This window comes from Phoenix dactylifera, chromosome 2 (assembly GCF_051530095.1).
Source record: "Phoenix dactylifera cultivar Ajwa chromosome 2, Ajwa_hap1_PhDact_Kaust_v1.1, whole genome shotgun sequence".
In the NCBI taxonomy this organism is placed as follows: Eukaryota; Viridiplantae; Streptophyta; class Magnoliopsida; order Arecales; family Arecaceae; genus Phoenix; species Phoenix dactylifera.
Genome location: NC_143191.1, coordinates 43030363 through 43100021, shown reverse-complemented (window position 1 = coordinate 43100021; position 69659 = coordinate 43030363). Strand labels below are relative to the sequence as shown.

Below are 69659 nucleotides of genomic sequence, written 5' to 3'. Positions count from 1 at the left end.
GGCCTCAAAGCTTGCCTCGTGACCCACTTATCCTTTAATCCTCTCTTTTCTTCATCTAGTTCTCATCAGGGTAGATGGATTCAAGAAACATCTTTGAAGCTAGCCTTGAAGCAATCATCTTTTTCATCATTCCACTCTCCTTATGACTGACATACATACATACATCTATGCATGCATGTATGTATATATTTCCTTGTGTAGTGGCTTTCTTTTGAGTGTCATCCTAGTGAAAGGTATGAGATATAGGAGCACTCATTTCTCAATTAAAGAAGCCACAAAGAGGCCACTGTCAATTAGGTGAAGTTTGGTCTTGGTAGAAATGTTTCACTTCACATTTGCATGCATCGAATTTGTTAGCGTAATTTTTAAGATCACGTAACAACCTATATTAATTTATAATATTTTGTTATTAGCATGATTCTATATCGGTCAGTATTATTTTTTTTTATTAGCATGATCTCATTAGAATAATTTTAGAAATCATATGGCAACTTATATCAAATTTTTTTTTGCTAAAATGATCCTATATCAACCTATATTATTTTTTTTATATGGAGTCTGTACATGAGTACATATAACCCCTGAGATATATTGAATATAATGAAATAGTATAATAAAATTATTTTTTTCTTTCTTTTTTTCTTCTTCTGCAAATATTTTAATACTATCCCATTCTTGTTAAAAAGGTAAACAAGTGAGTCGGTAAAAGATTGTTGGTTGGAAACTATGTAACTAGGTTAACTTGCCAGTGTTTTCAGGTTTTAAGTTACAACAAGGTCCCCTCATAGCCTTTAAGTTCAGAAAAGTGATTTTTCTAATGGTTGGCAATCATGAGGAGTTTTGAGTGGGAGAACAGGAGCGCAAAAAAGAGCAAAGAAAGAGGTATATAAAAAAAAGAAGAAAAAAAATCAGGACAGGGGTAATGAATAAAAGCTAAGTCGAATCTCATGGCATCAATTAAAAAGATCACGAATGGCCAGAAAAAGAGTGGTCGTAAAATAAGTGAGGCATGGAGAAGAGAACAACGTGAAACAAAGGAGGCTAGGCATGCTTCTGTCTTATGTGGACCTTGAAATCTCTTGGGAGGAGGAAAAGCCGAGAAAGAAGGCCAGTTCCTTACTCTTGATGCTCCCTACCCCACCACGTCGAAACTGAGACTACTGATCGGGCCATAGCTTCATAGGGGATGCCACTGGGTCAAGTCCAAGTCCAGCATGACCTGGTTGGACCAAACTATAGGCATTTGTATCTGGGATGTGGACCCGTACCCGCCTCACTTAGTTCGAGTCTGGTACTCTTTTTCCATTAGCCAACCAAATTAAGGCATTGGTCCAAGATCGCATGCAAACCTAACAGTAGACTGGCTTGGTCAAGTACCTGTAAAAGATAAGGTTGAAGATAGGTACGGATAAGGATATGGTTGAAGGCAGTTCGAGGGAAGAAAGGAAGAAAGATTATCCTCTTGAAAGATGGCCATTGTAACCATCTTCTCGTTGCCCATTGTAGAACAAACACAGCATATCATGATGTCACAAAATGCTAATCTTTTTTTGATGAAGAGGAAGGCAAAGCAATCCGGCCTTTATTAGAAAAGAAGAATTTATAGAAACTATTTATAAAAAATTTGCAAGAAAAAAAAAACACAAAAGAACACTAAATTTTTTTTACAAAAGATAGTGATCTGTAGGTAGACATGTTAAATTATTCAACTAGCTGAACAATCTCATAAATGATTTAAAGAATCTTTGTATCTTTAGTGTGCAACTATATAAGCTTTATATCTTGATGTGAGTCAGTTTTTTTTAAAGAATAGATCAACGTCTCTCAATATGCGATACCAATGTTGCGAGGTTATTTCAAAGTTTGAGATGAGGATCAAGCAGCTTCTCTGAATACTAATGCTTTCAGATGAAGAAGGTTGATCAACTTCTCTGTCTCACCAAATCTAATACATATTATTGGACTCGAATAACCTCATTGCCATTGTATCTCCTTCATTTGGTTCAGAACAAAATAGCGAAGAGTGAAGACTTCTGGACTAACTTGTAGCCTTGCATTTTCTCTCAGCATTTTGAAAATCTCTGTTACCCTCTCCTCTTGTTTTTATCCCTTAATTAATATTGATGTAAACCTTGAAAGCTCTACCTCCCCAACCAGCCTGTAAAATCTTCCATCTCTCTTGTAGATACCTTCTTAGCTTTAATAAATTTGGACGGCTCCCTTGCATCAAAAAAAAAAAAATTGGACTTGAATAATGAGTATAACCCTCTCCCTCCAGTTCTACAACTTTGAAAAACTGGTGTCCAAAGGCTAAATTTAAAGAAGCTTTCTCAAGGAAGTGTAGGTTTTGTCGATGTGACTTTTTATTCAAGCAATATATCGTATATTTCATAAAGTTCTCGTAGAATACGTCCATCTGAAACAAAACAGCCTAACAGCCTTCAAGCCAAAGTTGCACTTGTTTTGCCAGTGAATTGGCACTACTTGTTTCCTTCAGCTGGGGCTACAAGGAGTGAGACTTTTCTTGCTTATGAAAGGCTTTGGCTGGAAAAATGGAACGTAGATCAAACCTTTTCTGGACAAAGTGCAAAGACCAGTTTCAACCATCCCACAGCATGCTAAGATAAAGCCCTACAGCTTTAAGTTGTGTTTAAATAGAGAGACCAGTTTGTGGGTCAAAAGTTTGTGCTTTTGTTTGGGGTCAAAGCTATAGTACCCTACCACCCCTTCTCAAAGCCAACAGTTTAGGGCAGTTCCAGGTCTCCACCCTTCAAGAAAACAAAAGAAAAAATTAAAAAAAAAAACAGAAAGTGGCTGGAATTCTTGACAATAAGTGTTATTCTCCATCATTATCCCAAGTTTCAAAAATCTGCCACCACTGCTAGAATTGGAAGGCATATGGAGGCACATGCAATGATGCATTCCAAGATCCACAACCATTACACCAACCCCTTCTTAATCATTAAAAATCCAGCACCATCAATTATCCCCTGGTCCTCTCAATCCCTCCTATAGAAATCCATGCAATGGAGCTTTTTCAGCTATACACACAGTCATAGGCCCCTTCAAACCAGTTCTCACACACAAAAAAAAGAGACAATTTCAGGAACTAGTTGGAGATCAATACTTCCACCTCCTAACTTTTAAAGACAGACTACACCATTGGTATATTATTAACTTCAAACATTTTCTAAAGCCCACCAGTGCTCTAAAGACAGACAGCACGCAAGGGAAAAGGAACTATGCATAAAAAGAAAAGAAGCAAAGGAACTAGTCTGAATTGGATTATCCTTTTTCCAATTCTTCTGGCCCTTTTTTTCATGCCTTCTAGGAGGGGGCAATCCCCACACCAGACCAGCCAATAAAAAGCTAGTTTGAATTGGATACCCAATATCCCCTCTCCTCTTGTCCCCTGTCCACACGTTTCCAGGATATGTTTGCTTAATTATGTTGTTATTCCGCAAATCCTCTCTTCTTTTCCCCTCTGTTTACGGTTGTTTGTGCTCAAAGCACCAACTTCCCATGCAAGCAATAAGAAAACCTCTCAAACACCTTCACAAAAGGCTATGCAACTTCATAGCACCATGATATTGACTTTGTAATGGGTTTCTAAGAGCATAAATTTCACCCAATATTATATCTTTCCACTCCATTTCTACCAGCAGAAAGGGTACATATATTGTGTAAATAGCACTGTACATCTACACGAGAGATCAACTACTCTCATAGTTTGCCAAGGAAAACGGAACTTGGGCAAGGACTTCATCGCTTCGAGGGACTAGAGTAGGTGGGAAATGGGTCAATCTCGATGACTCGATATAGGGAAAAAAAGGTAATATTAGCAAGTGCCATGACTGCCTACAGAGCAGTGCAGCAGAGCTCCACAGAGAGGTTAGAATCCAGCAGCTCCTCAATCATCTGCTCAATGTGATGCTCCTCCAGATAAGTGAACTGCATCTCCCTACTGTCGTTCTCTTCTTTGACAACCCAGTTGGTCTGCTGTTCCATTGTTAACGCCGGGTTTTTCGTCAAGTCACTGTCGATAGACTCCGACTTCCTGTTACTGGCAGCGCTGCAGCTTACCGACAGGGAAGACCTTCGTGGTGTGTCCTTAGCAATGGGCTGGGCGGCTTGGAGCGACACTAAGTTGAAGCGGTGTAGCTTTGCGGTGAGAGCCGCCGATAGGAACTTGGAGTTTGATGAGGAGGAGGCATTGGGATTGAAAGGGAAGTTGGTCCGTGCCCTTGGCCCGCACATCAGTCTTGCCGCTTCATCGTAGGCTCCGGCTGCATCCTCTGCTGTTTCGAATGTGCCAAGCCATATCCTTGTCTTCCTGAAAAAATTCAAAGTAGGAGAGTTTAAGCGTACAGTCTTCTTCGTTAGATATTCCAATCTGAGACTACAACCGGAGCTCAAAGATCCTAACTTTGGAACAGAGGTGGAGAGGGGGGCTTTGGAGTTGGTTATACTTACAACAAAGGATGGCGGATTTCGGAGACCCAGGAGCCCCAGTGTCTCTGGCGAACGCCGCGATATCTCTGCTGAGGCCTAGCCATGATGACAACCTGCTCTGTTTCTCTTATGGGCAATGGGGTGGAGTGGGATGGGGAAGGTGTCGGAGCTCTGTTTCTTGAGGGGAGGGAGGGAGTGGGGGGAAAGGGGATGGGGTGCTGCGAGGTTGGGGAGGGGTGATTTGTAGTTTGTTGATAGGTTGGTCCCTTTCAGCCTCCTGGAATCCAAATTAGATTGGGACCCACAAGGCCTGGCCATCCCTACTTTCTGCATCACTTTTTATAAATTGATTTCAGTTCCTTATTTTGCGCTCTCACAACGCATAGGAGGGGTCGGTCGTTGCTTGAAATAAGTTTAGGGGGCTTGTCAAAAGAAACAAAGAGAGAACAATCCTTCTCACTTTTCCTCTTATTGGTAGGAAACACCCTAATGAGTCCAATAGTCTTTCTCAAAAAAAAAAAGGAAGAAGAAGGGGGAAGAAGAAAAAAATGAGGTCCAATAATTACCATCTCAGATTTTTGGGAAAAATAATTACTATCTCAGATTGGCATATCAACCCTAAAAGTCACCTTAGGTCACCTATAGAGATCAAATGAAGCAGAGGGCCTATCATAAGCACTAAGTCTTGCTACCACAGTAGCCTTATGGTCCAACCAAATGTCCCATGTACTTCACTCTCTAACATTGTCATCTATTAGCTGCATAGCCGCCGCCGTGCATGCAAACGAGAACCAGAAAAATTTCAAGCCCAAATGCTCCATTCCTGCATTACTGGTCCACAGTTTCCTTAGTGCAATTCAATGTGATTCAATCCCAAGATATCCTTCAAAGTTGAGAAGATACCGTATCGAACTAATGCTCGACCAGCTTATCAGATCGATCTAATTGATAACTAATCTCAAGGTATCTTTATTTTAAGACTTGACTTGTAAATATGCTATTGAGTACTCTATGATCTAATCAAAGGGCTTCCTGATCTTGATGTTCCTCAGTTAAGTGTATGATAAATGCAGTGAAACTCGATGTAACCTATCTACTCCTTTGATCCACCATGCTGCTTTAAAACTCATGGCTGAAATGATAATTATACCGTTCCAATTAAGCATAAAAGTTGCAGCACTCGAAGGCAAACCAAGAGAGAGAGAGAGAGAGAGGAAATGAACAGCCAAGCTAGCATCGTTTGAGATGAGGACAGAGGATTCTGGCAAACACAGGCCGCAACAGGCACGAAGGGCCTAAAAGGATTCATAGATAGTTTACAATGATGCTTGGGGTTGTGCACTCACAAGGAAAAACCAATAACAAACACATTAATCCAAAACAGCCGCAACAAGCTGTCTCTCTTTTCCAGGCTCAATTCAAACAACCCAACTTCTTATCTAGTCTCTTCTTCTTACTTCTTACCTTGGAAAATGGAAAGCGTTGCTGAGAAGTATTAAATCCTATTAGGGTGGGCTGCACTATGTCTGATTGCCCAAGTTGGCTTGGTAGTGTGATGCCGGGAGGAGAGGAAAGAGGGAAGAAGAAGGGAAGAGGAGGGGAGAAAGAAGAACCAAGCTTCTCATCTGGCTCTGGGCATCGCTTCGCACCAGAGTTTCAGAGACAGTGAGGCTAATTTTATTTAATCATTCATTAACCCTAAATACGAACATTGATCCATATATATAGGGTTACCAAATAACAAAAAAAACCGTATAAAAAAAATAATTTTATAAAAGTCCTAAAATGACAATATGCAAACAAGCCCGTAACATAAAATCAAACTGAGTGAACTGGCTGGACTCTATAGCGACCATAGACTCTGAGTGATGGCTGGCTTGGCACCGGCACCATAGTGCAATGGCTATAACTTGTTACAGTATTTTGGAATGTTCTGGTTTGAAGTCAGTGCATGCCGATGCCAACTGCCTAAGGGAGAGAACCTGAGCAAACGCCGCATAGTCTGGCTGAGGACAGGGACGATGGCTTGATGGTTTTGGAAGGTAATGCCGCCTGGACTGTCGGCCCACGTGAGAGGGGAGTGACCTTCTTCTCAAGAAAAGGAATCCTAAGGCAGCGAAGATAAAATGGGAATTGGGAAGGGAATCATCTTTCCAGCTTCTGCCGCTGTTTTTGACCAATTTCCTCCCATGCATGCATTCATCTCTCCCCACATGATGTTCTGCCTCCCATAGACGGTGCCTCCTTGTCTCGACCCCATCCACGATACTGTTCCCTGGTCTCATCGATGGTGATGGGTCCCCATTGCATGGCATGCCCATGCTTCAATCTGTGGTAGATGCCAAACTGCCCATGGCGTGCCATGCCTAGCCGTTTGATGTGGATCAAATGGCAGTAGGGACCATAGGATCCCTATCCTTGTCATGGTGCTACCGCCATTTTTATAGGTCAGGCTTAAAAGATTCCCCGGCTATAGCCCAGCAATGGCTTCCCTCCCCTATTTGGAGGAGGATATAGGTTTGATCTTCAAAAGTGTTTTCCAAGTTTATGACATGGAAAATAATTTGACGGCAGAGTTGGATCAAGAAAGAGCACGCTAGTACGATAAAATTAGATCTAAGATCAAGTTAGTATCATAAAATTAGACCCAACCCAAATCTCCTAGTAGGTTAGTTAGTGACAACGAGCCAAGTTTTCCTGGTAGGAGTTACGAGCAACCTGGGAGGGTATCTCCTATGCGAGATGCATTCTCCGTGCTGATAGGATGTGCCTTGAGGGGGATTCCTCTTCGGTGATTGACTGGATTTGTGGTGTGGACAGATATGGGGATGACCCCCCATTGATTGAAGAGATACGTCAACTGACCAGGGAGTTTACCTTTTTTCAGGCAGCACATGTGTTCCGGAAGGCGAACAGAGCAGCAAACTGGGTCGCCTTATTTGTAGCTCGCCACTCCGAAAAATTCATTTGAACGTCATTAGCAGTTTTACTTCCTTCTCTGTATCTGTTACTTTCTTTTGATCTGGCAGATTGTACTCACGTTAGAGCTATATGAAATGTCGTTTTTAATATGCACCAAAAAAAAAAAAAAACATGTCAAATGCATGACGAACACAGCAATTTATGGTCTGAGGTGGAATGATCTTGCAGGCGAAGCATGTATATAGAGAGGCCAACATGACAGCAGCTTTGGTGGCCTCATATGTAGCCAACCACTCCAAAGATACTCTTTGAATGGAGGAGAGGAGGTTACTTGATAAATTGTTATTTTTCGACTTTTTTGGCTGTATCTATATATATGTAATGTATGATACATCCGTTTTAGCAAAAAAAAAAAAAAAATAACACTGCAGCGGGCATATCGAAACACAAAGGCATAAATAAACTCCAGCACACCAATTTGCAACCTTAACTACAATTTGCTTGAGATTTGATTTTCCTTGTAAGTTATTTGGGGCTCAATACCATATTTAGATCCCCAAGCCAAAAACTTAGGTGGGGAGCACATGATGGCCGTTGTAGCCGGAGAAGAGGAGGGAACGCGGGTGGTCATCATGCGCCTTCAAAAGCATGTGCCCCTCCCGGCGGTTAGGTAGGGAATGAAGCAAAAACCGTGGGTAGTGGAAGCCAAAAGTATTGGAATTCAAGAAGACGTTTGGAAGTGCTCTCATCTCACGTGGCGCGAACGCGGAATCAGGAAAACGAGTGATGGAATTAATTACCTCTTTTGGCTTATTTTAGCCCTGCATGTGAGGCCTAGAGCTTGTTAGATTGATAGGTGCAATTTCTTTTCCCCAACATTAGCTTAACACGTGATTATATTCATATGCACGCATAGACTTGTTATTTTTATAAAGTTTACATAGCCTATAATTATGCAGTCTCTTTCGTATTGATATACCGAGTTGCGTACATTGGCTGCAATGATTTCACTCCAAAATTCTAATTAAAAGGATGCCTTTGCTATTATATTGTAAAAGACAACTATTCCTAATTTTAACATCAAGTATGATGCTCTCACTCTCCATTAACATATTTTTTAACTTTTTATATGAAAATAAATAATAATAAAATTATAAAGAAATTGTTAAGTAGCTCATATTTTGCAATATTCATTTCTTAAACCTTGTGCGAATATATACTATGGCTATTCACCACATTTGAGGTTTCAATCAGGGACCTCGTACTTGGAGAGATGGGCACCAACCAAATGATGATGACCAACTATGATATTATATACTTACCTATATAAGATAGGATACATGCTTTAATTCTAGACGGAAAAGCTTGTACTCTAAAAAGGGGTAGGGTGCCTAAATTTATCATAGAAAACATCAAAACGAACAAATAAGATTATTGGGTTGGTCATAGAAGTAGGAGTCAAATTGTTTTCTCTTTCATCGCTTGCTCTTTAACTTGTTATATTTTAATTGATATTTATTACATGAATAGAATATATTTGAGTCTTGACGTAGAAACCAGATCCTCATATTATGATAGATGTCCTTGTCATATGTGCCTACTTCTTTCTACTCCAAAGAGAAACTCTCCAAAAGAAATCCATTTTTGAAAAAAAAAAAATCATTAATCGCTCTCTTTTAAGGTCTCCACCACTTTTCTAGTCTGTTAGGGATCTTTATTTTATTGAAATTTGTAAGTATAACAAATATCACACATCAAGGGCAAATAGCATTTTAGATTTAGAATTGATCAAGTGGAAGAGGCGCATAGCAATAAAGCACATGTGGAGTGAGATTTAAGAATTTATATCTTAAGTTCGATTGAATTCAAGGATTCATTGGATTTGGTCTTCATCGGCAAGATTGTCATTTGCGTCAAAAAACAAACAAGATTGTGTCCCACCTATGGAGAATAATTGGGCCGACAATTCCAAGTTGCGATAAACAAACAAGAAGAGTATCTTAACTACAGTTACAGATGCAATCTATAGAACAAACTGTTCAATGAAGAAGCTCCCGCGAAAAAGGGAGGGGGATAAAATTGAAAGAAAGCTGTAATAACCAAAATCCTCATTTAAAATGGCTAACTGGAAGGTATTATTTGGGTTCTTTAATTCTATATAAGTACTCAATATCTACCTAACAAATAACCGATGTGGAACTAAACACACGTCTGCATGGATCCTCATATAATACTCTCGTTCAAGCCCTAACGTCCTCGTCAGACTAAGCATTTAAATCCATTTAAATCTAATCACAAACACCACGATCGGCCCATGATCAGCCCCAATGAATCTCTGCTGCAGTGTCTTCTAGTCTACATAGGTTATGAGCTAGATCCGCTCTAATACTATTTGTATAACCCAGGACCTCACCCAAATGGCTAGCCGGAAGGTATTATTGGGGTTCCTTGATTCTATATAAGTATCCACGATCTATCCAGCAAATAACCGATATAGGACTAAACACACGTCCGCATGAGTCCTCACAAAAATATAGCATGTTATGAATATGAATGACATCAAAGACTAGATGCTATACTTCTTGAGCTAGCGTTTTGTTGGGAAAAGAAATCGAACAACATTGCTTTAGCTCCTTGCAATTCTAATTTAATCCATGATTATATTTCATTATGTCTCTAATACTTCTTAGATAGTTTAGACTGGAAGCCTAGCAACTACCTACAGTCTTGGGATTACCATCAAGGTAGTAAAAATGTAAATAATTTTATAGCCATTTCTAAAATTATATGTTAAAAATGACAACATTTTGCTTGATCTTTTTGCATCTTGATGCGAGAGTTTCGGCGTAGCAGGCTCAAACATGAAAAAAAAAAAAGATTTAAAAGTCAATCAATCCAACGGAAACTTCACTAACATATTTTTTTTAATTCCAATCCTTGGAGAAAATTTTGCTAACAAGTTGTTAGTTAACCAGGCCTATTTTATAGATTGAAGCATGTGAGATGAAGTGTTTGGAAAGAAAGAAAAATAAAGCCAAACTAGTAACCTAGGCATGAAAGAGACATCCCTACCAATCGTTGGTTACAGTTAAACGGTCAGCAACGCGGTTTCATGACCAACTTACTGGATCCGCACTTCATGGGATCCTGTTTGAAGATTGGGAAAGGAGACGACAGCTTATGATTAGGACGGGAGCTAATTAGCTGTCGCCCACAACAAAATGGTGGGCCTAATCCCCTGTGGCAAGCACCGATTGGCCACTTCATGGACTAGGAATACAATCCTTGCAATACTTCAACCCAGCAAAAAATCAGCAAGTGAAGTGTTGGAATATATATATAAAAGGCAGAGAAGATGGTGGATCTTCTTAGGCCTATTCGGGGAGAAGATAGTGGATTCCAGTGAATCTGATCCAAGTACTGATATTTCATTTTAGAACAATCTTCAGGATCCAACAGATCAAAAAAGAGAAAAATTCTAATAGCATAATTGCAGGCAGCATCGGAGGGACCGAACTATGTCATATATACATTGCGAGAGGGTGACTTTATGAGAGTTATCCATTTTTACATATTTGCTAGAGAATAATACAATGACTACGATCTATTAAGGTTACACATATCTATATATAAGCTCATAATACTGCCTGTTGCTGGAAATTGGACCCGGGGGCCGCCGCGAAGCCGGGGAAGGAGGGGCTTCCGCCGCAGGGGCGGCGATCGACGGCGTGCCGACTGGTGGCGTCCTCCTGGAGGGGCTGAGCTCCGCCGCGGGGAGGGTGGTCGACGGTGCGCCGGCTGGTGGCGTCCTCCTGGAGGGGCAGAGCTCCGCCGCCGGGAGGGTGGTCGACGGTGCGCCGGCTGGTGGCGTCCTCCACTGTGGGGTGCGAGTCCTGCAGGAAGAACCGGTGGCCGGGCTCCCCGGCGCCGGCCCTCCGATGCCTAAGTCAGAGGGGGCCAATATGTAGAGAGAGCAGGGAAGCCCGTATGTGGAGAAGACAGCCAGAATATTTAGATTAGATCAAGAAGATGAAGAAGATGATGTCATCCATTGTATCTGTGCTGTCCCCCCCCCAGGTTCCCTTTTATAGGAGGATTCGGTTACCTGGGAGGTGACAGTAGGTTTGTCCCGTTCTGTAATAATTGGGCACGATTTGGCCCATTAATGGCATGATGGAGAACGGGACCGGATCAGACCGGAATCAGGGAGTTGTCACGGTCGATCGGACCTGTTGAAGTGGTTGAACCGCCGGCCGTGGTGGGCCTGGGGTCCGTGGATGGTAAGTGCATTTATTACCGAATGAACCGGCGGTCAGGGAGAGCCATACGCTCTGATGGTTCAGTGATCCGGAGATCGTCTTGGGCCGTGTTCATTAAATGACTGAGTGCATCGGAGACTTGAGGGAGCCTCGTGCATTAATGGCAGGTCGTGCTGAATACCTGCGGAGATCTTATGCCCTGATGGCTTGAAGATAGCGGCAGGTTATAGTGGAGTTGTCAGGTCCCTTAGAGGGTCAAGCGAGAGTTGAATTATTTGGTAAAGGCATCGGCTCGGCAAGGGTGCCGAGCCGAGCTGGTCGCCCAATGGGGCACCCTGTGGCGGGGTTGCTTGAGTACTCCTGGTCGGCGCCTTCTGGGCGAGCACCTCCTAGCCGAGCGCCTCTACTTGGCGCTGTCTCTGGTCAGCGCTTTCTACTTGAGCGCTTCTTTGGTCGGCGCCCGCTGGTCGGCTCTTTCTAGCCGAGCATCCCTACTTGATTATTTCGGTTGGGCGCCTCTTGGCGCTCTCTGGTCGGCGCTCTTTGGCCGAGCGCCTTTCCGGTCGGCGCTCCCTAGCCGAGCGCCTCCGTGGCGATGACTTGGGGTTTTTCCCCCCAACACTACCCCCCGACTTCCGAGTTCCAGTTGGCTACCAGCTGGAGCGCGGGAAGTAGCTTTAGTTGAGGCATTACGGATTCCGAAAATTTTAATTTGTCGCGCGTTTTGAATTATCGAGCGCTTCGAGATGCCTTTAATAGGCGGCGTCTCTCCTTACCCGAGGAGTCTCATTATTGGGACACTTCTTGCGAAGCGTCCTCGCGTCGTGGGCTCATGATGGGGCCGCACGATCCGATGGGGCGTTTCGGCGTCCGAAGCGCTAGCCCTAATTAGATGCGTCGCTTTGTCTTTTGGACCGACACGCGTCGCCATCTAAACCGGATGCAGCATTTTTCTCGCTGATCCGGGCCGTTGGGGAGGTCTATTTAAACTCTCCCCTGGCCCTCTATCCTCTTTCTATTGCCTTCTGCTTCCAGCTTTTTATTCTTTCAGTCTTCCTCAGACCGAAGTCCCTTTTCTCCGGCGTCTTCCCCAGGTTCCCCTCCTCTTTTGATTTCTTTTTCTCTTGCAATGGGTTCTGTCCCTAGCGAAGTTGAGTCCACCATGAGTGTCCTGGAGGTCGAGATGACCGAAGAGTGGTTCTTCCCTCTTCACGGGTTCCGTTTGGAGCCCGCCAGGCGGAGGGATCGGATAACCGATCCTCCGGTAGGCCGGATCGGAGTGCATCTGGAGTCGCTCTGGGCCGGCCTCCGATTTCCTCTTCACGGCTTTGTGAATGAGCTGCTAACGACGTGCCAGTTGGTCCCGGCGCAGCTTACTCCGAACGCCTGGAGGACGGTGGTCGGTTTTCTATCCCTGTATTTACTGCAGGGGATTCCGACCTCTGTCAGCGTCTTCCGGCGACTTTTTATCTTTAAGTCGAATCCGAGAGACGGAGAGTGGCTGTACATCGCCCTTCGGGTGGGTCGGCCACTTTTTCATGGCGCCCCCTCATCCATTCATGGCTGGAAGGAGAAATTCTTCTTCCTTGGTTCTGCACAGTCCTGGGGGTTTGACCCCAGGTGGGGACCGGCTCAGCTCAAGGCCATCAACAAACCCCCCAGACTTTCTCAGCATGAGCAGGGGATCTTCGACGCCGTCCGCAGCCTCGGGAACGGCATCTTACTGAACGGCCTCATATGTGAGGACGCTTTGGTAAACGTGGGCTTGAGCTCGGCGCGTCCCCATGGTAAGGGTAATTTCAAGGTGTATTTATTTCCTTACTGTTCTAATGTTCTAATCCTTTTTGCCTTTGCAGATATCGCAAAGATGGTGACGAAAAGTGAAGTCCTCTATGCCCGCTTCCAAAAGAGGGCAGCCGAGCTCTCGGGCGAGCCGACCGAGCCGAGAAAAAAGCAAAAGGTCTCGGCGACCTCCAAGGCCCCAGCGACAGCAGTGACCGAGGAGGGTCCTTCCCGGCCCGCTCACTCCGAGGCGGGTCCTTCTCGCCCCGCTCGCTCCGAGGCGGGTCCTCAGCCCGCGCGCCCCGAAGCTGGTCGGAGGGAGGGCGCGGATTCCGGGGGCTCGGGCTCCAGAGGAGCCTCGATGGCGCCCCTATGTCCAGTGCCCTTGGCGCAGATTCCTGGTCGGCAGGACGCTCCAGTTGCCGACCAGGGGAGGAGTTCAGCGGGTCCCGTGCTTGCACGCCCCGCTATAGTTGTGCGGCGGTCAGACCGGCCGCTCGTCCGACCCCAGCCCCCTAGCTCCGAACTGGGGAGCAGTCAGGGAGCCTCGGGGTCGGCTCTACCTAGGCCAGCCGATGCTGGCCTTCCGGGCCCATCGGGCTCGGAAGGACGGGTGCCCCTTGCACCCACCTGGTCGGTGTTCGAGGATGATTCAGCCCTCGAGAACCCTCGAGTAGCGCTGGAGATATTCCGGGTCGCGCTGCTCCCAGCCGACCGGGCAATGATACGGTCCATGAGCTATAATGCTTTCATGGACTATACCCGCTGCAACGCCGTCCGGGTAAGTAAAATTTCCCACCTGTGTAATCTGTATAGATTTTTTATTTGTGGTGTCTTATGTTTTTCTTTTCGTCTCTTTTACAGCATTTGCACGAGACGGAGATGCTGATGCACCTTGTTCAAGAATACCGGAAGAAGGCCCGGAGGTGCCAGCGCGGGTACGACGAGGCCCAGACGAGGTACATGGCCGCCGAGGCGAAGTACCAGGCCTCCGAAGCGAAGTACCAGGCCTCTGAGGCCGAACGACAGGTGCTCCAAGAAAATGTCGGAGCATCTGAGGGAAGGATTCGAGCTCTTACCGCCGAGCTCGATGAGGAAAAGGGCGCGCATGCGTTGGCGAGGTCCGAGCTGCGCGCCGCTGAGGCTCGATTGGCCGAAGTCGAGCAAGCGCTGGCCTCCCGCGAGCAGGAGGTGGAGAATGCCCGCCTCCGACATTCGGAGCTTGAGCGGGAAATAAAAACCCTCGAGAAGAAGGCCACCTACCACGAGGCTCGGGAGCAAGCTCAGAGCGCGGTGGCGCTCTTTCGCGAATCGGCGGAGTTCCGCGACCTCCTAGAAAAGGAGGGCGTGAACGGGCTAATCCAAGGCTTCCGGGACTTCCGTAACTAGTTGCGGCGGCTTCTCCCGAATTTTGATGTGAACCTGCTCCAACCGAGAGCAGGGGTCGAAAGGCCGGATGCGGAGGCAGAGACTCCGGAGGCCGAGGCGACCGAAGCCGCCCCCGAGGCTACTCCCATTGCTGCCGAGGCCGAGGAGGTCCCGACTGCTGAGCCCGCCGCTCCCGACACTGCCGAAGCCGAAGTGGTCGGGAGCGGGCCTTAGTGTAATTTTTGTTTCGTTTTGTAAAGTCGGGATGGCCTCCCGTACTTGTAAGGGCCAAACCCGAATTTTGTACTTAGCCTACGGGCCTTTTTGAAATGAATATACATTTCTTTTTTGGAAACTCGTCTGTCGTAGTCCTAGTTTTCCTACTCGGATCCGCTTTAGGTTCCGAGGATATGGGCTCTAGGGCCTCAGCTTTTCCCGCCACAGGGTTTGAGTTTAAGTTTAGCTTGCCGAGCTCCATTGCTTGGTCCTTCAATCAGTGGTATAGCAACGCTTGTGCTTATACCAAGGATTTGGGCTCGGAGAGTTTTTCCGAGCCTAGTCCAGGACTCGACCGAGCCCTAAGGCGGTCACCAGGATTTGAACTTCAGCGAAGTTAGCGAGTTTCAATCCTCGCGTTGCCGGGGCGGACCAGATTCGTTTCCAACGAATGGGTCGAATGCCCGTCAGCTCGTGACGGGGATTCGCCGGACTTAGCATAATATTGTGCTGGTGTCATGAGCACTTCTTCGCCGAGGCGATCGAAGGCGCTCTTCTGCTCGGTGTCCATTCTTGGAGGACATCGGCAGGGAGAAATCCGAGAACAGAATAGATAATGTAGAAACATTAAATAAATGGGTACCTTGTACCGCGTGCGTCCTTGCGCCGAGGCGACTGAAGACGCTTCTCTGCTCGGACTCCGTTCTTTGGGGACGTCGGCAGAGAAATCCAAAAATAGAATAGACAATATAGAGATTAATGTAGAAACATTAAGTAAATGGGTACCTTGTACCGTGTGCGTCCTTGCGCCGAGGCGACTGAAGACGCTTCTCTGCTCGGACTCCGTTCTTTGGGGACGTCGGCAGAGAAATCCAAAAATAGAATAGACAATATAGAGATTAATGTAGAAACATTAAGTAAATGGGTACCTTGTACCGTGTGCGTCCTTGCACCGAGGCGACTGAAGACGCTTCTCTGCTCGGACTCCGTTCTTTGGGGACGTCGGCAGAGAAATCCAAAAATAGAATAGACAATATAGAGATTAATGTAGAAACATTAAGTAAATGGGTACCTTGTACCGTGTGCGTCCTTGCGCCGAGGCGACTGAAGACGCTTCTCTGCTCGGACTCCGTTCTTTGGGGACGTCGGCAGAGAAATCCAAAAATAGAATAGACAATATAGAGATTAATGTAGAAACATTAAGTAAATGGGTACCTTGTACCGTGTGCGTCCTTGCGCCGAGGCGACTGAAGACGCTTCTCTGCTCGGACTCCGTTCTTTGGGGACGTCGGCAGAGAAATCCAAAAATAGAAGAGCGGGCTGAGCTCGTTGGCTGAAGACGATGGAGCACGAGCCGAGCTCGTCCGGTCAGAGAGGACCGCTACTCATCTCGATGTCTCGAGCATCCCTATAGCCGGGGCATCCCGACGTCTCGGGGCATCCTGACCGTGGTCAGGGTAGGAGCATGAGCCGAGCTCGTCCGGTCAGAGAGGACCGCTAACTCATAGCCGATGGAGCACGAGCCGAGCTCGTCCGGTCAGAGAGGACCGCTAACTCATAGCCGATGGAGCACGAGCCGAACTCGTCCGGTCAGAGAGGACCGCTAACTCATATCCCGACGTCTCGGGCCATCCCGACGGATCGGGGCATCCCGTTGTGGCAGGGCATCCCAATATATTGGGGCATCCTGACGTCTCAGGGTAGGAGCACGAGCCGAGCTCGTCCGGTCAGAGAGGACCGCTAACTCATAGCCGATGGAGCACGAGCCGAGCTCGTCCAGTCAGAGAGGACCGCTAACTCATAGCCGATGGAGCACGAGCGGAGCTCGTCCGGTCCGAGAGGACCGCTAACTCATATCCTGATGTCTCGGGCCATCCCGACGGATCGGGGCATCCCGTTGTGGCAGGGCATCCCGACCGTGGTCAGGGTAGGAGAAATAAACCTGACACCATGAGATAATCAGGAGAATCGGTGAGCTCAAAATGAGTATGCGGATCATAAGTTTGTTATGAAATGGAATTCATAAAATGAAATTCAATAATTGAATAATGGGGAACCCCTTAGGGTTCTACTGATGGTACACGCGGAGATTTTCAGAGCTCCAGCTCCGCGGAATGAGAGTCCCATCTAGAGACTCTAGCTGATAAGTCCCGGGTCGGCGGATGCGCGTGACTCGGTATGGTCCTTCCCAGTTTGGGGCCAGCTTTCCTTGCTCAGTTGGTCGGGAGACTTCAGCTCTCCTGAGGACAAGGTCTCCTGGTCTGAAAGATTTGATTTTGACCCTGGCGTTGTAGTACTGAGCTGTCTTTTGCTGGTACCTCGCCATACGAACTCGGGCGGCCTCCCTTGTTTCCTCGATCAAGTCGAGGTTGCTTCTGAGCTGCGAAGAGTTGGAGCCGGCATCATGATGCTCGACTCTTGGAGAGGGAAGCCCAACTTCCAGTGGGATGACGGCCTCCGTTCCATATGTTAGGTTGAAGGGAGTCTCACCGGTGGGGACACGGAACGTGGTCCGGTAAGAACACAGGACATTATATAGGTCTTCGACCCATTGTCCTTTGGATTTGTCGAGCCTGGCTTTGAGACCCTGCAAAATAGTACGATTTGTTACCTCGGTTTCTCCATTCGTTTGAGGATGCGCGACCGAGGTGAAGCGGTGGTCAATGCCAAGCTCGGAGCAGAACTCTCTGAAGTGAATGTTGTCGAATTGGCGACCGTTGTCAGAGATGAGGATGCGGGGAAGCCCGAATCTGTAGATAATGGACTTCCAAACAAAATCCCGCATCTTCTGCTCGGTGATCCGGGCAAGGGGCTCGGCTTCCACCCACTTGGTGAAGTAGTCGATGGAGACGACCAGAAATTTTCTTTGCCCGGTGGCCAGTGGAAATGGCCCTAGGATGTCAATTCCCCACTGGGCAAAGGGCCAAGGGGAGCTGATAGAAGTCAAAGGGGCCGAAGGCCGGCGCTGAACATTGGCGTTCCTTTGGCACCGGTCACATCTTTGGACGAAGTCCATAGCATCCTTTTGGAGTGTCGGCCAATAATATCCTTGGCGCAGAATTTTATGGGCCAATGCTCGCCCTCCCAAATGGTTCCCGCAAATCCCTTCGTGGACTTCGCGTAGGGCATAATCAGCCTCCGTTGGGCGGAGGCATCTGAGGAGGGGAGAGGTGAAGGATCTCCGATAGAGCTTTCTCTCGTACAATATGTACCGGGTAGCGAGGCGTTTGATCCGGCGAGCCTCTTGTTCGTCGGTGGGGAGGACTTCGTCTTGCAGGTAGCCGATGAGTTCGTCCATCCAGCTTGGCTCGAACTCAGTGCAGAGGGTCTGCTCGGGCTCATCTGTACTAGGCTTTTGGAGATACTCCAGTACTGCCTCCTTGGGAAGCTCGCTCATGCGAGAGGACGCCAGCTTTGATAGCTGGTCGGCCCTGAGGTTCTCCGACCTGGCAACATGTTGAATGTGAAAAGAGTCCAGGGTCGAGGCGAGATCCCGTACCTTCTGAAGATACTTCTGCATGGTCAGGTCTCTGGCTTCGAAGTCGCCCACAATTGGGTTGACGACGAGCTGAGAATCACTGAAGGCCTTCAAGTCCTTCACTCCTAGCTCTTTGGCTAGCTTGAGCCCGGCGACGAGCGCTTCGTACTCCGCCATATTATTGGAAGCAGGGAACTCGAGGCGCAAGGCTTGCTCGGCGACCACCCCTTCTGGGCTGGTGAGGATGAGCCCTGCTCCGCTACCCCCCCGAGTTTGAAGAGCCATCGACATGCAGAGTCCATGTCAAACTCGGGGTCTGCTCCACTGGTGGTTCAGGTTCGGGCTCGATCTCATCCAGTATAGTGCACTCGACAATAAAGTCTGCGAGCGCTTGTGCTTTGATCGCCGGTCTGGGTCGGTACTCGATGTCGAATTTCCCGAGCTCGATGGCCCATTTGGCGATCCGTCCCGCGCGATCTGATTTCTGCAGGATCTGCTTGACCGGCTGGTCGGTCAGCACAGCCACTGTGTGGGCTTGGAAGTAGGGTCGGAGCCTCCGAGCTGAGATGACCAGGGCATAGGCAGTCTTCTCAAGCTTGGTGTATCGGGTCTCGGCGTCCCTCAAGACCCGGCTGGTGTAATATACTGGCTTCTGAAGTTTGCCCTCCTCTCGGACCAGGACCGAGCTTACTGCCACAGGGGAGACGGCCAGATACAGGTAGAGAAGCTCGCCCTGGTGAGGCTTTATGAGCAGGGGAGGGGAAGCCAGGAGGTACTTGAGCTCTTCAAAAAATTGCTGGCACTTGTCCGACCACAAAAAATTCTTCAGCTTCTTGAGGGCTGCGAAGAATGGAAGGCAGCGCTCAGCCGAGCGGGAGATGAATCTCCCGAGAGCTGCAACTCGGCCTGTGAGCCATTGTACCTCCTTGACCGTCCTGGGAGGCGTCATCTCTTGGAGAGCCCGGATCTTCTCTGGATTGGCCTCAATTCCTCGTTGTGTAATGATGAAGCCGAGGAATTTGCCGGAGGTGACCCCGAATGCACATTTGGCTGGATTGAGCTTCATCTGGTATTTTCGGAGCGTGGAGAATGCTTCATTGAGGTCGGCTACATGATCTTGTGCCACCTTGCTTTTTACCAGCATATCGTCCACATAGACCTCCATATTCCGGCCTATCTGGTCTTTGAAGATCCGGCTGACCAGCCTTTGATAAGTTGCCCCGGCATTTTTCAAGCCAAATGGCATCACCTTGTAGCAGTAAGTTCCTCCGTCGGTGATGAAGGCGGTCTTTTCCTCGTCTTCCGGCGCCATGCGGATCTGGTTGTATCCGGAGAAGGCGTCCATGAATGCCAGCAGCTCGTGACCCGAGGTGGAGTCTACGAGCTGATCGATGCTGGGGAGTGGGAAGCTGTCCTTTGGGCAGGCTTTATTCAGGTTGGTGTAGTCCACACACATACGCCACTTCCCGGCCTTCTTGACGAGGACCACATTGGCGAGCCACTCCGGGTAGGCTATCTCTCGGATGAAGCCAGCTCCAAGGAGCTTACTGACCTTCTCGGCTGCTGCTCGCTGGCGCTCAGGGGCGGCGCCTCGCTTCTTCTGCCGCACAGGCTTGCTGGTTGGCTTTACTTGGAACCGGTGGACCATGACCTCTGGATCTATCCCCGGCATGTCTGCAGGCGACCATGCGAAGACATCCATGTTGTCTCGCAGGAAATTGACGAGACGACTCCTCTCGTGCTCATCGAGGCCAGAGCCGACCTGCACGGTTAGCTCAGGAAAGCTCTCTCGTAAGGAAACTTGGATTAGTAACTCACCAGGCTGTACCCGCTCTTTCTGAGGGTCGACCCGTGCCTCCATGACCTCAGTTGAGGGCTGGTCAGTCGCTGGGGCAGGCACCTCGGCGGGTCGCTTTGCCTCGTGGGTCGCCAGGTAGCATCTCCTTGCCACCATTTGGTCCCCTCGGACTTCGCCGACCCCCTGGCTGGTGGGGAATCGCATGAGCAGGTGATGAGTGGAGACCACCGCTCGGAGGGCGTTGAGGCCTGGCCTTCCGAGGATGGCATTATAGACCGAGGGAAGGCGTATCACGAGGAAGTTCATCCCCACGGTACTTTCACGGGGGGCGAGCCCGGCTGTGACCAAAAGGTCGATCTCGCCCTCTACTGGGACTGAATCCCCAGTGAACCCAACCAACGGAGCATTCATCCTCCGCAGCTGTTCTTTGGTCATCCCCATTTTACAATATGCATCAAAGTACAAAACATTCGCCGAGCTTCCATTATCAACTAAGATGCGTTTTACATCAAATCTATTTATGATCATGGAGATGACCACGGCATCATCATGGGGGGTTTCGACCCCCTCTAGATCATCGTCTGAAAAGGAGATAGCTTCGGAGGCGCGCAGGCGTTTCGGGGAGGTTTCTTCCCCTGAAGCTCCTCCTGCCGAGGCTCCGCCTCGGATGGTGTTGATGATGCCAGCGATGGGCCTGTTGGCATTTGAACCTTCAGGCTGCGCGGCTCTTTCGGCTGGCTGCTTTTCTTCACGCCGGCCTTGCACAAACCGATCGAGCACCCCTCGGCGGATGAGTGCTTCGATCTCATTTCGGAGCTGGTAACACTCCTCGGTATCATGGCCTTTATCCCGATGGAAACGGCAATACTTCCGGTTGTCACGCCGGGTTCGGGTGTCTGGCTTCGGAGGTGGGAGCCGGATGCGATCCCGACTCTCGATCTCCATGAGGATTTCAGCCCGAGGAGCGTTGAGGGGAGTATATCTTTCATACCTCCCTTCGGGTGCAGGGGCTTGCAGTGGGAACCTCGGGCGGAATGGTGACCTCTGCTGTGGCGGTCCCCTCAGCCGGGGTGGACTCTTCGGGCGGGGCGGATTCTTGGCTCGTCGCGGAGATGGGCCTCTGGGCTGGCCACGCTCCTCGCGGCGTCTTTTCTTGAGGTTCTGCTCGGTCCCGCCCCGCCTGACGGCCACGGCTTCTTCGACCTTGGCGTACTTCCGCGCCCGAGCGAACATCTCGGTGAGGTCCGCGGAAAAATTCTTCTCAATTGAGAAGAGAAATCTGTAGGACCGGGCTCCAGTCTTCAGCGCCGACATGGCGATTGACTGGTCAAGCTCCCGGACCTCCCATGTTGCGGCGGTGAACCGGTCCAAATACTCCTTGAGGGATTCTCCCTCCTTTTGTTTGATATCAAGGAGGGAGTCGGATGTCCGCCGCTGGGGCTGGCTGGCGGCGAAATTGCCAGCAAACTGTCTGCCGAGCTGCTCAAAGGAGGAGACAGTACTCGGCTTTAGCTCGGTAAACCACAGCCGGGCTGGTCCTCGGAGTGTCGCCGGGAAAGCTTTGCACATCATGGCCTCCGAGGCTCCTTGTAGGGCCATTAAGACCCGGTAGCTTTCCAGGTGGTCCAGGGGATCAGCCTTGCCGTTGTAGGGCTCCACCTGGGGCATCTTGAACCGTAACGGGACCGGTTCATCTTCAATTTCCTGGGAGAAGGGCGAATTCGTATTGAACTCGATGTCGCCGTTATGTCCTGACTTCCTCCCGTGGAGTGCCTGGATTTGACGTTCCAGCCTCTCGACCTTCCGGTCGAGTTCATCGTTCTGGAGGATCGCTGCAGCGGTTCGTTCGAGCGCAGGTTGCCCTGGAACCGATTCAGCTTCTGAAGGCTGTAGCCAGCCTCCGTGGCCTCCGGCTGGGTGCTCTCTCCAAAGGGAGGCCTGGACTTGGGAGTCCTGACCTCGAAGGTGAAGTCCGCTTGTGGGAGGCTCCGGTTGAACTGGAGCCGGAGGAGGCGGTGCCGTTGGGATGCCCCTGGGCTGCAGGCTTTTGACAGCGGTAGCCAGGGCCTGCACCTGTTGTACCAGGGCATCGAACTGCTCCGGCCGAACTTGATGAACTGACTCGGTCGGAGGCGATGGGTTTCGGACGGAACGCTCCGGGCTAGGTGGAGGACGTCGAGAGGCATTGGAAGCCCCTTTGCTTCTTAGCTTCATGGCAGCGAACTCGGGCCCTTCCTCTAGCGCCAACTGTTGCTGGAAATTGGACCCGGGGGCCGCCGCGAAGCCGGGGAAGGAGGGGCTTCCGCCGCAGGGGCGGCGATCGACGGCGTGCCGACTGGTGGCGTCCTCCTGGAGGGGCTGAGCTCCGCCGCGGGGAGGGTGGTCGACGGTGCGCCGGCTGGTGGCGTCCTCCTGGAGGGGCAGAGCTCCGCCGCCGGGAGGGTGGTCGACGGTGCGCCGGCTGGTGGCGTCCTCCACTGTGGGGTGCGAGTCCTGCAGGAAGAACCGGTGGCCGGGCTCCCCGGCGCCGGCCCTCCGATGCCTAAGTCAGAGAGGGCCAATATGTAGAGAGAGCAGGGAAGCCCGTATGTGGAGAAGACAGCCAGAATATTTAGATTAGATCAAGAAGATGAAGAAGATGATGTCATCCATTGTATCTGTGCTGTCCCCCCCCCAGGTTCCCTTTTATAGGAGGATTCGGTTACCTGGGAGGTGACAGTAGGTTTGTCCCGTTCTGTAATAATTGGGCACGATTTGGCCCATTAATGGCATGATGGAGAACGGAACCGGATCAGACCGGAATCAGGGAGTTGTCACGGTCGATCGGACCTGTTGAAGTAGTTGAACCGCCGGCCGTGGTGGGCCTGGGGTCCGTGGATGGTAAGTGCATTTATTACCGAATGAACCGGCGGTCAGGGAGAGCCATACGCTCTGATGGTTCAGTGATCCGGAGATCGTCTTGGGCCGTGTTCATTAAATGACTGAGTGCATCGGAGACTTGAGGGAGCCTCGTGCATTAATGGCAGGTCGTGCTGAATACCTGCGGAGATCTTATGCCTTGATGGCTTGAAGATAGCGGCAGGTTATAGTGGAGTTGTCAGGACCCTTGGAGGGTCAAGCGAGAGTTGAATTATTTGGTAAAGGCATCGGCTCGGCAAGGGTGCCGAGCCGAGCTGGTCGCCCAATGGGGCACCCTGTGGCGGGGTTGCTTGAGTACTCCTGGTCGGCGCCTTCTGGGCGAGCACCTCCTAGCCGAGCGCCTCTACTTGGCGCTGTCTCTGGTCAGCGCTTTCTACTTGAGCGCTTCTTTGGTCGGCGCCCGCTGGTCGGCTCTTTCTAGCCGAGCATCCCTACTTGGTTATTTCGGTTGGGCGCCTCTTGGCGCTCTCTGGTCGGCGCTCTTTGGCCGAGCGCCTTTCCGGTCGGCGCTCCCTAGCCGAGCGCCTCCGTGGCGATGACTTGGGGTTTTTCCCCCCAACACTGCCGACTCGATAGCACCGTATGAAGTGAACCATATTGGAACTATACTACAAGATTTCTTGACTAATCTTTTGTTTAGTTTTGTGATTTTTTATTTTTTGGCTCTAATGGATGTATTTATTCTTAACTAATTTAAATTCATCTGATAGACAAAAAAAAAGAAAGAGAGAGAAAAAAAAAGGAGTATAAGAAGCAACTGAAGAGAAGAGAGAGGGAGATTGGCTAGCCAGATCTGGCCATTCATGATCAAACAAACCCTGAACAATCAAACATCACCGTAACGAATGGTATCAATCGAACTTTATGGACAAGCAAATATTCTCATATTCTCGCAGAGAAACACGCATTCAGGTCGAGGTCATGAAGAAAATGAAGCTACTTAACCCCATGTTCTTCCGCGTTTCTCCCGCTGTTTTGAAAATGTACTTAGAAGTCGAGGAATTGTTATTGCTTGAAAGTTTGCACGGATGGGGTTAAAGACTGACTTGGAATGCAAACAGACGTCAGCAGGGATTCTGACAAAATATGGACCTAAACATCAGATTTGGATTTAGTTTGAGTCATATCCAAATCAATCTGGACACAAGTTCAAATGCATCCCACCTAGACTTGGTACGGGCCCTCCGGGCATGTGCATTGTTATTATTTTTATTAGACTCTTGTGAAGGTTTAAGTCCAACCTATCCTATATTAAATATGGCCCGCCCAACCCAAACACTTCATAGCGACCTTTTTCTTTATTTATTTTGACAGGAAACCCAAGTTCGGCAAAAGTCCAGTCTATAAGCAGTACCTTGCCAGAATTAGAGTTCATGCCTAACCTTGTCCAAGATTCTAGCCAGATTAATCAATATCTAACTAAATTTGATCGCTTCCTATATAAGATCTTGGCATGTTTCAATAATTCAGGAGGACCATCAAACTTAACATAGAACACTTTGACTATTGTGAATATTCAGTAAGATAATCAAACTCGATATGGATCACACTGGCCACTACGGACATTTAGAAGGATCACCTGACTCGATGTGGATCATTTTGGTCACTACGGGTATCTAAGAGGTTCATCAAACTCGATGTGTAATACTTTGGCCACTATAAGAAGAGCTGGATAGAGTTCAGGAGCAAGATCTGCCATATCAAGAAGCCAAGTTGCAGGCCAAACTTTTGAAGGTCATAACTTGGTCCTACGATACCCGATTGAGATAAATTTTTTTAAAAAAATTATAAAAGGGGGAACCTCGCTAGTATTATAAATATAAGCTATGTACCTCAATATAGGTGGTGTGGAGAATCAATGAAAGAAAAGAAAAACTTAAGCTCTACTTTCGCAGTTCTTTCATCTTTTTCTACTTTTTTTTTTTGAGAAATTCGAGCTAAGCAAGCTGAAGGAAATCTTTTTTTTCTCCTAGATCGAATCATTCATGGGGTAAAAATTCAAAATAAATTTCATCTGTGTGCAATTATGCAAGTGAAAATAATCTAAGTGGGCCACCAACTTAAGCCCATTTCTGGCCCTGAGAAAGATAGCACCGAAATATGTCTTTCACTAATTTTGTTCATGATGGTTAGGAGTGCTAATGTGCTTTGCCGTCTTATCAGGCTGCTTCCCAAAAGTAGGAGGAAATAGGCTTCAGGTAATGTGTGTGTGTAGTACTCCAAGGGCCTGTTTTAACGTCGGATTAAGCTGCCCTAAGCCTGCGTTTACTATTTTGATGTTTTGATGACAATAACACCGTCTAACTCCTCCTTTGCTCTCTTCAATTTCTACCCATGGCTCTGGCACCATGCAGTCACTCCTATTTTTCTTTCGTCTCTCTATGTGATAAAAATTTGGCCAGGCCTAATGAAGCATGACTTCTATTTTGGAGTTTAGGTCTAAACCGATCGCTCTGATGTCCAAACTCGAGTGTGTTCTGCCCATAATTAGCCCTGCTATTTTGAATGCAGCTCTATTCGAATTGTATAATTTATTTGAATGATCTTATCATGTTATGTAAAATATGTACTTAAGCTTTTCCCTGCTGTTCTCAAAGTTTTAATGCATATACAATGTTGATTTGAGAATTTTTGACATGCATACAAAAAAAAAAAAAAAAAACAATATCCAAGACTGAATTTGAAGGTTGTAAACCTAAAAATCATGATTTCGTTTTTTTTTCATGAATTTAATATTTTTAAATATCAAAATTGGAAATTTAAAGTGTTTGGTATGTACTAAGAAAGAGAAAACATGAATCTAAAAAAAAAAGAAAAAGAAATTCTACTCCAAGTAAAAATTTTCCATTTCATAATTTTGGGAATATCTTGATATTTCATCACACAACTAAACACCTACTCACAAAATCATGATCAGTAATTTGAAAATCTACATAATATCGTATGATTTTCCAGTATTTTTCTTTGCACAAAGATTTGTCAAGAATGAAATTTAATATGATCGAACTGTGGGCCCAAGTTTTTGAGCTTAAGCCCTAGAATTGAAAGCCCATCTGGTTAACCAGGCAGTCCAACATCACTAGACGTTGGCATACGTGGCCGGACGTTTTTGCACCTAATTTAACATAGCTTGGCATGCGACGTTTAATGGACGGGATTTGCCGGGATTTGCAAATCCAATGCCCAATGTTAATAAATCTATAGACCATAGAGATAGAAATATCCACTTTCCCATAATCTATCACATATATATATATATATATATATATACACACACACACACTCCTTTTCTTCTGGCTCCATAAAATCCATTAGTGTATGTCTTTTGTGATATAGATATGTGAGACCCAAAATCCAATAATCCAACTTAATATGTGATTCATTATAAGCCAAAAACCTGCTTGGAACTATCAATTAAATCTTTCACCAACCTTGAGGTCAAACCAAGAAAGCTTTTTAGTGCCAAACTATAAGCTGATCTGCAACCATTGCTAACTTTGCTAAGCAAGAGAGTTAAGGCTATAAAAGGCCATGCAATGTTTAACACAGGGTAATGAGACCAGAGAGTATCAATAATACCATCGGCAAGACCAATCACTTGATTGGTGACTACATGCATTCATCACGCCCATGCATCAGACAGTGAGTCCCCCTGTCACAATGCATCATTTTGTCATCATCACTTATCATTAAGATTTAAGAACCACCAGTTTCAGGTTGGGCCTGATGGGTTATATGAGCTTGGCACTCATAGGATGATACATTCATAAACCAGTAAACAACTTATGTTAGCCTCTATCAATTTGAGAAAAAAAAAAGAAAAAAAAAAGATGTATTAGCATTTTATATTAATATTAATCAGTATTATTAATTATCCTATTTCTATCTCCACAGGAGATTACACACTTTCGCCTGTCAAGTTGATTAATCACAATTATGTTACTTTTAAAACCCTAGAGGCTAGGCGTAAAAGGGTTTTACCTAATTTAGATAGCGGGAGAGCAATTCTCACACTAGATCTAATTCAAAGCCTCCACCTATCAGAATCTCATAATTGGTCATTCTTGAAGTACTTCACTTGGGACGGTTAATAAATTATCAACGCTTATAGTAAAGTTTGATATCGCAATTCTTTCAAGCAAGTTGAGTCCAATCCTCGTCTAAATATCGAATAATCGGATTAAGCTATTCTCAGATCGATCTTAACATGAGCATGGGCCAGGGCTACATCAAGCCATTAAATGGTCCAATAGGAGTCAGATTCAACTTGTTGTTAATGTCCAAAATCCAAAACCTAATCAAGGCATTTGTTTAGGGATAAGTAGACTAGAAAAATTAGTGGACTACTTGGGCTTCGCAATTGATAGGCCGGCCCATAATCCAGCCCCAGTGGAACGACCGTTATATGATGCATCAGAAGCCGGTCGTCATGCTTAGAAGGGCCAGAAACCGCCATCCTCAGGGCTTATCGAGCTTAGTTAGGGTTTTTCCGCCGCGATCGCCGAGGTGCAAACCATCTGCGAAGAGAATGGTAATCCCTCTCTTTCTTCGTGTTCCAGGTTTTCAGAAGCTCCGATTAGGGCTTCGAAGGCTTCGATCTGATATCTCCTCTCCTTCCTCTTCTTGTTTCTTTTAGCCGTCGCACAAGACCTTCAGGTCAAGAAAAAGCTGGCGAAGAAGATGAGGCAGAACCGCCCCATCCCCCACTGGATACGCATGAGGACCGACAACACCATCAGGTATTATTTCGATTTTTTGCTCTTTGTTCTTGGATTTCATCCTTTTCCCCGCGCTCTGTTCTCTAAGATGGTGGTCTTTTTATCGATAATGGTTAGGTACAACGCCAAGCGCAGGCACTGGCGCCGCACGAAGATAGGGTTCTGAGGATGCCCTAGTAGGTGGACTCCCTTCCCTTCTATATCAGATCTTGTTTTCTTCTTGCCTTACTGTTATCTCCAGGTGTAGTTGATATTTGTGGAATTCTGTTTGCGGATGGGGGAGTGATTTTAGGGTGCTTCATTGGAATCTGGCTCTAACGAGTTCGGTTTAAAATCTTATGATACTGAACTGTACGCTGCTTCTATTCCGTGCAATGTTCTATTGATTTCTACTATGGTTTTTTTGTTGGTTATGTTAATGCAATGAATCAAAACATGAGTCCATATTTGATAATCTATCTGTTTTATGTTGTTCGCTTGTGCACTGGCATATGTAATGGTATCGCATGTTTAATTAGGCAATCTATGTCGGTTTGGGTATTGCGCATGGCAGTTTTGTTGAATGTTTTTGTTTGTCCTTTATTTTTGGGGAGATGTGTTATTATCTGTTTCCCTACCAAAATTATTGAATTAGAGTGTGCTATCATCAATAGAAAGAGGGTGAAACTCAGGATGCATTTGACAAACAAATTAGTAACTAAACCTTAGACATATTAGCAGTCAGGATGCTGAAGATAAAATTGAGTAGTAGTTGATTGAGGAGACTGACTGGTCTTTTCTAGTATAGGCTGACTTGGAAGGCAGAAGAAATATATGATGAAGTTAAATTTAAGTAGTAGTTGATTGAGGAAAGTGGTGTGATTCCTCAATTGAAGTAGTAGTTGATTGAGGAGAGTGGTGTGATTCCTAGTACAGGCTGTCTTTGCGGAAGAAAAGTATATGACAGAGGAGCAAGAAGGTTACAGTGCTGTGAATGAATAAGGTATTGGTAGAAGCAACCAAATTAATATATAAATTGTTCAGATGGTTAGAAAACTTCAATGTATTGAAGTATTGAAGATGCAAAAAAGGGGCAACTTGAAAAACAGTGCATAATAAGGTGGTGGCAGAAGCAACCAAATCATTATATAAATTGTTCAGATGGTTAGAAAACTTCAATGTATTTGAAGTATTGAAGATGCCAAAAAGGGGCAGCTTGAAAAACGGTGCATAATAAGGTAGTGGCAATGAGCAGATCCTTTCAAGAAAAATTGGAAGTCGTGTACCAGACAGAAAAAAATCTTTTGAGAGGGAATGGTAGAAAGGGTAAAGTAAACCTGCTGATTCTATGAGCTCCTAGTAATCAGCCAAGCTGTAGCCTGTATCCCTTCTGCAGTTGTACTTGTTAAGATTGAATTAACAACTAGTGTTTGAGCTGAGTCTTTATGATTTGCGTGTTATCAGAATGATGGCATGGAGCTGAGCTCACTTGAGGGAGTGTTAAACAACAAATGTTTGATTTCAGTTGATGCTGCAAAGTATGAAGAGAACTGAACTAGCTGCCAGATCCCTACAAAGGAAAAAAAAGTTGCCCAAAAAACACTTTTTTTTTTGGTGAAAAACGACAAATCATATAGCTCTAGCGTGAGTACATCCTGCCAAGTCAGAAGAAAGTAAAAAAGTACAATGGGAGCGGTAAATCTACTGTGGATGTCCAAAGAATCTCCCCGAAATGTCGCACAACAAAGGAGGTGACCCAGTCTGCTGCCCGGTTCGCCTCCCAGAACACATGTGCCGCCTGGAACTCATCCAACTTCATAGCCAGCCTACGAGTCTCACGAATAAGAGGATGACCATCTCCGTATTTGTCCACACCCAGGATCCAATCGATCACCATCGATGAGTCCCCCTCAAGGTACACCCGCTCGGCACGAAGAGCCCGCCTCGCGTAGGATATACCCTCCCAAGCTGCTCGCAGCTCTGCCCCAACTGCAGTAAGTCCTGCCGTACAGCGTCTTCCGGCTGCAACTAGCCTGCCAAAGTGGTCTCTGATCACAAATCCCACACCTCCAGATACCCCATCCATCAACATGCTACCATCAAAGTTTATCTTGAGATGGCCAAGGGATGGGGGCACCCAAGAAACAAAGGCGAACCTGAGCGCTGTAGCAGCGGAGAGAGTACCCCAGATGTCCCTGACTATCCTAGGAGTGAACGTAGCAGCACATGAAATAACCTCCTTGGCCTGAAGCACAGCTCTATCCACCACCATCCTCGGAGTCGACCTTCTGCCCTCAAACAAGCCTGCATTCCTGTTTAACCAAATATGGTAAGCCATGTATGCTCTAAGTATCCCTGCCCTAGCAAACCTAAGACTCCGCACATAAACTCTCAGCAGATGTAACAGGTCCTGTGGCGACTCCACCGAGTGGGGAAGTGGGGCCGGTGATGTCCTCCATATCTCCCTGGCCCTGGGGCACTGCAAAAGAACATGGCCAATAGTCTCCTCGCAGTCCGTGCACACCTCACAGTACTGAGAGATCGCATACCTCGTCGGCCCAGCACACTTCTAGATGGTAGGCAGCTCCAGGCCACCTTCCAAATGAAGAGCGCCACCCGTGAGTAAATCTGCATCCTTCAAATCCAACCTCCCTCGATCTACCGGGTTGGCTCCCTACTGAACAGAGTCTGAAGATCCCCGACGGCACCCATACTAACCTGTAGGGCCCCCCCGGGTAGGAACTGGGAGAGCCAACACCATCTCAACCAGCTGCTCCCCAAACACCTCCCGAATCAACTCCTCCCTCCAGCATCCCTCCTCAGAGTCCATCAGATCGCTAACCCTGCAGCCAGCTAATCGCACCGAGTCCACCATGGTCGGCAGGCGGCTAATCCTCCAGCACATCAATGGACCGGCAATCACCAATAGCCCATCTGATCTCCGGAAGGACCAACATGGCTCTAGCACACATCTCCCTCCACATCGGTGAATGGTGGTGGGCCGCTCTCGCTCTAGGCAACAGAACACCATACTTGGCCTTCATCATTGAAGACCACATACTGTCGGGCTCCATCATAATCTAGCAATATGGCGAGCCGCTAGAGCCTCCCGCCTCACCAACAGGGACTGCACCCCCAAGCCCCCGAACCTGGTCGGCTGACACACCACCTCCCAAACCAATAGGTGGATACCACCTCTGCCTCCACTCCTCCCCCAAATGAAGTTCCTAAAGAGTTGCTCGAGAGTCCTTAGGACCCCTACTGGAATGAGGGAGTTGGATAGCAAATAAATAGGGATCGAGGAAAGGACTGCCCGAACAAGGGTGATCATACCCATCATCGACAGTGAATGCATCTGCCATCCCTCCAACCTGTGCCTGATGCTAAGCTCCAGGGAAGAGCAGTCTGTACTACGCAGTCGCCGACCAGAGATTGGAACCCCCAAGTATCTCAAAGTGCCCTTCTGCTCGCCTACCCCCAAAATCTCCAAGATAGAGTGCCTCACCGCCTGTCTGGTCTTCGGGCTGAAACAAATTGCTGACTTTGACAAATTGATCCTCTGCCCCGATACTGCATAATAGTCACGAAGAATCCTGCCGATGACTCTAGCATCCTGCCGAGACGACTGAGCTAGCAATAAGCAGTCATCCATGAAAAGCAAATGAGAGATCGGAGTAGCCCCCACTACTGGCCTGTAAGCCTCCAACTCTTGAATGAGTACCGCCTGCCGCAGAGCTCTAGACAAAGTATCTGCACAAATAATAAATAACAAAAGGGATAGGGGGCATCCCTGTTGCAACCCTCCAGAGGACTCAAAGAAACCAGATGGTGTGCCATTCACTAGGATGGCAAAAGAGGGGACCCTAACACAGCCCATCACCTACCGAATCCATGTCTCATGAAAGCCAAACCCCTGCAAGGATTGCTGCACAAAATTCCATCGCATCTTGTCAAAGGCCCTCTCCATATCTAGCTTGATCCCCATCAAGCTCCTCCTCATCGGGGCCCTGCTCAAGTCAAACATGAACTTCTGGGCTATAAATACATTATCAGCAATGCTCTGCCCTCCTATAAAAGTTTCCTGCTCCGGACTGATCAACCTCGGGAGAATATCCCTCAACCTAGTGGCAAGTATCTTCGTCGTGGCCTTGTACAAGGTGGTATACAGGCTAATCGGACGAAAGTGATCCGGCTCAGTAGAATCTTGCCGCTTCAGTATCAAAGTAATAAAGGTCCTCTGCCAATCCGACGATATCACTGCTATATTGAAAAACTGCTGAATAGCTGCCGTCACATCCTGGCCTACTATCATCCAGTACCTCCGAAAAAACATCGGTGGAAAGCCATCCGGTGCAGGAGCCTTGTTCCCCTCGAGGGACCACACCGCCTCCCTAATCTCCCTCTCCGACACCGGACTGATCAGTGTCGCAGTCTCCTCCTCTGACACCCTAGCCACAGGACTCGGCAGCTGCTCGGCTCCCATCCCCTAATTGCTCCGTCCACCTAGCCTTGAAGAAGCTCTCCGCGATCCTCCGAATCATGACGGGGTCCTCCAACAACTGCCCATCCTCTCCTCTGATGACTCTGATCCTATTCTGGTGCCTCCTAATAACTGCTGCCTGATGAAAGAATCTGGTATTTCGATCTTCCTCCAAAATCCACTGGACCCTCGACTTCTGTCTCCACAATGTCTCCTGCTATCTAAGAAGAGAGTCATGTAATGCCAAATGCGATCTGAGCACCCCCACCTCCTCATCCGATAGACCTTCCCTTTGTGCCTCCTGAGACTGTAACCTGGCAATGGCCTCCTCTACCTCCTCTATCCTCCTAAAAATGTTCTCCACTTCCTCATGGTTTCACCTACGCAGCCGCCTCCTCGTCAGCTCCAGCCTACGAGAAACCCGGTACATCGCATCACCCCTAACCGGGGCACTCCAAGCCTCCCTCACCATCTTTCAGAACCGTGGATAGCATAACCAAAACTTCTCAAATCTGAAGGGAGCAAGAACTGGGATATGTGCATCAGTACACAGCAGCAGAGGGCTATGGTCTGACGCAATCCTGGGCAGGTGTCTGACGTGATGATCTGGAAAACACTGAACCCACCCAACTGTAGCACTGTCTAGTCTCTCTCAAACTCGGGCCCGTCCTTGCTGATTATTGCACCAAGTGAACCTAGGGTCCGCAAACCCCAAGTCTATCAATCCATTGGAAGTGAGAAAGTCCTGGAATTCCTTGATCTTTCTTTTGTAAGAGAATGGCTCCCCCCCCCCCCCCCCCCCCATTTTCTCCTAGGGATCCACAATACAATTGAAATCACCTGCCATCAACATAGGGTAACCCTAACCGATCAGCTGAGAAGCCTCCTCCCACAAGATTCTCCTTTTCCTATAGTCAGTGCTAGCATACACAGCTGAGAGGACCCACGGGCTCCCATTCCCCTCCGAGATCACCATAATTGCCTCTTGATTGTAAACATGGAAGGTATCCACGCTACATCGGCCCTGACCCCAAGTTACAATGATACCTCCCGACAGTCCTCGAGATTCCACAGCATAGAAATCCCATGACCTCGGTATCGCCCTCCTAGGCTTCTGCAGGCTACTCCCTGAAAGCCGGGTCTCAAACAAGACACAGATGTCAGGGTTGTGCTGGTGCACCAACCTACGAAAAGCCGAGGCAAAAGAGGATTTCCCCGCGCCACGACAATTCCATAACAGAAGCTTCATAAATCACCCAAAGAGTCAGCATAGCCCACATCACCGGAGCTGTTGCTGCCACCTACCTCCACATCCATACCCCCTTCACAAACCGGAAGGCCCTTGTTCACACCCACTATTGACTCCTTTAACTAAAGAAAAATTTGGACATGGCTCCCCCCATTGTTGTCCTGTGCCAAATGGCACACTGTGTTCACAGATTCAGTGCCTTGATTCCTTGGATCCCCCCGCATCCCCACCTTCTCAAGTTCCCCTTCCACCGCAGCTTGAGACCCCAAGCTTGGCCTTCCCCTGGTTCAGCACATCCTTGAATTGGTCCCCACTATGCTCCCATGCCATATGGCACGCACTGTGCATAGAAGCTGCCCCCGTGCCGGCTACCGCCTCTACCACCGCTCCAGATTCGACATCATCAGCCGCTTCGTCGTGGCGTTCCACCACCAACCTGGTCCGGCACCGGACAACCCCGTCGCCCCCAGCTCGGACAAGCCGGCCGCCACGGAGAAAGCCCGAGCCAAACGCCTCGCTGACGTCTCCGCCTCCCCCGACCGTCGTGACTCAAAACCACCTCCCCTGCACACCTGCTCCATCCGGGGAGGTCGGCCGCACACCGCTGCAAGGGGCGGGGGGAACTCTTGGACCTCCAGCGGATGCTGACCACCTGCCGCCCTGGCTTCGCCGAAGAGAGCATTGTCCCTCCCTTGGGGTTGGACGGGCCTCCCACAAGCTGGCCCGCTGCCTTAGGTGCGCTCCGAGCTCGTTTCAACGGGCTCGGACCCGGCCCGATCGGAAGAGGCCCTTTGCTCGAACTGGGCCTCATGTCAGCCCGGCCTTGATTGAAGTTGGCCCGACTCAACTCAGGCCTATCACCCAGCTCGGCGCCCGACCTGGACCTGGGAGCGAGTTGACTCGAAGCACCCGTGGACTCGCCCGCTCCTGCTGCCGAGACGTCCTTCTCCGGCGTTCGCTGACGAGCCACCTTGGTTGGCTTCTGCCATCCCTCAAGGTCCGCCGGGGAGGTCGAGGAAGTCGACCTATCTCCTGTCGCACTTGGGTCGGGAGATGGAGATATGGGCACTGAGTTCATCCTTGCCCCAGACTCGTTCACCTCCTTCCTCCGGTTCGCCGTCATCGTCGCTCGCCGGAGCCCGATCCGGTTGGTTGGTATCCACGGACCGTAAGCCCCCTTCTTCCCCCCGGGCCCAACTCCCTCGCTGGCCACCTGCCCAGAGGCCTCCGCGGCCTCCTTCTCAGCTACCGCCTTCCCCATGCCGCAGGTCTCCGCCGTCTGTTCCATCTCCACCGTCGCCGGAAGCGTGAACACACACTCCGCTTCTGGGTGACCGATCCACCCACATTTGGAGCATGGAGCTGGCAAGTTTTCATAAATGGAACCTTGCCAGAACTTCACCTCAACTCCCGCCGATCTCTCCATCACAAAAGTCCCCGGTGTGAGCGGAACAGAGCCATCCAACTCGATCTTCACCCGGGCAAATCCATACCGTCTGCCCTTCTCTATGAAGCCATCCAACGCCAAAGGGTTACCCGCTCTCGCCGCAATCCGAAGGATGGTTTTCTTCCTCCAATAGTCCAGTGGCAATCCGGGCAGACGAAGCCAGACAACCACCTGCCAGCCCTTTTGGTATTGCTTTTGATTTTTATTTTTGTTTTCAAATCCATAAAACAATATCAATCTCCTACAGATGTTATCTTCAACATTGATCTCTATATAGTATTTTACTAATTTATGAAGAAACAAAAACATAAAAACAACAATGCCAAATGGGCACTAAAATAATCAAATCCATTGCGAAGATTCATAAAGGATAAGAGTTTGGATAGCATATGTTGCTGAAATCAATTAAACTGTCATAAATTGTATATGACTGGCTTGACTAGAATTCTTAACAAATGTTGTACGAAATGGAAGAAAAAATGAATCGATTTTCTTAGTCGACATCAGGCATGTTTCACAAACTTTTTGGCCCATTATTAATCCATCCACAACATGTGGGACCTCAGATGGCTAGATCACTCGCTTTCATAGTCATCTTCATCACTGAAGGAGAAGACAGAAGCATCAGCAGCAATTGCCTTGATTACACTTGCACTAGTTGATTCCAAACCGTGGGCTTCCAACGTCGAGCAACTCTTGCTACTGTTTTCATCATATGTCACTCTAGTATCAGTGGTTTGATTAACCCCTTCATTTTTCAATGAAACATGTTCGATGCCGTGGCAGGCTTTCTTATCTAAATTGTGGGTATTTATTATGAGCACCTGAACTGGCTGTTGCTCTCATCTTAGGCGCTCATATGGTCATCTGGTTACACCATTTGTGATAAGATTCATCCATGGAGCTTTATATGATGACTTGTTTTAAACTTTGTCTTTGCACCCCATCCTGATATCCGAGAATGTGGTAGCTCTGGGACGGACTACAACTAAAAGGAATTTCAAATTAAGAAAGGATCTTGAATCCAAGTACTCAAGCCAAATATTTAAAGATTGAAGCTTTGATGTCACTCAGTCTCGCTCGAGGGGCAAGTTGAGGGACCAAGAAGTGGTTTTGATGCAGGGGCAGGGTCAGGTTTGAACCATATCACTCAATAGATCAACTAAAACTGTCATCAGATTGAATAGTTGTCAGCAGGCTGAGTACAATTAATGTCGAATTGGCTTGATTGTGCATGGTGAACAATCGATCATTGCACATTTCTAATCAAGAGATTGGGTTATGATACGGTGGCTTGATTGCAATTTGCACATTTCTAATCATGGGAAAGTGTAGGCACTAGATGTATATACTTATCAAGTCATATACAATTCTATCAATAATTATTCTATGTATAAATAAGAAGATGTAACGGGAAGAAAAGAGATCCTTTAGTTAATCAAATGTTTATTTCTTATCTTTATCTTTAATTTATCATTGTATTTATTTTTAATTTTTCTACTTTATGTACTATGTTTTACTTTAGTTCATCGGTAGCTGTTAGCGTAGAATCGTAGTACTGATTATCAGTATTTGTGGTATTCCTATGCGCTCCCATGAACCTATTAAAGGCGCATGTACTATTCATCAATGGTGTAGATCTTTGCTGGCCAACACTTTGGTTGGTGAAATTATCTATTATTAATTGCGTTGCAAGCAAGTGCAAGAAGACATGCTCAATGCTTATTTGGTGGTTTATTTCTGATTGGTGATCAACATTTATTTATCCGACCATTGCAAGCCTTTTGTGGATTACGCCAATCAGTAAAATGCAATCTTCTCCTGATCATCTGTTGCAGCATTTGATTCTATTTTTTTTTGTGCTGAAAACATTTGATTCTATTCAATAAAAGTAAAAGCAAAGAGCCCTTGCTTGCCCTAAAGAGGCCTTACTAATGTTCCTTCTCTAATTGATTTGTTTTGATGGAAAAGTCAAAAAGATCCTATGATTTTGACACATAATTTGATGCCAATTGATCTATAAATTTATGTTTTAATAGGTCATGTCTAAATTGCTATCAATTCATAAAATGTTTTCACCGGAATAGTCCAAAGCTACATATTAACAAAAAAAAAAAGAACAGAAAAAAAAAAAGTGAGAGAGAGGTGCACATCGCGCGTGGACACACAGAGAGAGAACCCTAAGCTGGATGCGGTAAAACTAAAATAAATGCGGAGACCTTTTCTATGTTTTAAGTAATGTTTAATCTAAATGCAAAATCAGTCTTTAGCAATAGGTTAAGATTAGCAAAATTAATAATCAAATCTAGATGTATAATTAACTTTGATCATTTATTTAGAATATATTTCAAATTTTCATACTTTTTGCCCCAGTTCTATCTAAAGGGTTATGCAGGTCCAAATCCATCTGAATAAATGTTGGTGCTCGAGCCTACACTCAACTGTGCAGCAATGCTGGATTCAGGTTCAGAGTATTAGACCAGCCCTCAATAAACTCTATGTTTTGTTCTGACTTAAATTTGCTAAGGCCTATAAACTTGTTTTAATCGAACCCTTTTACTAGATAAATTCTATGACTTGTTATGATTTAAATTTGTTAAGGACTGTAAATTTGTTTTAATCGAACCCTCTCACTAGATGATGGACTTGTTCCTATCTAATCCCACGTGGCAGTGAAGGTTCAGATTCCAACCTAGGTTTAAGTATATCATTGGCTCGACTTGAGCCTAAGCTCAAATAAGGCTCAAAAGAAAACTCGAATTCAGGCCCGAACAAATTTCAAACCCTTGGTCATTCTTCCTTAAATCTTAATCTTTGGCTCACAACTATGAATATTGGTATTTTCAAGCTTCTACAAAATCTTCTGAGAGCATTATAGTTGGATTCGATTCAAAATATGTTAAAATGATTAGAATTTTAAATTATCAATGAGAAAGCCATTTGTGATTCTACTCTACAAATTTGAGCCGGCTAAATCGAGTTTAGGTCGGGCCTAGACCCGAGCTCGGGCCTAGGTTTTTCAAAGATTTTTAAGTCCAAGTTCGGTCTGAAGTCCAAAAAAAATTTTAGCCGAGCTGGAGTGGTAGTGTGGCTTAAACCGTTCATGCTATGTTAGAACGAAGTTCTACCCATGTTACACCGAATGGGGAAAAACGAAAACACAACAGAATGTTCCAAAAAACGGGACACCGCAGATAAAGATAGCAAGAAAATACGCCATGATCCCGAGGTCAGCCTGTACGAGGTTGAGAGGCCGGGTGCCAACAAAAGAAACAAAAATCACAACCCCATGCTTTGAGAACCGCTAAAAGTTAAATGGACAATAAAATCCTTTCCTCCTCGCCCCGGACTCGCAACGAACTCTCCACCCGTCGGTACCGGCCATTCCGGTGTCCACCCCAAAATTCCCGCACCAACCGACACGTCACCGGTCAAACCGCTGACCTCCACGCGACAGCCCGCGAAGCAAGTGACCGGTTTAGCCGGGTGGCCCCTCGACTCGGGCCTCCTCCTCCCCTCTCCCGTTGTCTGTTTTCCGTGCTATAAAAAGGGAAGGGAGATCCTGGCCATTTCCTTTTGTCTTCCGTTGAGTAATCTTGTTCTTTCCCCGTCCCTGAAGGCCTGATAGAAGGGAGCGAGGTTCCCAAAAGAGAGCTTAAAGAGAGGAGGAGAGGAGTAAAGGGCATCCTTCCCTCTCCTTCTCCGAACTGCCTTCTTCGGCAGTCACGTTGGAGCTCTCTTTCTCGCTCTATTCATCCTAGAAAATCACAAAAAAAAAAAAAAAAAAATGGCAGGCATCTCGCTGGAGCAGATCAAGAACGAGACCGTTGATCTCGTAATATATACTGCACTGCTCCTTATGATCTATTTATACCTTGTCTTCGAGAATCATACATTTGGCTCGTTCATTCTTTTTTCTTTTAATCCGTTTGTTTTGTTTTGTTCAGGAGAACATTCCGGTCGAGGAAGTCTTCGAGCAGCTGAAATGCAGCAGGGAGGGGCTCACCTCCGCCGAGGGAGAGCAGCGTCTCCAAATCTTTGGCCCCAACAAGCTCGAAGAGAAGAAGGTACGTCTTTCTGCAATCTCTATATCTCCCTCCCTCTCTTCGTTTCAAATTTAAAAATTTAGTAGTGCTCGTGATATTAGCTGACGTCTTTCTTTGTTTTGGAATGCTGGCAGGAGTGCAAGCTGCTCAAATTCTTGGGGTTCATGTGGAACCCGCTCTCTTGGGTCATGGAGATTGCCGCCATCATGGCCATCGTCTTGGCCAACGGCGGAGTAAGTAATTCTACCTTGCATCATCTTGTAAAATTTTCTTTTAAAATTATCATTGGTGATGATGACGACGACGGCGACGACGACTCCTCCAAATCATGCAACAGGGTAAGCCCCCAGACTGGCAAGACTTCGTCGGTATCGTCGTCCTTCTGATCATCAACTCCACCATCAGTTTCATCGAGGAGAACAACGCCGGGAACGCCGCTGCGGCCCTCATGGCTGGCCTCGCCCCCAAGACCAAGGTCTTCTTCTATCTTACGTCACCAATTCCCCATGCGTACGAGTTTTCGACTTCTTTAATTTCTTACTTGAATGGTTTGGCCGAAATGGCGGCAGGTGTTGAGGGATGGCAAGTGGTCGGAGCAGGAGGCTGCGATCCTCGTCCCGGGTGATATCATCAGCATCAAGCTTGGCGACATCATCCCAGCCGATGCCCGGCTCTTGGAGGGTGATCCGCTCAAGATCGACCAGTCTGCGCTCACGGGCGAGTCTCTCCCTGCGACCAAGAACCCAGGCGACGAGGTCTTCTCGGGCTCCACCTGCAAGCAGGGTGAGATCGAGGCCATCGTCATCGCCACCGGCGTCCACACCTTCTTCGGGAAGGCTGCTCACCTTGTCGACAGCACCAACAACGTCGGTCACTTCCAGAAGGTGCTCACTGCCATCGGCAACTTCTGCATCTGCTCGATCGCGGTCGGCATGCTCATCGAGATCATCGTCATGTACCCGATCCAGCACCGCAACTACAGGGACGGCATCGACAACCTCCTCGTGCTCCTCATCGGTGGTATCCCCATTGCCATGCCCACGGTGCTGTCGGTCACCATGGCCATCGGCTCCCACCGGCTCTCGGAGCAAGGTGCCATCACCAAGAGGATGACTGCCATCGAGGAAATGGCCGGCATGGACGTGCTGTGCAGCGACAAGACCGGAACCCTCACCCTCAACAAGCTCACCGTCGATAAGAACTTGATCGAGGTATTCACACTATATGCACGATTATAGCTCGGATTATGGAGTAGTATATATCGATTGATTCAACGACACTGTCATAACGGGTGCAGTTGTTCGCCAAGGACACGGACAAGGACACGGTCCTCCTGTATGCCGCCAGGGCTTCCAGGGTCGAGAACCAGGACGCCATTGATGCTTCCATTGTGGGAATGCTGGCTGACCCCAAGGAGGTAACATTTAGCAGTACTAGGCTGAAACTCGATCCTTGTTGGCCTCATGGGGAATTCAACATGATCTTTATGCACGCAGGCTCGAGCTGGAATCCAGGAGGTCCACTTCCTGCCCTTCAATCCTGTCGACAAGCGCACTGCGATCACCTACATCGACTCCAACGGCAAGTGGCACAGAGCAAGCAAGGGTGCCCCTGAGCAGGTTACAAATTATGAATGCTATATATTCCTCGTCACGTAACACTACCGAGTACATAACCTCTTCTCTAGCGTATGATCGAACCTCTCCCAATCACCACTTTCAGATCGTTGATCTCTGCAACCTGAAAGAGGATGCGGAGAAGAAGGTCCACGAGATGATCGACAAGTTCGCCGACCGCGGCCTGCGGTCCCTTGCTGTTGCTTGTCAGGAGGTACCTGAGGCTAACAAGGAGAGCGCTGGTGGCCCGTGGCAATTCATGGGTCTTCTGCCCCTCTTCGACCCCCCAAGGCATGACAGCGCGGAGACCATCCGCCGTGCCCTCATCCTCGGCGTCAACGTCAAGATGATAACCGGCGACCAGCTCGCCATTGCCAAGGAAACTGGACGCAGGCTCGGCATGGGCACCAACATGTACCCCTCGTCCACCCTTCTCGGAGATAAGAACACTGAAATCACGGGCCTCCCCATCGATGAGCTCATTGAGAAGGCTGATGGTTTCGCTGGGGTCTTCCCTGGTAGCTAGCAATCATGTCTCTTTCATGCTCCACCATAAATGGGAAAAGGGCTTGGATGATGACGATGATTTCGATCCTTGTTTGATGCTGCAGAGCACAAGTACGAGATTGTGAAGAGGCTGCAGGAGAGGAAGCACATCTGCGGCATGACCGGAGATGGCGTGAATGACGCCCCTGCGCTGAAGAAGGCGGACATTGGCATTGCCGTGGCTGATGCGACCGACGCAGCCCGCGGCGCGTCGGATATCGTGCTGACGGAGCCCGGTTTGAGTGTGATCGTGAGCGCCGTTCTGACAAGCCGTGCCATCTTCCAGCGCATGAAGAACTACACCATCTACGCCGTGTCCATCACCATCCGTATTGTGCTCGGCTTCATGCTCATCGCCCTCATCTGGCGCTTCGACTTCTCGCCCTTCATGGTCCTCATCATCGCCATTCTCAATGACGGCACCATCATGACCATCTCCAAGGACCGCGTCAGGCCTTCCCCCGTCCCCGACTCATGGAAGCTAAGGGAGATCTTTGCCACCGGAGTAGTCCTCGGTGCCTACATGGCGGTCATGACCGTCGTCTTCTTCTGGATTGCCCACGATACCGACATTGTCACCGTGGGTGCCACTTCTGCTAATTTCTTCAAACTGCTGGCCGGCCGGACTCTGATTATGACCGATCTGTTTTGTTTTCCAACGATGCAGGAGAAGTTCGGATTGAAGTCGATCAGCGGCAACACAGATGAGCTCACTGCAGCTCTGTACCTTCAAGTTAGTATTATTAGCCAAGCTCTCATCTTCGTCACCCGGTCCAGGAGCTGGTCCTTCATCGAGCGCCCTGGTCTCTTGCTAGTCACAGCCTTTATCGCTGCGCAGCTGGTGAGCTTCATCATCTCTTTATCTCAGCAAATCACTCTGCCATAACAATTTCATGCGATAGATAAAAACTTTACAGTTCTTCCTCAAATTCTACTCCTCCTACGATCTATATTTTTAAACTGCTTGCTGATCCTCGGATGAAACTTGCTTCTAATTATCTCAGCATAGTGTTAACAAGTTGCTTCATAAAAAAAATAAAAAAAATCTGATTGTAGTATTATTATTCCTCGCTGATGACATGCTTGCATGCCTTCTCATCAGGTGGCTACAGTCATCGCTGTGTACGCATCATGGGGCTTTGCTAGGATCGAGGGCATCGGATGGGGATGGGCTGCATTCATCTGGGTATACAGTGTCATCACCTACATCCCTCTCGACATCCTCAAGTTCATCACCCGCTATGCTTTGAGTGGCAAGGCCTGGGACAACCTTCTCCAGAACAAAGTCAAATTCTTCTCTTCTTCCCTTCCTTTTTCTTGACTAGTATTCTCCATGGGACCTAACTCTCGTCGTTGCTGACTTTGTTCTGTAGACGGCCTTCACCTCAAAAAAGGATTACGGTAGGGGCGAGAGGGAGGCACAATGGGTCATGGCTCAGCGCACCCTGCATGGCCTCCAGCCCCCGGACACCTCGGGTCTCTTCAACGACAAGAACGGCTACACAGAACTGTCTGAAATCGCAGAGCAGGCCAAGAGGCGCGCGGAGGTCGCCAGGTAAATCAATTAAGCACAAGCTCGCTGCATTGAGTTGGTAGTAGAGAGATACTTCGTTTTCCTTGGGAACAATCGCGTATATGATGTTGATGGATATTAACCAATGGTGTCTTGCAGGCTGAGGGAGCTGCACACGCTCAAGGGGCATGTGGAGTCTGTCGTGAAGCTTAAGGGACTGGACATCGAGACGATCCAGCAACACTACACGGTTTAATGGAGGAAAGAGGCAATGTATTAATTGAGGGGCTTGTGGATGGAGGGATGATGCTTTTATTGCATTGTTTTTTGCTTTTTCTCTTCATCACTTCCGGTAGGAGGGGAAGGTGTTGGGGAGAATATTGTAGTAAACAAGGGGTTTGATTACTTCAATGGACATAGACTCAGCTTTAGACATTCAACAGAAGGCAATCAGAAAAACTGAGCGAGACTGGCTGGGGCTATCCTACTATGATTTTATATATTGATATGTTATTATGATACGCCTTGCTTGTCCCGCATCTGCATTCCTTTTTTGTTTCCTTCCCTTCTCTTGTCACATTCCGTTCCAATACAAGAAATTTTGGATTCATTCCTCTTGCAGAAGTGCTCATTAAAATTGAGTTCCTACCAGCCTGCAGGACACTTTAAATCACCTTATCAAACAAAATTTTATTTTTGTAGTTTAGCCTTGAACATTTTATCAAGCTAAATGCTTTTAACTGGGGGGGGGGTGTGCTGAAGATTTCTTCTTCCAGACTGAAAGAAGATATGTGGAAACTACTTGAAGATTGATAGTGGAACCTACATGTTGTAAATATTCAAATTGAATGGAAAATGTTGATTTGCTTTTGATCATGGCATGGCAGGATCATCCTCCTAAAGCCCTTTTCAGCCTAACAGAAGGAGATATTGAAGATGAGTATACTTCTCAAAAAATGATTAATTCCTCCCCCAATCTGTTAAAAAAAAGGATCAACTTATCCATACTCATATTGTCCAAATCTTGAGAAATCAATTATGGATTTATCACCAACTATCTTATACTCCAAAAAGCCAAAGGCAGTTGATAGATTGGATTATAAGCAGAGCAGAAGCTTTACGACTGTGAATGCCGGCGATTTCCTCTCTCCATTCTTCCGCAGGTGATTCAGACATGCATCTTGTCAAAAACTCATGCCTTGGTTCTCATCTGCCATGTAAAAATATCTACTCGTTGTATTATCCATATGTTTGAAGGATTTTCTTGAATACCTGGACCATGAAAAGAACAGTTCCGAGTCACCCATCTTGCTGCTAATGTTCCCAAGGGTCTCTTTGCTACAACTTTTCTTGGCATGAAATAAGCATGTGCCATAAATCCCACTTTCTCAATCATATATATATATATAACTTCATAAATTAACCGAATCAACCAAAGTTGAGAGGTAGATGCAACAACCCATATCCAGATTTCATATTGAGTTTAATAAAAAACAAGACTGTAGGAATGAAAAGAAACTCTCAGGTTTACGAAAGTACAGTCTAACAAAACAGAGACTCAATGACAAATCATTTGTTAGTTTCTGCAATTGGAGAACAAAGCAGCAGTTTTCTGGGAACATATAGCCAGTACTGAGTTTTCATTAGATTAATCCATCCTTCCCTTCAATGTTCGTTCCTGCACTTCGGTTGGTGTCCTGCAGGAAGCAAGAAATGCCACATTTCAGCAAGCGATAAACCTTCAGATTTCTATTGTTGGCCACATACATCAAATTTCTATTGTTGGTCAACCAAAATGCACGACTTGCAAAGGGAAAAAACAACCAAGACTTCACTGGATAAAGCATATTAATCTGATATGCCGTGCAAGAGATGCATCATGCACCAAGGGCATTCAGGGTTTGTTTTACTAAGAAAAGATACCAAAAGTTAACCATCATATTTTCAACTTCTTGACAGATTTAAGAAAACAGAAATTTTCTGCCCAGTACTCTTCCATGGAAAAGCACCACTAAACTGAGAAGCAGCAAAAAATGGGAGTAATTATGATCGTCACATACAGACTGGAAAGGCCAAGCTTATCAATGATAACTATCCTGCATTAAGATAAGAAAAGCTGAAAATTTGGAGATTAACAAAAGGGAAACATTTTTTTTTAATATTCCAATTACTTGATTGGCAATGTAGGTTATTTATAATAGTTAAAAAGGCCATCTAGGACCTTGCAAATTGAGGATGTCCAACCAAAAAACACAATAAATGTTCACAATAAATACTAGAGATGATTTTCTAATAAATTTTGGGATAATTTTACTTTATTTTAGCATTAGGTTAGAAGAAAGACGAGAATTTTGGAGACTCATATGCTATCTAAAAAAGTTTTCAAAAATAATGACTCGACACTAGGGTATGTTGTGCCGGTACCGAGTACCGTACTGGTTGCCCGGCAGCACGAGTCGGTACAGGCCCGCGCCATACCGTGTCGGGCCTGTACCGACAAAGAATACCGTGAGAGAGAGGAAAATAGAGAGAGCAAGCGGGGGAGGGAAAGAGAGCAAGGCCGGCGCTAGCCTTCGCCGGCCTCTGCCACCCTTTGCCGGCCTCCCTCCCTCTCCCTCTTCCTCCCTCCCCCACTCGCTCTCTCTTTTCTTCTCTTTTCTTTTTCTCATCCTCCGGTGACGACGTCTCGGTTTCTTTGCCGGAATTGTCCCAGTCCGCTGTCGGTATGCCTCGGGACGCCTCGAACCAGGCAGTTCGGGATAATTCCACCGATCTTGCTCAATACCAATGGGGCTTGAAAAAACACTTTTATGGTTCTTTTGTTGAGTTAGCAGACTGCAGTCGACATAGGAAAATCGAGAAATGGTTTATCATGCTTGCAGTGCCTTGAGCCACAGTCTTTCATTTTAATTGCACATATTTACTTTATCTTTAATAAAAATAGATTACTTAAATCAAAAGGTTAAAAAAAAGGAATTGGAAAGTCTAGCAAGAGATAAATGAACTTACACAACGAGGACATGCCCTCCCCAACCGCTCAAACAATCCCGATCAACAGATGACAGTAGTGCTTGTGAGATTGTCTCGAATAATTCTTCTGGTTCCTACTAACAAGAAAAAATATTTTTAATAAAAGGGAAAAGGAAAAATCAAGGTGCAGTCATGGAAATAAAGAATGAAAATGGAAAAAGAACAAGGCACAGTCTTTTAAGTTTTTTTGGAAAAAGAACAAGGCACAGTCTTTTAAGTTTTTTCCTCTGCAATCCTGTGGTATAACTAAATGGCTTGATAGAGTCAAGTTTTTCCCCATTGCATGTTCAGCGTTTGTCTTGTAAAGTTTTTCACGAACTTTAGCATGATCCATTGTTTTCAAGTTTCAACTTAATTGAAGTTAGTATTCGTTCTGATTGGCATGCATGCTATAGCTTCATTCACTATCTAATTCTTATTGAACATCTAAAATGTCAAGCCCCAGATGCTGCACAAGGTGAATCTATAAGTGTGACCAGATAGAGCTTTTCCATCCCAAGCCCCCAAAACCTCAATATTGCAAGTGCTGATATATGAGCACTAAGCATGCATATACTTTGTGTTTGACTAGAAAGTTCATAGACAGATGGAACCAAATCAGAGAAGGGACGAGACAGCATGTGATATAGCGTACTCAATCTAAGGAAAGCCTACTAACCATGTTAGGCTTGTACATGGATTCACAAGCACCATAAAGAGACTCCGACGCTGTACCAGAAACAACAAAGTCTTTGGCAAGTTCCCTGCAAGCAAGAAAAATAACCACATGATGAGCGTGCAATCAAAACAACTACAACAGATATATATTAAAAAAAGTGGTAAAAGATGTCAGAATGATCGGAGTTTATTAATATAAACAGACTTGCAAAATGGCCCTCTGAATTTCACAAATGACAAAATGTATAGCCATTAGCCTGCTGATGTTATGGTGCACTTTTCATAAATTTCACCTTCTTGTGTGCATAGAATGTCTTCTATATGCATTTTAACTGATTATAGCATCTTAATTAATTTGCATTCTTGAAACATAACAACTAGCCGTCCATATCACTTTTGTGAATTTCTCTCTAAGTTTTACTAGCATGTGATGTGATGATTGAACAACAGTCTAGAAGCACGCTTACACCTCAGACTTAGATGAAACTAACTTTCCATTCTTCAACCAAAATTATCACTCTAGGGTATCATTTACCCATAATTTTATGAGATCCTCACTTTTGTCTGGATCACCAAACTGTGAAACAAGTTATGGGTTAAACTAACTTCAAACCCTAAAAAGAATGGAAAAAGAGAGAGTAGACTCCCTCTGAAACCCAAAATTCGCATTCACCAAACTTCTCATCACACGGTATCCAACATGTACACCATCAGTCTCCTTGTCATAAAATTTCATCCATGATGTTTATTATTTAGCATTAGTCCCATAAGAGTCTTCAGGAAAAATAGTAAACCAATATGAGAAGCTGCTAATGGACCATAAGCTTTTTATATACAAATATTTTGCTGGTCTTCCCACATGTACATCTTCCAACAGACAAATAACTGAACCTTTAAATCTCGTATTACCTGATGTTATTTTTGTTAAGCCCAATTATTGCTTCAGGTCAACTGTATTTAGAAACCACCAGTCTCAACACAGCTGCTTTAAAATCACCAGGCTCCCAAAAGACCAAGCCTAAGTTGTATCATCATAACTACTCACATGTCACCACTACAATATCTGAAACAGGAATTGTCAGGTCGTCAGGTCTATAACAATCAAAATGCTCCCTAGAGAAACTAGACACTAGACGTTGTACTTTTATGATTCTAGTACTAGCAATGGATCTAGATACAATTGATTATTCCAGCCAAGGTTCATCAAATCTAGTACTAGAGGTCGTACCAGCCAATGACTGGTTCAGTATAGTACGGGTTTGTATTGTACTATTTTGGGGCATACCTAAAACAAGAAGAGGGAAGGGGGAGAGGGAGAAAAGGAGAGAGGAAGAGAGATGGGGAGGGAGGGAGACGGAGAGGGAGGAAAGGGGAGGGTTGAGGAAACCCTAAACCTAACCCTAACCCTTTTTTTTTTAGCTAAAGAACCCTAAACCTTAGCTGAGCGGACGCGCGCACAAGAAAGAGAGGGGGGGATGGAGGAAGGGGAAGGGCCAAAGGAAACACTAATCCTCCCCGTAATATTGGGGGGGGGGGGGGGGGGGGGGGGGGGGGGGGAGGGAGAGAGAAGGGGTGGGAGGGAGGGAGGGAGGAAGAGAGGAAGGGGGGAGGGCTGAGGATAACCCTAACCCTAACCCTTGTGGAGCAAGAGAGAGAGCGAGAGGGAGGGAGTGGAAGAGGGTGGGAGGAGGGAGGACTTACTCAAATTGCATTTCCAATCCAAAATCAACTGACATACCCATCTTTTGAATGCTTCAACACTCAAGTTATGCTGCGAGTTTAATAAATATTTCACACTTTATGATGGAAATTTTGTTGAAGATAATACATGCACAAGTGTCAGCCTGTTTTTGAAACTAATTTTTGATATGTGGTGCTAAAATTTTTTGATACTAATTACCTTAACCTTATACTCAACCTAAACCAACAAGCCTTATCCCACTTAAGGATTGCCTCATTTGCATCAACACCTCAAACATGCAAATAACAAAGATAAACGGAACAACCACATTTTTTTGCCTAGATGCCCTCTCACTCAAGGTTCTTGAGTTTATTGGCTTTAAATTTCTTCTGTTTTAACAATATTAGGTTTATGATATGTGTGACAATATGCACGCTGCACAGGACAAGAAATTTTTGCAACTCTAGCAGAGTAAACATTTAGAAATTAAAAATGGCTTTCAAATTGACCACTTTAAGAGTGATTGAAAAACATTTATTAATGACCTTATAAACTTCCCTTCCATGACAAGCATATGCATTTTGCTTGGAAGGACCACATAGACATCCTAAATTTGCTTGTGAGCTCGATATTAGAAAACAATAGAAGGCTTGGCACTCGGATAACACCATGACATCCTTCTAGGAAGATACTTTGGGAGTTTCCACATCAGTCTTTAGCAATGTTTATTTTCCCCATTTTCTTTATTTCTTTTTTTTAATCTCTACATATATTATTTAAATGATTATATAATTAATACTAAAAAAACAAAATATTTCACTCCAAATTCAAGATTATTCAGTCTAAACCTCAGCCTAACTCAAAAAAAAAAAACTTCGGCATGAAGTATTGACCTAGAAATCCCTTTAGATTAACACTCCCTCAGCAACAAGAACCAATCATAAGCAACCTTCTTCCATCCCGCCGAAATACCATAATAGCTAGACAAGGAAATCACAATATAGATATCTAGAGTCCTTATTTCCCAAGCAACCAATGCTACGTGGTCAGATTACATCCCATTACAACCATATACTATGTTTCTTTTGCCTTGCAAGAACCCTGCAAAGTGTTTCTATATTTCTCTTGAACATACCTTAAAAATAAGATTTTCTTATTACTTTTTCCTCAATAAATTGTTGTGATCATCTTTCCAATATTTTGGTGGTTCTTACAGTTTTTTGTCCTCCATTAATTGCCAACATTACAAATAATGGGTATGTGAGAAGGTGCCCAGACATCAAGGGGAATAGTTGAAAATTTTGAGTCTAGCTCCAATAAAATCAATTAGTATTGCTGCTTTATCCTTTGCTCATGTGCAAAACATCACCATTGTTCGCTATACTTTTGGTACAAGAACACCAACCATATGCCTTTAAAAAGTCACAAAATTTTTAGCATGATTGATACTGATTAAATCATAATAATCACATCGGTGGAAAGCATGATAATTACCGATTAAAATATGTCTTCTACCATTAAACATTTTACATAGTTACACCAATAAACAGGCATGACATCGATTCAAAAATTTCGTTGAACAACAAACTTCTTTGGCCAAGCACTCCACAAAACTGGTTAAGAGCACCTATTCTCAAATCCACGTTTTTATGTAGCAACCAAGATTAAAGTGGTAAAAATGAACAGGCTATTCGAGGAGGGGAGGTGCATTGTTCTAGAACAGCATCAAATAATCATATTCCTGCTTGTGTATACCGTATGTTCGGAAGAGAGAGAGAGGGGGGGGGGGGGGGGTTGGGCGGCACAGTGTTCTAGAACAGCATCAAATAATCATATTCCTACTCGCTAACTATATTTCATGAGACGATGGCCCAAGACATATCCCCACATATAAACATCAACTTCAATCATGCAGATATTCACTGGCAAATGGCAAAATATTTACTACTCCCTGAAATGCCACTAAGCAAAGAAATTTGATTTTTGTCCAGGGCATACTATCATGGTGGTTAAATCACTATGACAGTTGTGGTATCTTCTGAGGGATACAAGCAAAGCTATCTATGCATGTTTATTTGACAAAATGGAATTTCAATCATCATCAAATTGATATACTCAAAAAAAAAGGTCCCTCAACACTCTCACATGGATAGACACATGAATATACATGAGATATATGCAAAATCAAGGAAGTCTTATATAAAGAGTTTTTAAGAACTTTTGTATCTACTATTCCCCAAATTTGGTGATTGGAAGTTTAATGCTTATCAGCAAAATCTGCGACAGTGCTACAAACTAAATATTTTGATGCAGCTAAGTAGGCACTCATTGTAAACAAAAAAAAAAAAAAAAATCACAAATTCCCACGATTAACTAAAACAAAAAGTGAAAAGAAAACATACTTGGCACCAAGGCAATCCATAGTACAAATAAATGGCACATTGTCATCTCCTAATCCAGCAATTACTGGCTGGCAAAAGTATGGGCCAAACCTACAACAAGATCAAAAGCCCTGTGTCATGTCATCAAGCTAAAAAAATCATGTACATTCAATAAGCAAAAAATTAGCCAAAGTAAGGACAATTAGTTTCTGAAATAAATAGACAGCGGACTGATTACATCATCAACTACCAAAAAAGAAAAAGAAAAAGAAAAAGAGTTGGCACACAGATAATATCATCGAGGGAGCATTTTATCGAGCGTAAAAGAAAATCCCACCAAACTGAATTGAGACTAATAGAAGCATTAGTTTAAATTTCGGCAAATAATTGAGATCCTTTTTTGCAATGTTCCTCATAAAGAGCTCAAAAAATTGTAAGGAAAAAGAAGTGAAGAATGAAAGACGAAACCTTTTCTCGTAAAGAAGAGCAGATACGAGGCTGGCGAAGGTCTCGGGCTTCATATCCCTCTCCTCTCGCAGCTGATAGAGCTTGTGGCGGAAGGCAAGCCGCTGGTACCTTAAACCCCACACCACCACACAAGAAACGAGAACGAAGCGCAGAGATCAAATCAAAATCAAAACAAGCCACACGGCAGAGAAAGTTATCGGAGGTGGTGGTGGATAGGGTTTTGCTCACAGGGTTTGGGCGTCGGTGGCGAGGCCGGAGAGGCCAACATAGAGCTTATCGTGGATCTTGAAGATCCTCTGGAAGTCGGTCGCGATGGTCTGGAGTTGAACGCCGAGGCGCCGGTCGCTCGCGATCGCGAAGCAGTTCTTGCCCACCATAGCCACAAGGGCGCTCCCATTGTACTCGAAGATCTGACACGAAAAAAAAAACCAAAAAGAATAAATCGCCATTGACTGATTCGATTTGATCAAAGAGACTGAAAAAAAAACGTAGATTAGGGTTTTGGGAGAAAGACGTACCGACATCGGCGCGAGAGAAAGAAGAAGGCGGCGAGGTATGTGCGGGGATGGCGGAGAGCAGAGCGAGGAGCAGGGGCAGGTAGGAAATGGAAAAAGGGGTTCTCTCTTTCTATTCTTGCGACTTGGGGAGGAAGTAAGAAGGCTTATCAAAAGGGCAAAGCAGGGTTCTGTTAAATTGGTAGCCTAGTGGTACTGGGCAGCAATTCTAACCACAAGTTCGAATCGCTACGGCGACGATTAAATTGTGGACCGAAGCTCACTACTTTGGCTACTGCTTGGACTTATGATGTAGGACCGCTCTTGAACCGCTAGTAGCCGGGGTGGTGCCGAGTGTGACGTACTCACATGGAACTCGAGCCAGAGCTCAGAGGAGTAGCTGAGCCGGGCCTATGGGTGGGGAGGGTATGAGTAAAATCGGTCGGGGTGCCCAACACACGGCAATTTCTGCCCGCATCGAATATTCTCCTGGCGGGACGGGAGCCCAGTGGAGCTGCTACGCAGGGATGGGCTTGTCCCTTCCTCCCCCTATCCTTTTTTTTTTTACCAAAAAAAAAAAAAAAAAAAAAGAGCGAAGCAGGTTCCGTTATCTTAAGATCGGGCCGGCAAACGGACCCGACCGCGAGAAGGTGTGCAGGGTTCGGAACCCATCAGGCTTCAATGGCTGGAGATCATTTTTAGTGTACAAAAGTAAATAAAATGATGTGGGAGACGCAAGTATAACTATTTATAAAGATTAAACATTAAATACTACCGGAGTATTTAAAAAAAAGAAAAACATATAAAATCAGCAAACGAAGGACAAGTCATTCATATTGTCATGATGTCAATCAAGATTGAACACTAGGGGCTGCTCATCAGGAAGGAAATCTTAATCAAAATTTCATATTTTTATGATGTCAACGTTAAGCGACCAACACCTATATCCACCTAACGAGGAGAGAGAGAATGAGAGGAGAGAATAGTGAGTACCTTTAAAAATAGTCTCCTCTTTGATTCCTCGCTAGGAAAGAACCGTCGGAAGCTTCACCAGGTTGAGATAATTGGTCAAGCCTCTACGATCGTTGCCGTCATTTGATTTGGGCCAGCAAGCTGCTGAAATGGCATGAAACAAGGCATTCCCTATTTTCCTCTTCCTTTCTCTTTGTTTTTGTCGGTCGCGGACGGCCATCGTCGGCCACTGTCGCTTTTGGTTCTCTTGACAGCACGACGAGCGATTGGCCGCCCGCCATAGTTGAAAGGAAAGAAAGGAAGAGAAGAGCCAAGCCCTTCATTCTTGCCTCTTTCCCATTTCCTTCTGTCTTGCCGTCCTCAGTCGTCGTTTCCTCCTGTCCGGCCAACCTCAGTCGTCGTCGATGTCACTAGGTTGGCTGTCATTGCCGAGGCTGGGCCACTTGGTGGCCGTCACCCTTGTCCTGAGAAGAGAGGGAGAGTGGATTCTTCCCTATATTTGAGATGAAGAAAAGTGTCCTCTCTCTCTCTCTCTCTTCTTTCTCTCTCCTCTCTTTAATTTTCTCGCTAATTTCTCTTTCTTCTTTTTCTCTCTTTTGGTGTCTCTCTCTTTATTTGACTCGAGTAGGTGGTAGAAGGGACTCGACGAACCTGGTGATGGACCCTTACTGGACACCAGTAGGCGATTCAGGTTACTAGTCCACTATTTGATTTTATAGAAGGAGAGTCATCTGCACGAGAAAATTCTGTTTGGGATACTCTACACCCCAATAGGAGGATCCCAGATATTCTCATTGTGGACCCAAGTTGACCTCAATAGAAAGTTCTGAACCAGTATCGCTGTGACCACCCATCGCATTAGCCTTACCACAAGCATCACCGAGTACCATTGGACTCTATCATCAAAAATCTCTATTATATTATTTGTACCGTTGTCTAATTATTGTTTCATGATTTGACTAGTTGGACTGGCTAGAGGGGACCGACCTAGATCATCGGACGTGCTACCTAGTCAACCATGTCCGTTGCATCCGACTGTTGTTAACTACCATTGGATCCATAATTGATAACCTTTGATCTATTACCTTTTTTTAATTGAATATATATTTTTGATCAGATGGATTAAATTATTTTGTGCGAATCATTTCGAATAATTGAACGTTGTTATCTAGTTGGCCTCATATATCTTTCTACGTAAATCTACCCTAATTTTATATGAAGCCATAGTCATCTCGATAGAAAGAAACCCAACAAAATTTTATACTCTAGTTTCTAAATCGAAATAAGGCTTTGACCTTTTATTTATATTTAATTTTCGATTAAAAAATAAAAAATATAAATAATTCAAATAATAGAACTCTAAAATTAAATAATTACTAAATAATTGATTCATTAATATAACAAATAATTAATAAAAAATAAATTGATTTTATATTAATATTAAATTTTGAGCATGAAGAATTAAGGTTTTGGAGGCTTGTAATCATCATTGAGATTTGAGATTGAAATGGAAGATAGAGTTTTAAGATCTGGAGAACATAAGTTTAAATCATTGAGAATATTGAGTTGCTCTTTCCCTCTAACTTCTCCTCCCTCTCTTTTCTTCCCTTTTCTTCTTCTATCCTCTTCCCTTCTCCCACTCCTTCCTCTCATCCTCCTCTCCGTCTCATCTTGCAACCCCTCTTTCCGGCCAAAGAGGAGAGATAGAGCTCTTTGGCTCAACTCCTTTCAACTCAAGTTCCATTGTAACTCAATTTCACCTAGTAAGGAGTACAATGTAAAATGAAATGGAAGACATTATATTTTATGAATCCACCATGAAGATAGATGCAACGTACTAGTTCCTTCACTTTGTTCATCTATTACAGTTCAATAATACATCAGAAATAATTATCCTATATTGCAGGGTGGATTTGAACAAGTATTGCAACATTACTTGATTCTTATAGAGGCCTATTTTAGGTAAAACTAGTGGAGCCCCAATGACAGACCATGTGTACAATACCAAGCTGATATAAGCCATGATTCATGAATGGCAAAAAATCATCTCCAGATCTCATTTTAGATGGGGCATGCTCCATATGTGGTGCAGGCTTCCCAATGCCATCATCTGACATCAATTCTTTTTTTTTTCCAAATCATCACAACCTACTGACACTATCATACGATCAACCTAAATTTTCCTTCAAATGTCGTCGGCTCCCAAAATTCAGTCACATCAAGCTTTGCGAACGATAACATGCCGTTCTCTCTTGTACTCCACCTCATCCCTCTGGTGCATGATCAATAGGGCTCTCCTCACCTGAAGCGTGCAATACATGTTACCAGATTATGAAGTCTGTTTAAAATGTAAAAGAATCAACAAAAAAGTTTGTATTTTCCAATGGTTTCCTCACAATAGATTCATTCATCCCCATTCTTGTAAGCTGATCAACCAGACGTCTTTCTGACATTTGGCTTCCAATGCCCATCCTTCTCTTTATTTGGGTCTCAGCTTGCTGTTGATAAAATTAGAAACAGAACACTATTTAGTTCACTACAGGAAAGTGGGGAAGAAATTAAAAAAAATGGAGCTCCAGAGGGATAGATGTTTCATTCGACCTTGATCTCATTTGCAATCTCAGGAGTCAAATTCAGATGCTCGTTGATTCCAGACCGGGCAGCATCCATGGTGGAAACGTTGAATAACCTGAATGCCTCTTCGACATGCTCTTGGGTAGCAACAGAGGTCCTGAAGTTGCAGTCAATCAACACAGGATAGAAAAGAAAGCACTTAATACCACCAAGAAAGGAGTAAATCATGGTAAAATAGCATTATAAATTAATTTTAAGCTTTCTGCAAACTGTATGATAAGCAGTATTTAGAATTTCAAATATTCGAACTCAGAGACCATTTTGCAAGTTTTTAAAAGGGGCACTCACAGTCGCATCTTTGCAAGAGACTCGCTCAACCTTATTATAGCTTCAAGCTGCCTCACAGTGATTGGAATTGCAGCAGGCTTCCCTGTTTCATGAGCCTGCCGCCTCATTTTCTACGTAGCAACCAGAACATTAGAATTTAGAAAAACAAACAAAGCAGTTAGCAGAACTGGATTCCAAAGACCTCATGGGAAAGTACATCTTGTCCTGGGGTTGAATCTTAGCATACCTGTCGGATCTCAACATACTTGTTCTGCAACATTTCTGCAGCCTTTTCTGATAGCCGCGGCTGACAGGTAACACGGCAGTACTCTATGTACCTTCACAATTTAAAAAATAAGTATTATGTTTTAGGGAAAGTGTATAACTTTTTAATGAATATTATAATAATAATAATAATAAATTAACAAATACAACTTTATGCGTATGGCAGAGGTCATTTATAAGTACCTCTTCAGCCAGTTTTCTCCTTCTGCAGTATCAGTGTTCTTAGAGGCTGCAGCACCACTGGCATGAACCTTTATAATATGGCTGGCAATTCGCTGAATGAAAGAGAGATTTAGCAGCTGATGCTAAGATATATTAAATTAAAGCAAAGAAGTATCCATACCTTATCTTGTTCGTACATTCTGATATCTTTCACAATGAAGATTAGATCAAACCTAGAAAGGATGGTTGTCTGTAAATCGATGTTATCCTGTGCAGTCTGAAAGATGAAGTTTTCTTAGCAATCCATGTCCTGAGTGGATTTCAAAAAGAATAAAATTATGAGGCACTATAGAAACTAACTCTTTGATCACAAACCTTTAGATCATCATAACGCCCAGATGGAGGGTTAGCAGCCGCAAGCACAGATGTTCTTGAGTTAAGTACTGTTGTTATCCCTGCTTTTGCAATAGAAATGGTTTGCTGCTCCATGGCTTCATGTATGGCAACTCTATAGACAAAAAAAAAATGAGGTCAAAAGGCATGGTGCAAAGGGTAGGATCTTCAAAGGAAAATAAATACAAGTGAAGAACTAAAATAACAAGCAACAGTAGATGGAATTTAAAGCTCAACCCCAACATGCTTTACCTGTCTTCAGGTCTCATTTTATCAAATTCATCAATACATACTACTCCACCATCTGCCAAAACCATTGCTCCTCCTTCAAGATAAAATTCACGCTGAAAAAAAAATCAAGTATTACTTAAGAAAAAAGCCTGGAAGGAAGTACAAATCGCTAGCAAGAGTTTTATATAAGCTAAGAAAGCAGAAACTTGATATGCATAATTATCAAATGAGTTCGTAATCTTACTGAACTACTGTCACGAATCACAGAAGCTGTAAGACCAGCAGCAGATGAGCCTTTTCCTGAAGTATAAACAGCCACTGGAGCCGTCTTTTCCACAAACTTGAGAAACTTCACATATAAAGCAAAATGTGGTCAGACCACAGTCCTATATCTAAGTACATTCAAGTTTATTATGCTGCCCCACTACAGATTGTACTGAGTCTAAACAACAGAATATAGGCCAGTGATCTAAAAGCTAATTATTTATTTTGATGGATAAGCAGAACCAAAAAATAACTTCAAGCACAAAATATCCCTGACAACATCACCAGATCTAGGGGTTTAATGAAACAATGTAGACTGATAGAAATAATGCAGAGATCAGGTTTTTGCTTAATGGATATCTACATATAGAAGGATTTCGTGAGAGTTGGTACAGAAACAATATCAAATCACCCTTGAATTTTTATTAACGTTTTAGGAAAAAAAATATTTCTAGAGAAGATTTTATACCATATCCTGCCAGTAAACATGATGGTGAATATCAAACATTTGTCTTCATGAATTCATACAATTCAGGCAAACACCTTTTGAACTGCCTGACCCAAGCCTTATCATTTAACACAAGAAAAGCAAATCTATGCTAGATACGTGCTTACGAATGTACATATATGATCCTCATGTAATTAAGGGCATATCATAGGCAAAGGAAAATATCAAAAATAAACTGTTACTCTGAAAACTGCATTAAGCTCGACTATTCACAATACCAACCTGTGATTTTGCAGTAGATGGATCACCCAAAAGCAATACATGGATATCTCCTCTTAATCGTACACCATCTGGTAACCTCTGTATTTAGGAAGGAATTAATTGGAATAGTGGGAAAAATATACTGCCAATGAGTTACAGAAAATTCAATACCTTCTTTGATCCCCCAAATAGCATACAAGCAAGTGCTTTCTTGACGTCAGAATGGCCGTATATTGAAGGAGCAATCATTGAGCATATCTTAGCATATGCATCGGGTCTTTGAGCAAATTCTTTAAATTCTAATTCCTGCCCAAAACACAATCATCATCTTCCTAACATAAATTATAAGCAGAAAGACATCTCAGTGGAGAAGGCCTACCTCATCTAGCAAGAAGGTAGATGGACCAGTAGAATTTGTTTCGCGAGTTTGTTCCAACCCAACAACTCTAATATAGGGTTGTTTAACTCCAACTGCTCCTTTCTGGCTGCAAAAGACCCAACAAACAGTATCATAAAGAAATATTGTATTTCACAAAACTAAGCTTAAACAAACACTTTAATCACATTCTCCTTACGTTGCCGATGCTTGGTACACACTATAAATACCCATGACTGTTAACCTTGTGCCAGGCACGATAGTTTGAACCAAATGGCGATCTACTGAGAGAAGCATGTTCCTTGGAAGCTCCCCAGTTGGAACATCCTTTCCATTAAAAGGTCATATAATGTCACGAAAGAGAGAACGACAGAACGATAAAAGTTTTTAAGCATCCTCTTAACTTTAGGCTACTAACCTCAGGATTTTCCTGCAATTTAAGGGTCTGCAGATCTACATACTTGCTCTTGTCCGGAGCCACAAGCCAAGGATCTAAAGGACAAGGCTCTTCTCCAGGCTACAGAAAAGAAGCCCATCGAGATAGCAATTTAGGAATACGTCAAGCAATACAATTTTTGCTAAGAAAAATGATATTTTTGATCAACGAGTACCTGAGGAACATGGTCGCATGATCGGGGAACAATGGCACCACCCAGCCCTGGCCGGCAAGGAACTATTCTGATGCTTTTACAATTCTTGCACATCAGCGTCACGTACGTCGCTTTGGCCTTCACTCTCGAAGCGGCAATTGCTATACCGGCAATCTTAACAAGCTTCGACATGCACTCAGCCTAGCCCCGATTCCACATGCCCAATTAATTAAGGAATTAAATGGAAAAAGGAAGGAACTGTGGGAATGGTTGAGCGAAATACTGACACCAATCGACCTCATCGACACCGAATGCTCCTTTGAAGAGAGAAAGATCTGCACATCCCCTGTGACGGGCTCCTCCATCTCCCCTGTCTCAGTCGCAACCTTCGATCTCAGGCTTGCAAGCACCTCGGCTGCTGCAGTTTCGAACTGGGTAACGGAAAAGGAGAAGCCTTTTCAAGTTTCAACAATAGCAACGAAAGAAAAGCAAAAACCACATCCCTAGACAACGAAACCCTAACTTTTCGACGAAAATGGGTTGAAGAATTGGCAAAAAAGCGTACCAGGGGCAAGTACTCGGCGGGGGACTTGCGGATCTTGTCGGAGAGAACGGCATCGAAGGCATCAAGGTCCTCCATTGCCACCGTGAGGTGGTCAGTGTTGTGGACAAGGCTCTCCCTGCGATCGCAAGCACGGAGATCAGAGGAGAGGGAAAGAGAGAAGACGGGGAGAAGGGAGGGGACTACTGAGGTTAGTTACCGGTAGGGGAAGTCGCCCTTGTCGCCATTAAAGCCGCGGATGAATTCTTTGAACTTGCGGAGGGCGGAGTGGCGGGTGAGGGAGCCCTGGTCCGGATCTCCGCCGCGGGGAAACTGCGCCTGGTCGCTGTAGAACACCGCCCCCTCGTCCCACCCCGACATCTCTCTCTCTCTCTCTCTCTCTCGATCTCGATCTCGATCACGCTCGCTCGCTAGGGCGAAAAAAACCGGAAGCTCTCTCGCTCTAGGTCTAGAGAGGGTGCCCTCGATGTCGTTTTGGCGGGAAGGAGGGGATTTTGGCGGGAAACAAGGGCGCCGGCGTTTCTGATAAAATCGTCGCCGTGCGTTTTATAATGGACCATATTGACCACTACGCAGGCCCTGGATCAAGGGCCTTAAAGAAAAGGCCCATTGTCCGGAGGTCTCTTGTTTTGATAGGACATGGGAGATGAGTTGAGTTAATTACTTACTGTCACCTCCTTTGACTCTTGAAGGGATGAATCAGATGGGGTTTATCTGGAGAATTGCATGTCCTATCAAGCGTTATCTGTTCATGTGTAATTCATCATTGATCAGAGGAAATTAGATTTTTCTTTTATTTAGGCAGTACAATTAGACAGTTCTAGAGTAGATACAATCTGTAGCATCAATGTAAAGAACATCTCGTAAACAGAGCCTGAGTGGTTAGCCACATTTGCCCTAACGATTTATTTTCTAGTTAGAACCAAGAGCCCGCCCTGTGAAGGACTTTAAGACATTGATAGATAATTCAGTTAATTATCTAAAATAAGAGTAAGTGCGAAACATTAATATATATTAGCGCTTTGACCTTTAAGGGCTTGCCCTTGAAGGAGGTCCGGATTAAAATTAGTTATCGAATACCGATTTAATAGCTAGACAACATAGGAGTGACATGGATCACATGTACAACAATTTAGGATCTTATCAAAAATGATTAGTTGAAAGGTATTATTTGAGTTTTTTTGTCCTATATAAGTATCTAAGATCTACCGAACAAATAACCGATATGGGACTAAACGCATGCTTCCACCCGCACGGGTCCTCACAATGTACCTTGCAGCAATTTGAAATACTAGGAGCATAAATAAAGTCTTCTTTGATTCAGTGATCGTTGGATGCAAAGTAAAACTATGGGTATATATGGAATCATCGGAGGAAAAAAATACATGGACTTATGAAAATTTAGGATTTATTTTGAAGAGTTAATTTGGTGCTTTATAAAGTCATACTCGATACATTATAACATCCCAACACCCAGCTGATAATTATAGATCAGATGTACCAAACGGTCACTTACTTCCACAAGCCTATTCATTATTTAGGATACAAACCTCAAACACAAATCAGGGTAGTGCCAACATTTTCTGCTGTTTCCTATGTAACTCCACCTAGCATTTCTTACGGAATATGGAGAAACTAAGATCTCAAATATCAGAGATCTACCTCAATTCCTCTCTGTCATATTGTCAACATAATCACCGCAAAAATTGCAAGCTGCTAATAATTTCATCTAAATTTTCTGTAATTTTCTATCATTATTAATGAAATATTTGCATAAGAACAGGAAAACAAAAGAAAGATAGAAAGAGAAAAAAAATTATTTCTTAATTTTCTTACATTTGGGTTATCTCAAAAGTTATATATACTAGCATAAATACTTCATACAAAAAAATAATATATATACTGATATAGGATCACACTAATAAAAAAAAATTATTGAATTATATAAATTATTACAAAATCTTTAAAATTACATCATACGGAAAAAAAATAATATATAGATTGATACAAGATCATGCTAACAAAAAAAATATTATTACTAACAATTATCTTCTCCTGAAAACCTTAATAAACTTGGATGGGTTTGCCCTCCCATAATCTAGACATAGAATTAAAAAGGAAAAAACCTTCTGTTAAAAACCACACAAATGCATCACGACTGTGTTCCATTGTTTGCGCGTTTTGAGGTTGAGGGAACTCGTACAATTTGAGTGGCAGTGGTACATAGACCATTTAACAAAACATCAAAAACTAAACTGTCAGAGTTAAAATTGTAGAAATTAGTTATAAAATAAAATTAAATGGGCCATAAAGAAGGATAGCTGAAGCTGGCTGCAGATAAATCTTTTTGGTTGGATCCAATGTTTTGTTAAATTCATTATAGAAGGGGCCCATCACCGCGAAACCATCGATCAAAATTGTTGCCCTTGTCATGCTTTTGAAGTGCTGAGAAAAATATGCAATTTTTTTTTTTTTTTTTCTAAAAAAATCAGAGAGTTTCAATCTGCACTGATCTGGACCTGGATTGTGCCTGAAGATCTAAGTGGTAATCATCATGGGGCTTGCAGGCTTTTGGTCCAAACAGTACGGTTGTCGCACCTAATGGTTCTCGCTTTGAGGGTGTGACTTCAGGCCCTCCAGACCCATATTATGAGCTTTTGGAAGCATTTGAGGCAGATACAAGCGACACCAAAGTAAACCTTTGGGTCAGAGCTTACAGGGTGGAACTCCAACCATTCGTGCTAAACGTAGTTAAGAAGGTACGAGTCCCATTAAACATTCATCTGGTAAACTTCAGTATGTGATGCTTGATGCGCAAAGACACAAACAGCAAATTCTATGTTACCTCAGACTTTTGCTATTTTATTTTGTTCTGCAGGCAGAAAAACTTATGCTGGAGAAAGGAGAAGATAAAGAGGTAGTTTGAAATATTAAGCTAAAAGGGTACTGCAGAGTCATACCCCATCCCTTTTCTCCCCTGACCTCTAAATCCTGTTTGATGTTGCAGTATCTTCCAATGGATGGTTTGGCTGAATTTAACAAGGTCACTGCAGAACTGTTGTTTGGAGCAAACAATCCCGTTATCCAGGAAGGAAGAGTATGCAATTATTTCCTATGAATTTTTTGCTTTTCTTTTTGAATTCTTTTAGTTTAATAATAATACATGGAGAAAATAGCTGTAATAAATTTGCTTCCACTCTGCCTTCTGTAATTCAGGTTGCTACTGTTCAAGCTCTTTCTGGAACTGGAGCTCTTCACCTTGCTGCAGCATTTATACATGGAAATTTTCCTAATGCAAAAGCTTTAATATCATCTCCAACTTGGAGTATGCATGTTCTCTGATTAGCATTTCTTTACCGGCATCCCTTCGATCTGCTAATTTTCTGTTTATATGTTGAACAGGCAATCACAAAACAATTTTTGATGATGCTAAGGTTCCTTACTCTGAATATCGACATTATGATCCGATATCTAAACAGTTGGATTTTGATGGCATGATAGCAGACATTAAGGTACTGCACACCATTGCTCTTGCACTCAACTAGATTGGCTCTCCTGTTGTATACTTGTATTTCATGAGAATTGAGAACACCTTCTAGGATGCTTTGATATGGGGACAAAATTGCCATTGTTATTGTTGTTTAAAAATTCAAACATTGCTAATATTGATTATATGTTTGCCATGTTTTTACCCTTGGAGTTGTTGTCACTGGTTTCTTCTAGATGCATTCACTCCATCTTCAAATAAATTTTTGCATAAACCATTTTCTTTTTTAAATTTAGAATAGGCATGTCTTGAGATCAGATTGTCGTCGTCATCATCTGCTTCTTCTTCTTTCTTCTTCTTCTTTTTTGTTGTTCTTCTTCTTCTTATTATTATTATTATTAAAGGGAGGGAGTGGCATCTATGCTAAAATTATCCATCTTTATTTTTTTCGAAATGCACACTCGAAGCATCGGATCCAAAACCTTTGTTACCAAGAAGAGGTGTGACTACCACATAGGCAAGCCCAGGTTTACTATGACATGGAGAAGTTAATTTGGTGTCTTCTCCTAAGAACCAACTGGTGCACCTATTATTCTTCCCCTGGTGTAGTAAACTCTTGATTTGGTTTCCTAGGCTGCACCACATGGATCTTTTGTTCTCTTACATGGCTGTGCTCACAACCCAACCGGAATGGACCCGACGCCAGATCAGTGGGGTAAAATTGCTGATATCATCCAAGAGAAGAACCATATTCCTTTCTTTGATGTTGCATACCAGGTAAAGAAGCTTAATTCCCCATAGTTACTGCTTGCTTCCAATTATAATGTGTGCCTGAACTTAGGAAGCACTGCAGGGTTTTGCCAGCGGAAACCTTGATGCCGATGCATACGCTGTTCGGTTGTTTGTCGAGCGCGGTCTGGAGCTTCTGGTTGCTCAGTCCTACGGTAAGAATCTAGGATTATATGGAGAAAGGATTGGAGCAATCAACATTGTATGCTCATCCTCAGAAACTGCCGCGAGGTACATCATCAACTTGCATGATGAACAATGGCTTGGACTCTGCAAACGATTTATGATGCATGCTGCTTGCCGGTCTGTGCAATGTGAAAATTGATGCTTTCTTGTAATCAGGGTGAAGAGCCAACTGAAATGGCTAATCCGGCCTGAGTATTCAAATCCTCCTCTTCATGGTGCTAGGATAGTTGCCAATGTTGTTGGAGACCCAGCTCTTTTCAATGAATGGAAACAAGAGGTGGAATTAATTTCTCGGCGTTTGAAGAGTTTAAGGCAGAGACTCTTTGAAAGTCTCTCTTGTAAAGATAGGAGCGGAAGAGATTGGTCTTTCATTGTCAAGGAAAATGGCATCTTCTCCTTTATTGGCTTGAATAAAGCACAGGTGAAACATTTCTTTTTATCTTATTATATCTTTGCTAGATTAATCTGTGAATGTTGGACATTACCTGGTTGAGAGGTCCTGTTTCTAATTTGTTGTCCACAGAAATAGAGTAATTAGTTCCTATCATTTTTCAGATTTCAAATCCTCATGGCAGTGCATATCAGATTGCACACGCTCTCGCTGTTAGTGTTTTTCTTATACTGCATACCTTTTGGTATGTCTTACATTGTGTATTTGTACGTCTTTCTCAGATAGATAATATGAGGAACAAATGGCACGTATACATGATCAAGGATGGAAGGATGTCTTTGGGGGGATTATCTCTCTCTCAATGTGAATATCTTGCAGATGCCATTATAGACTCATTCCACAATGTCAGCTAGAAGATATCGGACGTCTAATTACCGTACTTTGTATGGACAGCTATGCTGGGACTATCTGATCTTGTTCTTATGGTTTTCACTTGAATCTAGTTGTGAACTTCTGTGCCGAAATCTATTCATTGTTTTGTAGTCTAAGCGGATGTCTCATACAAATCGGATACGAATACACCTAAAAAAGTCAAAAGATAACAAGTCATAGAGTGTTTTTTTGAGAATTGCACATAATTATAGTCTTCAGCGCCAACAAACACCTTTGATGATTAATTATGAACTACTTCTAAATCTTGTTATTTTTAAGAAAAGAAATATAACTTTGTGAGCTAGGAATTGGTTAGAGAAAATGTACTGCTACTGATAGACACTTATGGATTGCATGGATCGTATTGCACCAAGGTTAGGACTCTACATGCACAGTGGTGATCTGATAAAGTGGATGGATGGCTGAGGTCATGCACCTATAGGGTAAGGGTTGTATCTTCCGCTTGCGCACATCATCATTGGATCGTGCAACGGTTACTTTAAGATTTGTACAGACGGATGACTCAAAGAGTTCGGAGTGCTTTGAGAGTTGCACAAAGCGCCATCCATAGTCAATGTCAAGAAGATCGATCATTTTTTCATGCGAAAGATACAACCCGAACCCTATGTCAAGGTGCATGGAAACTTTGATATTAGGTAAACAGCAAGAAAAAATCACTTATGTGCCTCGCACCGATCACTTTGCTTCATTTAGCAGCACATTTCAAAGGGATCAATAACGATGCAGAACACCACCTTTTTGAGTGAACCTGAGAATCTCTCAAGTGAATCAGCATTAAGCAAGTGATGCACGTCTCTGCTGCTGTGTAGGGCTCTGTTCCTCGCCAGACGTAATAAAAAGCCATGAAACAACTTTATTCGAATAAAATTATTTATTTGAATAGTTTTTATTCTATTAAATTAGTGGAATAGGAATATTTCATGGAACAAGGAAAACTTGTTCCTTTCAGATAAATTTTATCTCTATCTATTCTTCAAACACATCAAAGAGTGATGGAGCAGTTATATGTCTATGATAAAATTGTAACTGGAGGTATCCTGCCAAACATTCTATAAAGAAATGGAATAGCTTTACTCAAACAAGGACACTTATTCGGTAATTCTATCTCGCCAGATTAATAAAATTTAATTATTCCATTAAATATGGAATGGTTATCCATTCCAATCATAATTTCATTCATATCCATGCTTCAAACGTACCGAAACATGGGATGGCAATTTTATCCCTGTGATAAAATCCAAATAATTATGAAATAGATGCATCCACTTATTTCTTCACTTATCTCTATGATCAAATACAAGAAAAGCGACTTGTTTCATGGAATAAATTATCCCATCTATAGTAGGGGAAATAACACTCCAAAAGGTACCCTCCCTGGCCTTGATACCACCCATCCAATTTGTTCTTTTTGTTCATATGAGAACAATAGAAGCCAAATTATTTTGATTAAAGAGATTAAGTGGAGCTAAGTTGGTTGAATGTTCGACCCATAATTGCCGACATTTTTATTAGCATGTGTGCATAAGATTTGCTAATTATACTAATTATTTTTTTTGTTGCCATAATTCCCTTAATTCAATCAGATACTCTATGATATGGAGCCACAAACAGTTCCAAAATGTCCATGTCGAAGCTGTCTTTTTCCATATGGTGCAGTTACAAAATATCATCTCATTTTTTAATGGATTACAAAATCCTATCCCATAAATAAATAAATAAATAAAGAGATGGATAGATAAAGAATAATAGAGATAAAGAGGATAGATAGAGAGTAATAGAGATAAAGATGCGGCGATGTCTTGAAGCCATAGAACGGATTTTTTGATTCTGATTATCTTGATAAATTACTCAGGTCCTATCTATTGAAAAATTACCAGCATTTGCAGCCACGAAAGATATTACTGTAGCTATCGAACGACGACAACCCTCACCCGAAAGTGGTGGCAGACCGAGCACTACAGCATGCGGCGGAGATCATCGGCACTATTGAGGCTTCACCTACTGGGTTAGTTAGGAACATTTAAAACCCCCATTCTGCTCTCGCAACATCTAGGACGATATTGGTATTCTGGGTGGCCCCACCCCTGCTTCCTTAAGATGAACTTCGATGGAAGCGTAGTAGAGGATGGGAGCTGCGGAGGTGTGAGGTTTGTTATTAGGGATCGTGACGCCAAACTGGTGGCAGTGGGAGGGCGACGGATTTTTGACTCGTTAGTAGTGACCGCTGAGCTTAGAGCAGCCTAGGAGGGTATCTCCTTTGCGAGGCAGATACTAGGCGCGGATCGCTTCCTCCTCGAGGGAGATTCGACTACGATGATTGGGTGGATCCGGAGATGGAGGTGCTCAATCAAGGATCGACCGTTGCTCCACGATATTCACAGGGCACTTGGGGAGGCTGACTCTCACTAGACCACGCACGTTTATTGGGAGGTGAACGGTATTGCAGACTGCGTTGCTTTCTTCGCGGCTCATCACTCTGGAGGCTTCTCTTGAATAGACCATGGAGCTGTGCCTATGCCTTTACGCAATATTTTGTTTTCTGATTTTGTTAGCTGTATCCACTCTCATCTGGTGTGAGCCGTCGATGTACCAAAAACAAAAAATTAAACCCAACCTACTGTTGCTTTCTACATGAGATGCGGTATTGAAGCTTTCATTGTCCTCAATAGTCAATGCTTTCATGAATCGTGTTTTGATTTAACAATCTAGTCTTTAAATTTATTATTATATCTACAAGTAAACAATAGTTTATAACAACAGAGTAAGAGCATTGGGAATATTTATATATAGACATATCTATATATAACACTTCAAGTATATTCATCTAAGGAGTGAAATGACATTCTACAAAGCACATAAGTGGATGGCAATGGACAACAAGTATTTTATTGTAGAAAAATTGATAACAAATATCATAACAACACATTATTTTTATTACTTCTAAAATTAAATAAAATATACTTTATTTCGACTCTGTGCTATATAAAATGGAGAATTCTTGGAGGTCAAACAATCTCTGAAGTAAGAACACCTTCATGCAGTGGGGGACAGTAATGGATAATTAGAGCAAGAAGCTCCAGCATAGTGTGAGAAAGCTAACGGCTAGTCGGCGGCGTCCCATCGGCGTCCGACGAGGCTCCGGCCGTCCGGTGTGCCAGTCACGGCGGGTGGGCGGGGCAGTGTGAAGCACAGTAACTTGGCTCGGCAAGTGTTCTCAGCTCCCGGTGACTTTCGGGTGGTTTGGGGGAAGCTCCATGGACCGCAAAGGGAAGGCGCCGATGGGGAAGACGACGGAGCCGACGGGGAAGACGACGGAGGGAGCGGCGAGAGGACCGGGTAAGTCAAACAACTTTGGGCGCGGGGGTAATTCCGGTGCTTGGTCACGGCCGGGGCCGTGGGTTACTCAAAGGCCCACGGCCGCGGAGGTGGAGCGGCTGAGCCGCCGCTTCCCGGACGTCCTCCGACTACCGGAGGAGCCAATAGCGGCGGCCCGGCTGAAATGGAAGGGACGAGCACTGGTGGCGCGCAGCTTCGGCCGCCGCATCCCGGCGGAGTGGGTGGCCAGAGACGTGGCTGCCCGGGCAAAACTGAAAGACGTGGTGGCCGTCCCGCTCGCGGACGACCACCTCGCCCTCCGATTCCGGTCGACGGAGGACCGGGACCGTGCCCTGAGCGAGGGCCCGTGGGTGGTGGCGGGGCAGCTCCTCGCCATGAGCCCATGGGTCCCGGATTTTGAGCCGAACGCCGACACGGTGAAGACGGCGCTGGTTTGGCTTCGCCTGCCCTGCCTTCCACCGGAGTATTGGTCGACCTCGACCATCCTCCACATTGCGGCTAAGGCGGGCCGGCCGATTGCGGTGGACGGGGTCACCGAGCAATAGGGGGCCATGGGATTTGTCCGTGTAAAGGTGGCTATCGACACCACGGCCCCTGTTGCCGGGGGTTTTGATCCAGGGAATGACGAAGGTGCGCTGGCAGCCCTTCGTCTTCGAAAACGTGCCGGCGCTCTGCCCCCGGTGTGGGCGCATGGGTCATGCGGACGCCGCCGCCTGCCGTTTTCCGGCGACTGGCCGAGCCGCGGGCGGCTCATCCTCGGGAGCGGTGGACCCTGAAGGCGGGACAGACCAGACGCCTCCGGCCACTGAGGAGGAGAACCAAGGGCCAGTCTATGGCCCTTGGATGGTGGCGACACGGCGGAGAGTTCCACGGGAGAACCCTCCGCCACGATCGGGGGAGATGATTGGGCCCGATAAGGGGCCTGGGTCGTCATCGACTCGGTCGCCACCCCCTGCGGTCTGCCCGACCTCGCCGGCGTCACCGGCGGACACCGACGGTTGGCAGAAGCCAACGAAAGTCGCGCGCCGCCGGTCGCCGTTGGCCAGTGGTGGGGACAGGCCGGCCCCGGCCCCCCTAACAGGCCCTGTCCGGGTTGCCTTGGTCGGCGACTCGGGACCCGACTCGATCGAACCGGGGCCAAGCCGGCGGGCCGACCCGGTCGTCTCGGTCGACCTGGCCCTCCCGCGGGCCGACCCTGGGCCCAGCGGGGCGGTCGTGGCCCGGGCCCAAACTCAAAAACGGCCCAGGCCCCTAGCGGGCCTTGGCCCACAAGGGGGCCCAGGCCTGTCCACCCAAAACATTGGGCAGGCCCAACGCGCACGGGCCCAGCGGGCTGGGCGCCGCAGCCGTGGGCCGGCCCGCTTGATCGGCGCGCCCTGCGCCGCGGCGCGCCGCTCCCCGACGACGCGCCAGGCGTAGGTGGCGTGCTGCTGGCCGCTGGCGCGCCCTGCACGGTGTCCGCGCCTGCTGTCGCAGGCGCGCCCATTGCTGAGGGCGCGCCCGTTGCTGGGGTCCTTCCCATTGAGCGGGGCGCGAGCTCTTTGGAACGACAGGGCCCGCGGGCCCAACTCGCTATGAGGCCGCAGGCCCTGATGGCTCCGAGCCTTGGGGCTAGCACGGGGGCCCAAGCGACCCAGGGCCTGGCTGGTGGGGGCCCACGGGACTCTGCCCAGCCAGCCTTGGGTTCGAGGGATCTGTTTGACCCGGTTCCCTTGGCCTAGGACGAGCTGACCATGGCTGGGGGACCTGTGGCACCAGTAGGGCCCTTCCAGTTTAGCCCACCACGCCAGGAGCTGGCGGTGGATCTGGGGCCCTCGCAGGCTGACGGCCAGGACCACCCCATGGTGGGTGTGCCGAGCGAGCCGCGACTGTGGGATGCTTTCGTGGACCCTGGGGGTGGCCCGGATGGAGTTTTCCGCTTTGGCCCACCCCCCCCCCCCCCCCCAGCTGCGGGGGTGCGGGAGGACGCTACCCCAGGTAGGTGTGTGGTGGGGGACTACCCCACCCCACACGCGGAGGGGAGCATGGCTGAGGTACCGCCATTAGGGGAGGTACAGACCATTCTACTGCCGT

At 45.5% G+C, this 69659-nt stretch overlaps 6 protein-coding genes across 7 annotated transcripts; 3 read left to right on the top strand and 3 right to left on the bottom strand.

Annotated features, from left to right (window-relative positions):
• Nucleotides 1-2784: 2784 nt before the first annotated feature.
• LOC103720343 (ethylene-responsive transcription factor ERF003-like) lies at nt 2785-4669 on the bottom strand. The gene is made up of 2 exons (XM_008810001.5): nt 4474-4669; nt 2785-4333 (listed from the first exon to the last, which is right to left on the bottom strand). Exons 1-2 carry the CDS (start codon nt 4554-4556, stop codon nt 3859-3861), a joined length of 558 nt encoding a protein of 185 aa, XP_008808223.2. The 5' UTR covers nt 4557-4669; the 3' UTR covers nt 2785-3858.
• Nucleotides 4670-27623: 22954 nt separating this feature from the next.
• Nucleotides 27624-28452, top strand: LOC103703650 (large ribosomal subunit protein eL39z/eL39x). The gene is made up of 3 exons (XM_008786570.6): nt 27624-27725; nt 27831-27933; nt 28030-28452. Exons 2-3 carry the CDS (start codon nt 27875-27877, stop codon nt 28076-28078), a joined length of 108 nt encoding a protein of 35 aa, XP_008784792.2. The 5' UTR covers nt 27624-27725; nt 27831-27874; the 3' UTR covers nt 28079-28452.
• Nucleotides 28453-38645: 10193 nt separating this feature from the next.
• Nucleotides 38646-43228, top strand: LOC103703651 (plasma membrane ATPase 4-like). Of its 2 annotated transcripts, XM_008786572.5 has the most exons (13): nt 38646-38902; nt 39015-39134; nt 39248-39346; nt 39451-39588; nt 39683-40324; nt 40411-40530; nt 40610-40732; nt 40836-41247; nt 41341-41855; nt 41943-42116; nt 42378-42560; nt 42649-42830; nt 42948-43228. In XM_008786572.5, exons 1-13 carry the CDS (start codon nt 38855-38857, stop codon nt 43042-43044), a joined length of 2853 nt encoding a protein of 950 aa, XP_008784794.1. In that variant the 5' UTR covers nt 38646-38854; the 3' UTR covers nt 43045-43228. The 2 variants fall into 2 exon arrangements, with proteins under 2 accessions (XP_008784794.1, XP_008784793.1); XM_008786571.5 differs by having other exon boundaries at nt 38735-38902; nt 41341-42116.
• A 1006-nt stretch (nt 43229-44234) lies between these two features.
• On the bottom strand, nt 44235-51681 carry LOC103703652 (proteasome subunit beta type-3). Its single transcript, XM_008786574.5, has 7 exons — nt 51524-51681; nt 51234-51415; nt 51006-51113; nt 50559-50648; nt 46477-46561; nt 45798-45892; nt 44235-44485 (listed from the first exon to the last, which is right to left on the bottom strand). Exons 1-7 carry the CDS (start codon nt 51527-51529, stop codon nt 44437-44439), a joined length of 615 nt encoding a protein of 204 aa, XP_008784796.1. The 5' UTR covers nt 51530-51681; the 3' UTR covers nt 44235-44436.
• Nucleotides 51682-54249: 2568 nt separating this feature from the next.
• On the bottom strand, nt 54250-59414 carry MCM5 (Minichromosome maintenance (MCM2/3/5) family protein). The gene is made up of 19 exons (XM_008786575.5): nt 59144-59414; nt 58948-59062; nt 58670-58813; nt 58404-58583; nt 58211-58309; nt 57992-58119; nt 57796-57901; nt 57588-57722; nt 57438-57515; nt 56688-56792; nt 56465-56556; nt 56195-56327; nt 56001-56096; nt 55841-55932; nt 55620-55710; nt 55394-55503; nt 55073-55202; nt 54868-54969; nt 54250-54773 (listed from the first exon to the last, which is right to left on the bottom strand). The coding sequence occupies exons 1-19, from the start codon at nt 59302-59304 to the stop codon at nt 54690-54692; spliced, it is 2181 nt and encodes a 726-aa protein (XP_008784797.4). The 5' UTR covers nt 59305-59414; the 3' UTR covers nt 54250-54689.
• A 2079-nt stretch (nt 59415-61493) lies between these two features.
• Nucleotides 61494-64345, top strand: LOC103703655 (aspartate aminotransferase, chloroplastic-like; the record flags this gene model as incomplete). Its single annotated transcript, XM_089928241.1, has 9 exons — nt 61494-61703; nt 61823-61861; nt 61952-62041; nt 62161-62269; nt 62347-62456; nt 63065-63208; nt 63285-63451; nt 63563-63827; nt 64079-64345. Coding segments are annotated over 9 exons (1266 nt in total), but the record flags the coding sequence as incomplete, so codon positions are not given.
• Nucleotides 64346-69659: the final 5314 nt, after the last annotated feature.

Excerpts from the sequence above, each read along its gene's own strand:
- LOC103720343 (XM_008810001.5), bottom strand. The coding sequence starts at position 4,556 with ATGGCTAGGCCTCAGCAGAGATATCGCGGCGTTCGCCAGAGACACTGG. Across the intron at positions 4,334-4,473 it reads GAAATCCGCCATCCTTTGTT|GAAGACAAGGATATGGCTTG; the intron begins GTAAGTATAACC and ends GAATTTTTTCAG.
- LOC103703652 (XM_008786574.5), bottom strand. Across the intron at positions 51,114-51,233 it reads GCCACCGACGCCCAAACCCT|GTACCAGCGGCTTGCCTTCC; the intron begins GTGAGCAAAACC and ends GTGGGGTTTAAG. Across the intron at positions 45,893-46,476 it reads CCATGTACAAGCCTAACATG|GAACCAGAAGAATTATTCGA; the intron begins GTTAGTAGGCTT and ends TCTTGTTAGTAG.
- MCM5 (XM_008786575.5), bottom strand. The coding sequence starts at position 59,304 with ATGTCGGGGTGGGACGAGGGGGCGGTGTTCTACAGCGACCAGGCGCAG. Across the intron at positions 59,063-59,143 it reads AAGGGCGACTTCCCCTACCG|GGAGAGCCTTGTCCACAACA; the intron begins GTAACTAACCTC and ends TTGCGATCGCAG. Across the intron at positions 55,933-56,000 it reads GAATGTACGAACAAGATAAG|CGAATTGCCAGCCATATTAT; the intron begins GTATGGATACTT and ends TCTTTCATTCAG.
- LOC103703651 (XM_008786571.5), top strand. The coding sequence starts at position 38,855 with ATGGCAGGCATCTCGCTGGAGCAGATCAAGAACGAGACCGTTGATCTC. Across the intron at positions 38,903-39,014 it reads AGAACGAGACCGTTGATCTC|GAGAACATTCCGGTCGAGGA; the intron begins GTAATATATACT and ends TGTTTTGTTCAG. Across the intron at positions 39,135-39,247 it reads ACAAGCTCGAAGAGAAGAAG|GAGTGCAAGCTGCTCAAATT; the intron begins GTACGTCTTTCT and ends GAATGCTGGCAG.
- LOC103703650 (XM_008786570.6), top strand. The coding sequence starts at position 27,875 with ATGAGGCAGAACCGCCCCATCCCCCACTGGATACGCATGAGGACCGAC. Across the intron at positions 27,934-28,029 it reads AGGACCGACAACACCATCAG|GTACAACGCCAAGCGCAGGC; the intron begins GTATTATTTCGA and ends GATAATGGTTAG.